Below are 72,089 nucleotides of genomic sequence, written 5' to 3'. Positions count from 1 at the left end.
CTGACTTTATTTTTCTGGGCTCCAAAATCACTGCAGATGGTGATTGCAGCAATGAAATTAAAAGATGCTTACTCCTTGGAAGGAAAGTTATGACCAACCTAGACAGCATATTAAAAACCAGAGATTTTGCTTTGCCAACAAAGGCCCGTCAAATCAAGGCTATGGTTTTTCCAGTAGTCATGTATGGATATGAGAGTTGGACTATAAAGAAAGCTGAGTGCCAAAGAGTTGATGATTTTGAACTGTGGTGTTGGAGAAGACTCATGAGAGTCCCTTGGACTACAAGGAGATCCAATCAGTCCATTCTAAAGGAGATCAGTCCTGGGTGTTCATTAAAGGGACTGGTGTTGAAGCTGAAACTCCAATACTTTGGCCACCTGATGTAGAGAGCTGACTCATTTGAAAAGACCCTGATGATGGCAAAGATTGAGGGCAGGAGGAGAAGGGGACGACAGAGGATGAGATGGTTGGATGGCATCACTGACGCAATGAACATGGGTTTGGGTGCACTCTTGGAGTTGGTGATGGACAGGGAGGCCTGGTGTGCTGCGGTTCATGGGGTTGCAAAGAGTCGGACACGACTGAGCGACTGAACTGAACTGAACTCCAAGCAGTCTAGCTGCTGAATCCACACCCTGAGTTGTCAAGCTATCCTTTCTCTTTCCGAGTAACAAATTTTACCGATACAAAGGCCTTTGACTTTTGTATGACTGATTTTGAAATCCTTATACAATACTTATTTCATGGTCTCTGACTCATATAATTTATTTTGAACCGTTCAGAATTATATACATTTCATATGGCATCTCTAAGACACATGCACAATTTTCATTTTTGAAAATTCAGTTAATAAGTAGATTATTTTTAGTTATCAAAAAGAGATGTTTGCTCTTATCAAATGGGTTATTGCCACTTTTGAGCAGCAGAATTTATACAATTATTTTCATTGAATGCAATTACCATCCTTAACTGTAACTATATCATGGAAATGCTAATACTATCAATACATCTTAGTCGTGAAAAAGACCTCATAAAATTAAAATTGATCAAAGTTTGAAACCACTAGTAGCCTAAAAGCTACAAGTCTTTAACCTCATTTATATTTTCACTAGACTTGAGTCAATTGATTTTAATTGTAAAGGAAAATATCAATATTTGCAATCATGTATGAAAACCTAAAGAGGTATCATCAGAGATTGTACCTAAGAGGAGGCATAATTCAGCATTCTATAATGTAAGCTCTCTAAATTTCTGCTCCCCCATCAGTGGATAATATATAGGTTTATTGTATACCTCACATGGTAGGTTTACTTGCACTGATTTTCAGATGTTATGTATTAACCTCATGAACTTCCTGTATAATATTACAATATTTAATCTCATATGTTCAAAGACTATGTAAACTTAGAAGTATTTTCATCATTTATCACAGGTGAAAAACAAAATATTTTCAAACACTTTTTCACCTTCTGTGAATGCTCTGATATAGGAGGAGAATCTACAATGTAAATTACAGCCACTTAGTCTTTAGAGTTTATTTATGATCTATCACAAACTTTAATCTAGGGCGAAATAAAGAATGATTAATAAAAAATATATACCTGGTATGTATGTTACTTGTTTTGCATGAAATTTCCAGTTTCTATAACTGTGATCTAATGTACAAATACTAAGAACTCAAAGGAGTTTTTATGTAAGAAAGATCAAAGCATTTCACATGTTTTGGACAAAGTCTAATAAAAATATCTTTTGGAGAGACAACAGTAATAGAAATCACTTTCATAAAAAATGTTGAGATGAAAATATAAAGATGTAAATAGTAGTTACTTGAGAGTGGAGTGTTTTTTAAGTTCTTTCCCACTTTTACCTATTTTAAAATTTCCCTGCAATAATCCTAGGACAATTACATTAAAATTTGGATTTGGGCATTTGATGGTTTAATTGGGCAGACTTTCATCTTGTTTATCCCACAAGCAGATTTTTGTTTTAGAAATCTTTATATCTCAGTATTTCAGCTGGCAAAGATGTTATATTTGAATTAAAAACTACTTAGTGGCTATAATTTATTTGAAGTGCATTTAACTAAATGGAAGTGGAAACCACACATTTACTCCATAACCATTTTATTAACACTTTCTACAATGCAGTTCAGCTTTGGAAACAAGTTTATATTGAATCTTAGTGTAGCATCTGAGTAGAAAAATAATGCAGTCTGAATTTGATGGCTTTCTCTACACCAATTCTATGAGTTATAATTCCTATGTATTTCAATCAATCTGCTTAATAGCACCAATCATTTTTGTGGGGTCAGGGTTTTGCTATAACATAGATTAGTATGGTGTAATAATTTTTCTTTGTTAGTGCAGCATAACTAATTAAGTACTTCCTTTTAATGTTTGATTGAATTTGGTAAAAACCATAGTTCAAACAAATGAAGGTGTGTCACTGACCTCAAATGGGACCTGGGTTTAAGGAAATCATTTGATGGAGCAACTAAATTAGTTCTTTTCCTCATTCTATTTTTAGCAAGATATGAAATATCTCAAGCTGGTTTTAAATGAAAATATATTTGTAAGATATTTATTAAATTGTGAACTTTCTAGCTGATGCAAAATTTGAAGGCAAAATAATTTTCTTCATATGTATTAAATATAAATATGATTGATATAAAAAATTTACAGATTTTTCTTTCAAAATTGTTATTAAATCAAGACAACTGCTTGTTATGTTTCCATTTTTCATAGTGTCATTTTATGTCACTGTTGTCATGTGAATAATAGGCAATCAGGATTGAAAGTTTTTCAAAATTGCAGTCCTCTAGATGTTACAATTAAATTAATTATAAATCCAGGATAAACAGTTCTTAATCACATAAAACAGTGCTGCCACATTATACACACTTTTGTTATGATGTAAATTGAAAGTCAGTGAAATATTTTTTTAAATAAATAAAGCTGCATGTTCACAAAACTCTAGCTAACCCCTCATTAATAAACAGATGCACTGAAAAAGATGTGCCCCAAACATCTGCTCTTGCTAAAAATGACATCTTATTTTTCAATTTTAGTATTAACTATTTGATAATCTAAATAGTATTTATTTCCCATTTTTATATGAACAATCAACTGCTAAACAAATCTTAAGTACTTTATTCATGGGCAAGCTAGCTTGACAAAATAGATTGTTCTCAGCAGAGAATCAGAGAAATAAAGGCAGTCAAAGTGTCTCAGTCCATTTGGGCTAATATAACAATACCCTAGACTGGGTGGTTGTAAGCAACAGACATATATTTCTCACAGTTCTGGAGACTGGGATGTCCAAGATCAAGGAGCCAGTAGATTTTGGCATCCAGTAAGGTCCTGCCCGGGGCTTCCCAGGTGGCGCCGTGGTAAAGACTCCACCTGCCAATGCAGGAGATGCATGGGTTAGATCCCAGGGTTGGAAAATTCCCCTGGAGGAGCCAATGGCAACCCACTCCATTACTTGTGCCTGGAAAATCCTTTGGAGAGAGGAGCCAGGCAGGCTCCAGTCCCTGGTGCGGTTGCAAAGAGTCGGACACAGCTGAGCGCACACACACACAAGGTCCTGCCTCCTGGTTCCTAGATGACTCTACCCCCACCCCTACTTTTTTTTTTTCCCAGTGTCCTACACATGGTGAAAGAACCAGGGATTTCTATGAGTCTTTTCTGTAAGGGCATTAATCTCATTATAAGGGCTCCACCCTCATGACCTAATCACATCCCAAAGGCCTTACCTCCAAATAACATCACATTGAAGTTTAGATTTGAACATATGAATTTGGGGGAAACACAAATTCATTCCATAGCACAGACAGTAGTAGATCTTACAACTAATAAAAGGGAATTACATGAAGAGCCAGGTTCTGTAGTGCTGGAGACACACATAGAACAAGACACAGTGGTTCATTATTCTGGGTCCCGTGTCCTGTGGCAGGTGGGTAGCTGACAATTGCAAGGTTTCAGTACCAGCATTCAAGCTAAGTTAAAAGCAATAAACTTTCTTCCCTAAACCCCATATATTACACCAGAAACAATTAGATTGACTACTATAATTATTCTGTTTATAAGGCATTTCATATACTATTATAGTGTTCTATTCTGAGAGTTACTTATTGAATGACTGCTATGTTTTGATTTATGCAAAATATAGTTTTTATTTATTCAATGTTATTTATCAAGAACCAATTATGTGACTATACTCTGCTAAGTACCAGCTTACATAAAATTTTCAAGAATTCTATATTCTACTAGGAGAAATAATAATGGAAACCAACAACTGTATGTTATTACAAAATATTGACAGATGATACATACAAAGGAGATTCCTAGGGGCTACTATCCTGTGTGTGTGTGCTCAGTAGCTCAGTCATGTCCAGCTCTTTCCATCCTGTGGACTGTAGCCTGCCAGACTCCTCTGTCCATGGGATTATCCCAGCCAGAATACTAGAATGGTTTGCCATTTCTTCCTCCAGAAAATCTTCCTGAGTCAGGGATCAAACCCATCTCCTGTGGCTGCTGCATTGGCAGGCCGATTCATTACCACTACACCACCTGGGAAACTCCTGGGGCGTTATAACAGAGAACCAAATTCATTAGGCAAGGCAGGGCATTCTCGAAAAACTTTCAATAAAGTTTGAAGTTTACAAAGTATTTCGAAAGAAAGAAATATTCTATGTCAAGGGAACAGCACACAGAATGACTCAGAATATTAAAGAGCCTAAAGAGAGCATTTAAGAAACTCAGAATAAGTCTGACACATATGGGGTGAAGGGCATGAACTGGAATCCTACCTTCGGATAAGGCCAGAGATCTAGGTAATCCATATCAATGGAAGCTTTGTTCCTTGAGCTGAATTAGAATTTTATCCACAGAGATATGAATAGCTATTAAAGAATTTACGGGAATGATGTTAAAGAATATGTGTATCAGATCAGTATCTTAGGCATTAAATGACATGGTAGTTTGGGAGTGGGATTTGGTCACTGTAACAGTATTTCTCTTGAGTTTCATTGCTGTCATACTGCTAACAGTAAAACAAAGATGAACAAGATTTAGTCAATGGCCATTTTTGTTGTTCAGTCACTCAGTCATGTCCAACTCTGCAACCCCATGGGCTGCAGCACGCCAAGTTTACCTCTTCCTCACCATCTCATGAGCTCTGTCCATTGAGTAAAGATGCTAAACTCATGTCCATTGAATCAATCATACCATCCAACCATTTTCTGTTGCCCCTTTCTCCTCCTGCCTTCAATCTTTCTCAGCATCAGTGCCTTTTCCAATGAGTTGACTCTTCACATCAGATGGCCTAAGCATTGGAGCTTCAAGTTTAGCATCAGTTCTTCCAAGTAAATTCAGAGTTGATTTCCTTTAGGATTGACTGGTTTTTATCTTCAAGCAGACCGAGGGACACTCAAGAGTCTTCTCCAGCACCACAGTTTGAAAGCATCAAATATTTGGTGCTCAGCCTTCTTTATGGTCCAACTCACACATCCATTCATGATTACTGGAAAAACCATAGCTTTGACTATACTGATCTGTGTAGGCAAAGTAATGTCTCTGTTTTTTTAATACACTATCTAGGTTTGCCATAGTTCTTCTTCCGAAGAGCAAGCATCTTTTAATTTCATGGCTGCAGTCACCATCTGCAGTGATTTTGGAGCCCAAGAAAATAAAGTCTGTCACCATTTCTCTTGCCCTATCTATTTGCCATGAAGTGATGGGACCAGATGCCATGATCTTTGTTTTACAAATGTTGAGTTTTAAGCCAGCTTTTTCACTTTCCTCTTCCACCTTCATCAAGAGGCTTTTTAATTCCTCTTTGCTTTCTGCCATAATTGTGGTGTCATCTGCATATCTGAAGTTACTGATATTCTTCCTGGAAATGTTAATTTCAGCTTGACTTTCATCCAGCCCAGCATTTTGCATGATGAACTCTGCATATAAATTTAAATAAGCAGGGTGACAATATACAGCCTTGACATACTGTTTTCCCAATTTGGAACCAGTCCATTGTTCCATGTCCAGTTCTAACTGCTGCTTCTTGACCAGCAAACAGGTTTCTCAAGAGGCAGGTAAGGTGGTCTGGTATCCCCATCTCTTTAAGAATTTTCCACAGTTTGTTGTGACCCACATAGTCAAAGGCTTTAGCATAGTCAATGAAGCACAAATAATGTTTTTCTGGAATTCTCTTGCTTTTTTGATGATCCAACGGATGTTGGCAATTTGATCTCTGGTTCCTCTGCCTTATCTAAATACAACTTGAACATCTGGAATTTCTCAGTTCACATACTGTTGAAGCCTAGCTTGGAGAATTTTGAGCATTACTCTGCTACCATGTGAAATGAGTGCAATTGTGTGGTAGTTTGAGCACTCTTTGGGATTGCCTTTCTTTGGGATTGGAATGAAAACTGACCTTTACCAGTCCTGTGACCACTGCTGAGTTTTCCAGATTTGCTGGCATATTGCATGCAGCATTTTCACAGCATCATCTTTTAGGCTTTGAAAGAGCTCAGCTTGAATTCCATCACCTCTACTAGCTTTCTTTGTAGTGATTCTTCCTAAGGCCCACTTACTTTGCTTCCAGGATGTCTGGCTGTAGGTGAGTGATCATACCGTTGTGGTTATCTGGGTCATTAAGATCTTTTTTGTATAGTTTTTCTGTATATTCTTTCTCCCTTTTCTTAATATCTTTGCTTCTGTCAGGTCCATACAATTTCTGTTCTTTATTGAGCCCACCTTTGCATGAAAAGTTTCCTTGTTCTCTCTAATTTTCTTGAAAAGATCTCTAGTCTTTCCCATTCTATTGTTTTCCTCTATTTCTTTACATTGTTAACTTAGGAAGGCTTATTATATCTTCTTGCTCTTCTTTTGAACTCTGCATTCAGATGGGGATATCTTTCCTTTTCTCCTTTGCCTTTCATTTTGCCTCTTTTCTCAGCTATTTGTAAGGTCTCCTCAGACAACCATTTTGGCTTTTTGCATTCTTTTTCTTAGGGATGGTTTTGATCACTGCCTCCTATACAGTGTTACAAACCTCTGTCCATAGTTCTTCAGGCACTCTGTCAGATTTAATCCCTTGAATCTATTTGTCACTTCCACAGTATAATCATAAGTGACACCACAAGAGACTGAAGCAGACTTATCTGTGAGTGTTCGGGAGTCTCTGGCAGAAACGTGGGTCCACAGTGGCCTGCCGCAGGGTCAGGGACGCTGACTGCAGCAGTCCTGGGAGGCATAGCACGCTGACATAGGTCCTTTTGGAGGAGGTTGCCATTACCTCTACCATAGTTTGGCCTCAGATTTAACTGCAGAGAGGGAACATAGCCCCACCCATAAGCAGAAAATTGGATTAAAAATTTACTGAACATGACTTTGCCCACAGGAGCGAGACCAGTTTTCCCCACAGCCAGTCCCACTCATCAGGACACTTCCACAAATGTGAACATTAGCGTTTTAGGAATCAGTGAACTAAAATGGATGGGAATGGGTGAATTTAATTCAGTTAACCATTATATCTACTACTGTGGGCAACAATCACTTAGAAGAAATGGAGTAGCCCTCATAGTCAACAAGAGTACAAAATGCAGTTATTGGGTGCAATCTCAAAAACAACAGAATGGTCTCAGCTTGCTTCCAAGGCAAACCATTCAATATTACAGCAATCCAAGTCTATGCTGCAACCACTAATGCCAAAGAAGCTGAAATTGAATGGTTCTATGAAGACTTACAAGACTTTCTAGAATGAACACCAAGAAAAGATATCCTTTTCATCACAGGCAACTGGAATGCAAAGTGGGAAGTCAAGAGATACCTGGAGTACCAGGCAAGTTTGACTTTGGAGTACAAGATGAAGCAGGACAAAGGCTAACAGAGTTTTGCCAAAAGAACGCACTGGTCATAGCAAACACCCTCTTTAAACAACACAAGAGATGACTCTACACATGGACATCACCAGATATCAATACTGAAATCAGATTGATTATATTCTTTGCAGCTGAAGATGGAGAAGCACTATACAGTCAGGAATTTTAAAAAGACTGGAAGCTGACTGTGGCTCAGATCATGAACTCCTTATTGCCAAATTCAGACTTAAATTGAAGAAAGTAGGGAAAACCACTAGGCCATTCAGGTATAAGCTAAAATAAATCCCTTTTGATTATACAGTCAGTGGCCATAGGTGTATTAATTTATTTACCAATTACTTTTTGAAAGAATACCAATCCCAGGTTGCTAGGTACTTTATGTGTGTCAGAGGAGGATAGGTAACTTTGCACCACAACTTTGAGACTGTCTAAATATTCTAAACTAAAATTTTACAGTCCAGGAAAAAACAAATAATTTAAAATGGAGTTTATTATCAGTCAGGAAAAAATGCTCTGATACTCACTAATGGGATTATTCCATAGTGAAATATAGAACTTACAGATGCTTCCAAAAAGGACATTTCATTGTGCATATTATAAGCATTCTCAATTTTACCCCCAAATCATTTTTTTCAGTGTTGATTCCTAGTGTTTCTTTCATTTATTCTTGATCATTTTCTCTGCCCCTTTTCTGAAGGCTTGTTGTCCCAAATGTCATCTCAGTAATATACTGCCAAAATGAGGGATTTTGCCATGAAATTAAAAGCATTTCCATGTTTTATGAAGTCAGGAATCTCACTCAGCCAGCTACTGTATTCAATGAGACTAGTGATATAGAGAAGAATGATAGCTCAGACAGACTGAAAAATGTAAACAAAGACAACCTCAGATTTTTGTTTTTCTACTGATGTTATGTTTGACTAGTTCAGACTTCTTTTAAAAGGGTACGATTAATTGCAAATTAGTTTACTGTGTGATCTTCTAACAGTTTTTATACTTTGACTAGATATGATTGCCAAGGAAAAGAACCATCTTTGATTGGAAAGTGCTCCTCTCCCCCCCCCCCCCAATTATTTTTATTAGTTGGAGGCTAGTTACTTTTCAATATTGTAGTGGTTTTTGCCATACATTGACATGAATCAGTCATGGATTTACATGTGTTCCCCATCCTGAACCCCCCTCCCACCTCCCTCCCCATCCCATCCCTCTGGGTCATCCCAGTGCACCAGCCCCGAGCAGAAACGTACTCCTTTTATAAAACCTTTGAATAAAGTAGTAAATACCACTTACTGATGCTTTTTGCCTAGAAATATCTGTCTGGTGGATGTGTTTCAGTAGATGGAATCATAGGGAAATATAAATATATCTTATTTGAACTTAAAGGATCCCTTTATTTTTCTGGAATCAGAAGTTCAAGCAAACTTCTAAATGTCAGTATATATTGGTCTAGTTCATGGCCAGCAAGAAAAAAAGAATTCTATCAGATAAAAACAACCCGGATTCTAAAATGGGGTTAGGAAGGAGAGCTATCCAAAGCAAAAGAGTTAAAAAAATTGATTTTTGAAATAACTTTAGAAACATTTATGCAAAGTCATGGAAATCCATTTGTCTGAAATACTATGCAGTGACTTCCAAGAACTAGTAAAAGCGTATGAGTTCCAATATAGCTCTCACAATGAAGATGACAACATACAGTGTCTTATGTAATCCTTCCCACGAGATGCTAAATCTGAAAGCCTCAGAACCACTGCTTGTGCTTGTGCTTAGTCACTCAGTCGTGTCTGACTCTTTGTGCACCTTTGGACTGTAGCCCGCCAGGCTCCTCTGTCTGTGGGATTTTCCAGGTAAGAATACTAGAGAGGGTTGCCGATTTCTTCTCCAGGCGATCTGCCTGACCCAGGGATCAAACCCTTGTCTCCTGTGTTTCCTGCATTGCAGGAGTTAAACAAGAATTTGATGAAACATTTCTATGTAAGTTAGATAGCATTTACAAAAAGCCAAGGACAAGCACCCAGTCAAATGAAGAAGTGGTGATAGCTTTTAATGTATCTTTAGTAATAAAGCAGGAATACTTCTCTCACTGCTAGCACTCATTTTGAAGTGCAATCGAGTGTAATGAAAAGTGAGTGTGAAGGTCACTCAGTCATGTCTGACTCTTTGCCACACCATGGACTATACTGTCCATGGAATTCTCCAGGTCAGAATGCTGGAGTGGGTAGCCTTTCTCTTCTCCACGGTATCTTCCCAACCCAGGGATCGAACCCAGGTCTCCCATATTGCAGGTGGATTCTTTACCAGCTGAGCCACTAGGAAAGCCCAAGAATACTGGAATGTGTAGCCTATCTCTTCTCCAGGGGATCTGCCTAACCCAGGAATTGAACAGGGGTCTCCTGCATTGCAGGCGAATTCTTTACCAACTGAGCTATCAGGGAAGCCCATGTGATATACATAATATAGAAGCACCACAAAAGCAAATATATCACCACTATTTATAGATTGTATAATCATGTTTTTAGGAAAACTTCAACTAAAATATCTTGAAATATTAATAGAATTGGTTCAGTATCTGTCTTTGAGTCATTTAAACTTGTACTAGTCCCCTAAAATTTTTTTCTGCTCATTTTATTTGACTTATAAATAGCATTAGACAAAGTTTATTGCTCTTTTTTTCCTGGAAACACTCTCTTCCCTTGGCTTAAAAGACACCAGGTGTATTAATTTTCCTTTTAAATAACTGGTCACTACTTATTTATTCATGAATATGGCCTATTTTCCTTTGTCCATCTTCCCAATGTTGAAGAGCTTCAAGAATCAGGAATTAAGTTCTATTGCATAGCTTTGTACTGTTCATTAGGTAGTCTCATGATAAAATCAATTTAAATTATTGGCATAGCACTTATGACCATCTGATATGTGTGTGTGCATCTAATTTCAATCTCATACCACCTGAATATAACCTTTACAACCTTCTCTATGTTAGCCACTATTTTCCTATTAGTACCTAGAACTGTGCATGATAAAAAAAAGTATGGATTCAGTAAATATTTGTTGAGTAAATAAACAACCAGCCATAACTAGTTAGAAATAAAAATAGGAAAATATCCAATTAAAAAACAAATATATGCAAAGTATTTAAGAATAAATTTAAAAACAATGATATAAAACCTTCTAGAAGAAAATTATAAAATTTAATTATATTATAGAACTTGATGGAGAGACATGCAGCTTTCTTAAATGGGAAAAATTGGTATTGTAAACATTAATCCTTCTTGAACTATTATGTATATGATACATTAATAATCTGTTACTGTCAGAATCACAACAGAATTGCCTGTTAGTTTGTTTTTTTTGAAACACAATTAAATTGTACAATAGTTCAAATGAAGACAAAAATGTGTAACATTCGTCAAGGATCTTGGAAAGGAATAGCAAGAGGAGGTTAATATTTAATTAAGATAACATTCTAATCAGTGGTGAAAAAAAATAGATCATCTAATAAATGGGATTGGGATACCTGACTATCCATTAAAATAAAAAAAACAAATCTCTCACTCCCAGTTATTTATCTGAGAAAACAAAAGCATATATCCACACAAAGCTATTGCTGTTGTTCAGTTGCTCAGCTGTGTCCAACTCTCTGCAACCCCATGAACTGCAGCACACCAGGCTGCCCTGTCCTTCACTGTCTCCTGGAGTTTGCTCAAACTCATGTCCACTGAGTTGATGATGCCACCCAACCATCTCATCCCCTGTCATCCTCTTCTCCTCCTGCCTTCAATCTTTCCCAGCATCAGGGTCTTTTCCATTGAGTCAGCTCTTCGCATCAGGTGGCCAAAGTATTTGAGCTTCAGCTTCAGCATCAGTCCTTCCATTGTGTATTCAGGGTTAATTTCCTTTAAGATTGTCTGGTTTGATCTCCTTTCTGTCCAAGGGACTCTCAAGAGGCTTCTCTAGCACCACAGTTAGAAAGCATCAATTTTTCGGTGCTCAGCCTTCATTATGGTCCAACTCTCACATCTCTACATGACTACTGGAAGGACCATAGCTTTGACTGTACAGACCTTTGCCAGTAAAATGATGCCTCTGCTTTGTAATACACTGTGTAGGTTTGTCTTAGCTTTTCTTCCAAAGAGCAGGTGTCTTTTAATTTCATGGCTGCAGTCACCATCTGCAGTGATTTTGGAGTCTTAGAAAATAAAGTCTGTCACTGTTTCCACTGTTGCCCCATCTATTTGCCATGAAGTGATGGACCAGATGCCATGATCCTCACCTTTTGAATGTTGTTTTAAGCCAGTTTTTTCACTCTCCTCTTTCACGTTCATCATGAGGCTCTTTAGTTCCTCTTCACTTTCTGCCATTAGGGTAATGTCATCTTCATATTGAGGTTATTGATGTTTCTCCTGGAAATCTTGATTTGAGATTGAACTTCATCCATACCAGCATGCTGAAAAATGTATTCTGCATTTAAATTAAGTAAGCATGGTGACAATACACAGCCTTGACGTGCTGCTTTACCAATTTGGAACAAGTCCATTGTTCCATGTCTGGTTCTAACTGTTGCTTCTTGACCTGCATACAGATTTCTCAGGAGGCAGGTAAGGTGGTCTGGTATTCCCATCTCTTTAAGAATGTTCTGCAGTTTGTTGTGATCCACACAGTCAAAGGCTTTAGCATAGTCAATAAAGCAGTAGATGTTTTCTGGAATTTCCTTGCTTTTTCTATGATCCAACAGATGTTGACAATTTGATCTCTGGTTCATCTGCCTTTTCTAAATCCAGCTTGTACATCTGGTAGTTCTCTGTTCATGTACTGTTGAGACCTAACTTGAAGGATTTTGAACATTGTGAAATGAGTGCAATTGTGCAGTAGTTTGAAAATTTTTAGCACTGCTTTCTTTGTGATTGTAGTGAAAACTGACATTTTTCAGTCCTGTAGCTACTGCTGAATTTTCCAAATTTGCTGGCATATTGAGTGCAGCACTTTAACAGTATCATCTTTTAGCATTTGAAATAGCTTAGCTGGAATTCCATCACCTCCACTTGAGCTTTGTTTATTGTAATGCTTCCTAAGGCCCACTTGACTTCACACTCCAGGATGTCTGGCATCTGGCTTTAGGTGAGTAATCACAACATCATGGTTATCCAGGTCATTAAGACTTGTTTTTACACAGTTCTGTGTATTCTTGCAACCAGTTCTTACTATCTTCTTCTGTTGGGTCCATACCTTTTCTACCCTTTATTGTGCTCACCTTTGCATTAAATGTTCCCTTGATATCTCTAATTTTCTTGAAGAAATGTTTAGTCTTTCCCATTCTGTTGTTTTCCTCTATTATTTTGTATTGTTCACTTAAGAAGACTTTCTTATGTCTCCTTGCTATTCTTTGGAAATCTGCATTCAGATGGATATATCTTTCCTTTTTTTCCTTTGCCTTTCACTTCTCTTCTTTATCTCTTCTCATAATTGCTAAAAACTGGGAACAACTCAGTGCCCTTCAACTGTTGAATGGATAAAAATCTTGTGGAACATCTGTAAAATGGAATACTAATCAGAATTCAAAGGAACAAATTTTGATATACACACAACAATTTGGACCAATCTCAAAGTTATTGAAAAAAGTCAGACTCAAAAGTCAACATATTGTGTCATTTCATTTGTATGCCTTTCTGGAAAAGGCAAAACGAGGGGCATATATCAGATCAGTTGCTGCCAAAAGCTATGAATGTAACAGAGGCAATTAACCACAGAGAATAACCAGGGAATGTTTTGAGATAAGCAATATATTCTATATTTTTATTTTGGTGGTATATATCTGTCAAACCTACTGCACTGTAAATTTTACTGTACATAAATTGTATCTCAATAAATAACTTGAAAAATGAAAATGAAACTAGACTCATACCTCAAGCCATGAGCAGGACAATTTTTATAAGTATTAAAAGTATAAATATAACAGAGAAAGCCTGGCTCAGAAATGAAAATATCTGTGGCCAAGACCTTTCATGCAAACCAAAGCTGAGGCAGGATATAGCATCTTCTTACATCTGCTCCAGAACAAAATTTTATGGGAGTTACACAAGGTTTTAACAGCCTACAGATGTAATAAATGCTACTTCACTTTAAAGAAACCTTCAAAACTACTTAGTAATGAACTCCTGACAGCCTTAATTTTTTTCTTTCTGGTTAAAAAATATTAATATATCTCCAAAATGAAAACCCTGGAAATCACAGAGAAGCCAAAAATGGAATAAAAAAATTACCCATAATTCTATCATTACCTTTTCACTCTGTTTTTCAAAATGTAGACAGTAAAGAATGAAACTCTTCTTCTTTCTTTGGCCCAACTATGATGCCTGGAGGTAGCTGCTGTCATCTATATTTTGGTACATATTTTGATGGAGACTTTTGTGCCTGGCTACACAGAAGTAGGTTAAAGTTTTGTCTTAGTTTGTTTGGACTGCTATGGCAAAAATACCATAGACTGAATGAATTATAAGCACAGAAATTTACTTCTCACAGTTCTGGAAACCAGGAAGTCCAAGATCAATGTGCCAGAAATTTCACTGTCTGCTTATGGCCCACTTTCTGTTTTATAGACAGCCACTTTCTCACTGTGTTCTCAAAGAGTGGAAGGGGCAAGGGAGCTCTCTGGGTCCTCTTTCTAAGGGCTAACTTCATTCCTGAGGGCAGAATGCTCATGACCTAAACACCTCCCAAAGTCTCTGCCTCCTAATACCAACTCAGTGAAGTTCAGGGTTTCAGTATATAATTTTTGGGAAGATAGAACCATTCAGTGCTTTGAACTGGTTTTAAAAACTTTTATTACATATTGTTTGTCTTCCAAAATATCATACTATACTTACTGTTATGCAATTTGCTTTACACCTAATAAATATACTTTAGGAGTCACAAATATATAAGGATGAAATTTGGATGATTTTAGTGAAAAAGATGAGAATCTTTGTGAATCTTGGAGTAAGAAGGCTTCTTAATCAAGATAAAAAATCTGAAAGGCATGAAATGTAGGTCCTTTTTTTCTAGAAGATACTATAATCATTAATTGTATACTTCAACTTGACTGGGCTGAAGGATGCCCAGAAAGCTTGTAAAATATTAATATGATTTCTGGGTGTGTGTCTCCAGAAGAAATTGACATTTGAATTGATAGGCAGAGTGAAGAGGGGCACCCTCAGCAATGTGGCCAGGCATCATGCAATCCCACCCTGAACTGAGGGCCTGAATAAACAAAAAGACAGAGGAAGAACAAACGTGATCTCTTTGCTTGAATGAAGACATCCCTCTTCTGCCTTTGGGCATCAACACTTCTGATTCTCAAACTTTTGTACTCAGACCAGGACTTGCCAGGTGTCTGAACGGTAAAGAATCCTCCTGCCATTTGGCAGGAGATGTGGGTTTGATCCCTGGGTCAGGAAGATCCCCTGAGAAAGAATGACAACTTAGTCCAGTATTCTTGCTTGGGAAATCTCACAGACAGAGGGGCCAGGTGGGCTATAGCCCATGGGGTCACAAAAGAGTCAGACATGACTCTCAGTCCTGGACTTCCAGGACTTAGAACAACAGGGCTTAGAGCCACCAGCCCCTGGTTCTCTTTGGACTCGAAATTCCACCACCAATTTTGCTGATTCTCCAGCTTGTACATGGCAGACTATGGGACTTCTCAGCCTCCATAACCACATCAATCTATTCCTACAATCAATCAATGATGATTATGTTTCTCTGGAAAACCTTGACTAATAAAGATACCAAAAGCAAAGTCATATAAGCAATTCACCAGGAGAAAATAATAAAACATATAGAGTATATTAGTAAGAATAAGATAAACAAAACCAACCACAAAAAAAGGAATAGACAAGTTAGAGAGGAAACAATAGCAACACACTTTAAGACAGCATAACCTTATTAATGTCAAGAAAATGCATGTTACTTCAAATAAGTTTGTCAGATAATAGAGAGTTTTAAGCAGAGGAATTAGTACAGTCTGATGTATTTTTTTTCTGCTCATTTTTATTTTTTTCATTTATTTTTATTAGTTGGAGGCTAATTTCTTTACAATATCGTAGTGGTTTTTGTCATACATCTGACAAACTTATCTGAAGTAAAAGCCTAAAAAAAAAAAAGAAAATAAAATGCATGTTAAAGCACAATGAGATAATATTTTTCAGTCACAATTGAAAAAAAAAATTTCATTGAAAACCTTCAGTATCAAACAGGTAATTTTATATGCTTTTAATGGTAGTGTGTATTAATGTAATCATTTAATAAAATAATCTACCAGGTTTATTTAAACAACCATACCTAACTTTTGACTCAGTAGTTGAACTAATTTATTTAACAAAACATCAGTTCAGAAAAACATACATAAAAGATATTGCAGCATTGTTTGCTAAGACAACAAACAAAAAATTAAAATGTATAATCTTACAATGAATACTATGTATCCATTAAAATAAATGAGACAGACTTATCACTTCGAAGGATATGCACATTGCAAAGTTAAGCATAAATGAGAATAACTGAAAGGCATTGATTATATTTTGTATTCAGTGAATAGAAATCTCAATTGCACAAATGGTGATAGAGAATACTGTGACATGTTCTACCCAGATATGCAAGCCATCTCCCAGTTACTAGGATTATTGAATGATGATGGCTCCAAGTTTCATCCATCTCTGAAAACTTACCCAAGGTTGCACCTCTTTTCTAGGGGTTGTCTAATGATTGGATAGCTTGAGAACATAAAATTCCAGTTCCTTTTCTTAATTTGGGACAATGCTGAAAGATTCCTTGGGTTTGAGGATTTTCTGATGAGTTTAATGAGACCGCAATTGCAACTTTATTTTAGTCAACTCGCCCCCACCCTCTGCTGCCTTCCTCACTTCCTTAAGAGTGTAGTTAGAGGTGTGTCTCTCAAGAACTCACCCCAAAGAACTTTTGCACTGAACACCCTGTCAGCAGAGAACTCGATCTAAAACAACACATATGTCTGTGTATGTTAATAAATGCAGAGGGAGAGGTACCAAAGAAGATACACAGCAGGTCATTTATACTAGACGATCAAGGATGTAAGGTCAAAGAGGAGAGGTGATGGAGAGTATTTCACTTATTCACATCTTCATTGTTTTAACAATTAAATTTAGAGGTCATTTTTCTCAGAGGAAATGACTCCTTTTGTATAAAACCCACACTATTTTGCATATACCAAGGAAGAGTCACACCATTCTCATGCTTTTTAGTTCCTTTTACCTGCATTAAAAGGAAAATTTTCAAAGTTTCTTTTAATCCACTCAAACAAGTAAGTCGCAGACTTCCCAAATGGGCATATTCTATACTTTTAATTTTATGCTGGCAGAAGATGTGATCAATAAATTATTGCTGTTTGTGAAACATTTACTTTTATAGTTCTAACATAGGGTTACCAGAATGGTTTTTTTTTTTCTTCACATTATTTGACAGCTGAAATTAAACAAATCCTATCCAACTACAAGGCTAATAGAAGATTTACTATGTGTGTCATTAGCACCATCCATATAAGGGAACAGAAAATATGAGGTGTGGATTTTTAAAATATGATAAAATGAGAATACCGTTAGGTGCTCAGGGAGGTGTGACTTCAGACTGGCATTTTCTTATTAGAATAAAAGTGCCTCGTTTTATTTTACTAAAATAATCAGTATTATGTGTTTTTGAGTTGACATCTTTCAAATTACTTTATCAAATCAAAAATATATACCTTAGTTGAAATATGTCTTAACTATCATGTCATGTTAATGTAATATATGGCATAAAAGATTACCCTGTAATAGACTGCTAAACATTTTTATGTTCAAGAATATCATGGTTAGAATGAAGAAATGTAATTTATTTGCTTATATATTTTAGCCCTTACGTATTTACTATTGCAACATGATTTTTATGCTTGAATAGAAGATTTTTAGGAAAGTTTAAAAGCACATAAAATTTTCCTCAAATATTTAAAATGTAAGCCTAAGAGCTATACATATAATATGTGAATATATGTTTATATGTATATAATTTTTAATGAGCACATTTATTCATAATCACAACACTTCAGTTATGTATTATCTAACTAAGGCAGCTTCTAATCTTGAGATTCATTTTTCCCTACTTTGCATTTATACAACTTTTTTCATTCAGAGATATTCTAAGAATACTACACAAAGACCAAGGTTTTGCCGCCTAGCCACAGCCAGGAAGAGACTGGAGAGCCTTCATTCTTTTAAAAATACTGAAAAATGGATGTCCTGGGATATGGAGTGTCGGTAGAGTTGTAACGATCCCTGTCATATTATTTTTATTTCTAATTCTGTTTATGCTACCAGTTACAGTAATTTCTATAGTATAGTATAGTAATTAAATACTTGAAATAAGTATAAGTATATAAAGAGTGTTCTTAAGAAAATAAAAATGATGAATATGTTAAACTTGATAAAGACAAATTGTTATTTTACAAAAAGTAACTGCTGTGCATTTAGGTGTGTATGAGACAAGTATAAAATATTAGAAACAAAATTTGTAAGAACTTAGAGTAGACATTCATGTATATTGCTTTACAAATGTTTTAGCACCCCTTAAAGATATTGAAATTCAAGGTTGTGAAACTATGGGTACGGTTTATGCAAGAAAATTCTAAGGAACTTTACTGGTAGATCTACTCTTAAAGAAAACACTTTCGCTCTACATCAAAAAATAAAATAAAATGAGAAAAGGGTAAATGACTGTATGTTTATATTTTTTAAATTATATCTTATGCGTATCCCTTGTAACTCAGTCAGTAAAGAGTTTGCCTGCAATTCAGGAGACCCAGGTTTGATTCCCGGATTGGGAAGATCCCCTGGAGAAGGAAATGGCAACCACTCCACTATTCTTGCCTGGACAATCCCAGGGAGAGAGGAGCCTGGCGGGCTACAGTCTATGGGGTTGCAAGAGTTGGAAACTGAGCGATTGAGCACAAACACACATGTGTATTTTTTTTTTTTTTATGATTCTTCTCCTAACTGACCAATTGCTGACCCTGATGGAATTTCTGTTAGAAGGCTTCTGCTGTGGCCAAATGCTCAGCCTGCTTTAGTTCCAACACAAGCTCAAACATTTAATACACGTAGAGTTTTGAGCAAATGCGTCTTAGTTTCTTCATTTGGTAAAAGAGAATGATAGTTGGATCGCCCCTGTAGGGTTGGCTGAGACTCAACTGATCATCACTAAGAAACCCCTTAGCACAGTACCCAGCAATCAATCAATCCTCAGTTAATGCCAGCTGTTATGTAATGAGATGTGGATAAGGCTGTGATTTTGTATTTGCAGCTGTTCAATGATTTGCATTTTTTCCTCACAATTTCCAGATTTTATTTAAATAAATGGTTACATATAAAAAACAAATTTAATATAATTTTAATATTACTAGTATTCAGACGATGGGAATGCTGAAATTCCTTGCTTTTAAAATTTGAGCAGAATATATAAAAAGTACAATCTGTGAATGACACATAAATATGTTGTGTTTGTGCATCAAAATTTGTAATTATGTGAAAAACTCTAAGATTATGTAAATTAATTGTATGAATTGATGGCATGATGAAGCTAAAATTAAGGGGGGGAAACAATCCATTTTCATTATGAGTATCTTTGATGTGAACAAAATCTTGAGTTACTGAAGTCACAAAGCTATACCCTATACCCTTTTTTATTTAAACACATTTTAACATGCACACAGTTCATTCTTCTTTCACAAACAACGTGAGATGACAGGTCCTTTGGTTACACAGTATGTGTCTTATTTTGGAGAACAAGTTTCAAAAAGTATACATCATTTTATAAGTACCCAGTGTTTCTGTTTACAGCATGGTACGAATTTATAAGTGTAGGGTTCACTATACTGTTGTTGTTTTTGAGGTGCTAAGCTGTGTCCAACTCTTTGTGACCCCATGTACTGCAGCATGCCAGGCTTCCCCATCCTTCACTCTCTCCCACAGTTTGCTCAAATTAATGCCCAATGAGTCACTCAGTGATGCTATCTAAGAATCTCATCCTCCACCACCCCCTTCATTGTAACCAGCTCCTTTTTAAACAAGTGTGGAATTTCCAAGGAGAAGGCAATGGCACCCAATCCCAATGTCAAGTGTTCATGAAACGTTGCCTTTTTCTAAATTGACTAGCATGATTCAGGTGACAACCTCTAGTCTTGTTTTTAAATATGACTTAGGATAAATTTTTATTAATGCATCAGAAGAAAAATTGAGTCTTAGGAACTGACAGGGTTTCTTCAATTTTAAACTTAGTGTTCTCGCTGTATAATATTTCAAGTGATTTTTAATTGTTTTAGTAAAAAGAAGTCTTTAACTCCAAAACTGTTGTTAAACTTATGCAGTTTGGAGTCAAGAAGATGTATGTTATTGCTCCTATTTGGTAATATAATTTGTTCTTATTAGTCTTTATTCAGTATATGCTAAGGCAATTATTTTTGTTGCTACCATCCTACTGTAGGTGATAGGAAACAAGTATAATTCTTATGTCCAATGACGTAGTCTTAAATTTAAGCCGCCTCTGGATTCCTAGGAATAAAGGTCTTATTCCCAGTTAGCCCATTTTTTTTTTTTTAGTAAAATTTCCTGATAGTACTTATTCCAACAACTAGCTTAATACTAAAATGTTATAAAAATAAATTTCTTTTATAATAGCTTTGTTGGGGGAAAAAAACCAACTTTACTGCAGTGGACCTGAATTTTTTTCACACTGCACAATGTTGATTAAATAATACAAACTTAATCAAGAATGCTTTTTGTCTGTAGAATTATATCAAACAATTGATAAAATACAATATTTTTATCCTCCTTATTCTCTCTTCTCCAAGTACAATAGGTAGAGGAAAAATAATTTGGTAATGAAAAAATTATTTTCTCTAAGTAAACATCAAGATCATTCAACTCAGTATACTCATTTTCTTGGCCAAAATTAATAGTAACAATGATAATAACCTTGAAGAATAGCTTACGACTTTTTAATGAACTGTATAAACTGGGAAAATACAAAGATCTCCTCATCTATCATTTCTGATTACATTATTTGAAAGGCTGTTTCCTTTAAGGAGGGAAAAATTGAGAAAGGAACTTTGATTATTGCTTTAAAACAGTACAGATTAATCTAAAAATATTCTAAAAGGCTTTGAAATAAAGCTAGTTCAATTTTTAAAAAATTCTGGTTAGGAAATTCTTTTACAGAATTATCAATTACATGTCAAAACATGTACTTCACTGTAAACCTTGCAAACTTCATAGGTTGTGCAGGCTGCATTTCCTTTCCATGATGTCACAGAAAAGCTCATTGTACCTTGTCAAATTAGGTTTGGAAGCTAGACTTCAGATACCATCACCACTACCATCAATACCTCTTACAGGTGAACAAAATGGTTTCTAGTTCTAAAAGTTCATGTAGAGTGAACAGAGGTTCCTGTTGCCCAAGATAGTCCTGGTTTGTGCATACTGTCTCAGTATGATTATCAGTACCTCCCTCCTTCAGCCTCAGAAGTGTCCTGGTGTAGATGACAAAATGATATAGTCATCCTAACTTTAACCAGCATTAACTTATATGACCATTCTATGAACCCCAAGAATCTATCAGAAAATTAGCACTGTCCTGATAGAGAAGAAAGCAGATGAGGTCTTAAAAAGTTACTCCCTGTCAAGTGAGTAACAAACTAAACTAGGTCTTTTGGCTTCTTTTTCAAGACTCTTTCAAGACTCTTTCCTTGCTACTTACTAAGTATACAGAGCCAAATCCTGAATGCTTCAGGACTTCCTGAATTCAAGCCAACCTGCTGCTTTCTTGAAATCTTGTATTATACTCAAAAGACATTTTTTTTTTATTAGGTATGGGTTAGGGATTGTTCCAGGATTCTAATTTCTTTTATTAGCTGATTTTGTGTGTGTATGTGAGAGAGAGCGAGAGAGATCTCATTCTTGGTTACATTCTTTTTTCTTTTTTTTTTCCATTTATTTTTACTAGTTGGAGGCTAATTGCTTTACAATATTGTAGTGGTTTTTGCCATACACTGACATGAATCAGCCATGGATTTACATGTGTTCCCCATCCCGATCCCCCCTCCCACCTCCCTCCCCATCCCTTCCCTCTGGGTCTTCCCAGTGCACCAGCCCTGAGCACTTGTCTCATGCATCCAACCTGGGCTGGTGATCTGTTTCACCCTTGATAATATACATGTTTTGATGCTGTTCTCTCAAAACATCCCACCCTCGCCTTCTCCCACAGAGTCCAAAAGTCTGTTCTGTACATCTGTGTCTCTTTTTCTGTTTTGCATATAGGGTTATCGTTACCATCTTTCTAAATTCCATATATATGTGTTAGTATACTGTAAGGACCAAAGAGAACTTTCTAGTGGTCCACACGGCCTGTCTTCTGGTGGGGCTCACACAGAAAGTGACTCTGCCTGACCTCACATTGTCACAGTGCCAAGCACAGACCCGGGAACTCCAGATCCCCTGGCCGCTGCTCTCACTACTGAACTCTTAGGTGCCTGATTTCTGGGTCTGCTCAGCAGGAACTGTGTTAACCCTGTCTCTCCTACCAGTTTATGACACATTGTCATACCAACAAATTCCAGGTACCAAACAAGGTCAGAGAGTTTCTTTGCATGCACAATCTTATCTAGTGAAGGGTTTATAAGTTATAGGATCTGGTCCCTCCCCCAAGTTTTGTTTTTTCCATTTTAGAAATCTGAGTTTTTATCAAAATGGTTTAAATAATTGTAAGATAAAGGCAAATACTAAGCAATAATTGTTACTTTGAATTTTCTTAAGGGAAATTTTTTTAGGAATTTGCTGAATTTTCAAGTTGATGATATCTCACAATTTAAAATAATTTCATAACTAATAACAGCTTAAAAGAATAAAGAGTACAAAAAGAATTTATTATGAAACAAGTAGATGCATTTTAAAAGAAAAAAGCATTTAATTACATCTTAGTATATCTACAGTGATTCATGATGGCTATTTACATCAAATGATTTTTTAAATATTAAATATTAAATCCATTTAAATGCAATAAGTTGTATGGAGAATTTTCATCTTTATTTCAGAGTCATGCTACTTTAAAATTCATCATTAGAGTTAATAAGAAATTATATTGGAACTACTCTGTACATTTAAATGAAGCATAAATCAATTATTGGAGCAAGGAATTTTTTCATCATTATAATGATTATCAGAATAAATTTAGTTCTTGAATGCTGCCTAATGATATCTTCAATAACAAAAAAAAAAAAAAATGCGTGGACTTCATTTTTACTAGGAACTCTTTAAATGTGCTTATAATGTCCTTTTTCAGGCAAAAATATTTTCCAGGATTCTCATTCAATATTGGAAGGTTCTAAATGCCAGATTCAGTTATCTTCAATACCCTGGAAACAAAAATTAGATTCAGAATCAATATACTGTACTATCCATTTAACATCTAGTACACCAAACACTAACAGCATTTATGAAAGAGTAACAGACTCAAAAAGGTTAAACTAGTAAAACCAATCAATATTGCAAGTAGTATTATCAGTTCAGTTCAGTTGTGTCTGACTCTTCATGACCCCATGGACTGCAGCACACCAGGCTTCCCTGTCCATCACCAACTCCCGGAGCTTACTCAAACTCATGTCCATCATGTCAGTGATGCTATCCAACCATCTCATCCTAGTCATCCCCTTCTCCTCCTGCCTTCAACATTTCCTAGCATCAGGGTCTTTTCCAATGAATTAGTTCTTTGCATCAGGTGGCCAAAGTATTGGAGTTTCAGCTTCAGCATCAGTTCTTCCAATCAGTCTTCTAAAGGACTGATTTCCTTTAGGATTGACTGGTTGGATCTCCTTGCCATCCAAGGGACTCTCAAGAGTCTTCTCCAGCACCACAGTTTAAAAGCATCAATTCTTTGGCACTCAGCTTTCTTTGTAGTCCAACTCTCACATCCATACATGACCACTGGACAAACCATAGCTTTGACTAGACAGGCTTTTGTTGGCAAAGTAATGGTTCTGCTTTTTAATATGCTGTCTAGGTTGGTCATAGCTTTTCTTCCGAGGAGCAAGTGTCTTTTAATTTCATGGCTGCACTCACCATCTGCAGTGATTTTGAAGCCTAACAAAATAGTCTCTCAATGTTTCTGTTATTTCCCCATCTATTTGCCATGAAGTGATGGGACCGGAAGCCATGATCTTAGTTTTCTGAATGTTGGGTTTTAAGCCAACTTTTTGACTCTCCTCTTTCACCTTCATCAAGAGGCTCTTCAGTTCTTCTTTACTTTCTGCCATAAAAAGGTGGTGTCATCTGCATATCTGAAGTTATTGATATTTCTCCTGGTGATCTTGATTCCAGCTTGTGCTTCATCCAGCAGTTGTATTATAGGAAAGGGGAATTTTGTAAGTCTGTGATTTGCTCAGGTGTGACCCAGAAAGGCTAGTGTGCTTTTGCATGAATATTTGTTGGAATTTCTTTTGGAGTTCACATGACAATCACTTTAGTCAGGCATGAGACATAGACTCATGCTCTACCCTGCACTTTGAACTTCTTACCATTTGTGGGGAACAAAATAGGGCAAAAACTAAAATCATTGTTTGACTGACTTGGTGATTACATCCTGGTGTGAGTTAATAGAATTTTATAATAATCATTATTATTGTTGTTATTATTAAGTGCATACTGTGTGCCAGGAATTTGGGAAGCATTTCATACACATTATCTCATTCAGTCCTCAAAACACTCTTTCATTTTTCTGATAAGAAAACAGACACTGAGAGGAAAACTGACCTACCAGGGTTACCCTGCTGGAAAGTGGCTAAGTTGGAACCCCTACTCTGCCTACATGATGAAAAGACTGTCCCACTAACTATACACAAGTGTGCTGTAGTTTAATCTAAAACATTCCCAGGAACTCAAGATTCTATGAATCAAAAGGAAAATAAAATTTGATAAAAAAAATCAAAATAAAATTTGATTATATTTGTCATTATACTCTCACATACATTATTCAGATTAATTAATATAAATGTATGCTTGAAAAGTTCTGAACCTTGATCTACACCTAAAATATTTTAAATGCACACAAAAAAATAACAGTTTGGCTAATGTCTTTCCATGTTTCCATTATCTGGCATTGCCAGATAATACAGGTGCTCCTGATAGAGTTGACCATTAAAAGGTGAAATTTTCACCTCAGTGGATAATTCATTGCCCCTCAGGCAGATCCACTTTATCTCTTTCTGAGATAGGAGGGATCCCAACTAGTGATGTCTTGATGCCTTGATATAGCTAATCACTTATGAAGTGAATTATTGAGAATGCCTGATACACTAATGCTTGAAAATGATAGAGCTGCTGGCGTGAGAGTTGTTACTTTAAAAATATAACTTTCATGCAGATACACTTTCTTGAATATGAGAAAAGAAGGATGGAGTTTCAGCTAACCTTTAGGGAATTTGCTTATTGGGAGTGCATCACTGATATTGTCATCTTAGGTGTATTTTTCTGTAACAGGGAGAATGTTTACTGCTGCTCAAGGAAGATGGAAGCAGAATAAGAAATTTTCCACTTAGATTCAGGAACCAGCAACCTCATTCAGAACAAACCAATCAAAATAAGGGATGAAGGTAGGACATATTATATCTATTCCTACTCATTATATTATATTGTCTAGAGATGTCAAGATTTAGATTTCAAATTGCTCTTTCAGTGACTTCAGCCTGCAAAGACTAAGAAAAGTTTTGTTTTTTGGCATAGTTAGAAAATTTTCCATCTGAACTTACGTGCTTATAAGTAATATAATTTATGCATACATAGTAATTGATATGAATACATTTATATTAATGGGAATAAATCTAAAGAACCCCAAAGAGAATCATATATATAATATAGGATTAAATTAATCTTTTTCTCTGATTTTGCTAGGAGGTAGATGATTGCACTTTCACTAACAAAATTCTAGAGAGATGCACTTAAATACAGAAGTACTTAATAACTATTTTCTAGATGCATCACACTTCACTCATCTGTCAATAGGTCATATGAATGAAAACCAACTTTAAAAAGAAGCTAAGAGGACACAAAGCTACCCATGTAAACATTTGAGTCCATACTCATTTTTCCACTTAGAATCTGGTGAAACAAGCCAATCCCAATACTCGAAGACTGGAAACTAGACATAAGAATACTGGGGCAGGAGTCAGAATCCAACTGAGCCTAGTTTGGACAGATGTTAGCTGAATGGCCTTTATTAAGTCTTTTGACTTTTCTGGTTCCCAGCATTATCATCTGTGCAAAGAAAGTGGTTTTATTTTTTTTTAATTTTTTTTCCATTTATTTTTATTAGTTGGAGGCTAATTACTTTACAATATTGTAGTGGTTTTTGTCATGCATTGACATGAATCAGCCATGAATTTACATGCATTCCCCATCCCAATCCCCCCTCCCACCTCCCTCTCTACCCGATCCCTCTGGTTCTTCCCAGTGCACCAGGCCCGAGCACTTGTCTCATGCATCCAACCTGGGCTGGTGATCTGTTTCACCCTTGATGATATACATGTTTCGATGATATTCTCTCAAAACATCCCACCCTGAGTCCAAAAGTCTGTTCTGTACATCTGTGTCTCTTTTTCTGTTTTGCATATAGGGTTATCATTACCATCTTTCTAAATTCCATATATATGTGTTAGTATACTGTGTTGGTCTTTATCTTTCTGGCTTACTTCACTCTGTATAATGGGCTCCAGTTTCATCCATCTCATTAGAACTGATTCAAATGAATTCTTTTTAATGGCTGAGTAATATTCCATTGTGTATATGTACCACAGCTTCCTTATCCATTCGTCTGCTGATGGGCATCTAGGTTGCTTCCATGTCCTGGCTATTATAAACAGTGCTGCAATGAACATTGGGGTGCACGTGTCTCTTTCAGATCTGGTTTCCTCGGTGTGTATGCCCAGAAGTGGGATTGCTGGGTCATATGGTAGTTCTATTTCCAGTTTTTTAAGAAATCTCCACACTGTTCTCCATAGTGGTTGTACTAGTTTGCATTCCCACCACCAGTGTAAGAGGGTTCCCTTTTCTCCACACCCTCTCCAGCATTTATTGCTTGTAGACATTTGGATAGCAGTCATCCTGACTGGCGTATAATGGTACCTCATTGTGGTTTTGAATGAGTGATGTTGAGCAAAGAAAGCGTTGATGAATATACTTATACTTCTAAAATAATTGATAAGGACTTTGAATTGGATAATACAAAATTATTTAAGAAACTTGAATGGCTATTTATAAAACTTTATTTAATAGGTTTATTTCTCTTTCATTTTTCACCCAAGACTAAATTTTTCCTCTTGATAAAGACAACAGAAAGTGAGTTTTTTATTGAATAATATGAATGTATTTATACAACACAATAATTCTGCAAAGGAAGTCATCACCACCATGCCCATTTCACAGAGAAAAGAACTGAGGCCTAACACTACTGACCCTCCTGGAGTTTGGAAGTTTTATAGAGATAGTATGAGAATTGATTTTTAGTACCTTCCCACTTTTCCATTGGTTATTTATGTCTGTTTGACTCATCAAATTATGAACCCTGAAAGGTTGATTGTTTTTAATAACTTCACTCAGAATTTATCTCAATGCCTGAGCATCATAATTGCTGTGACTAAAGTTGTTGAACTCGGATTTTGTTTGTGATATAAAGAAGGGTCAGAAGTGACCTGTGATGTGCAGAACTCTCTAGTTTTAAGTGCAGTGCTTTGGGTAAGCAAGAGGATGACTGATGAAGACAACAGTGGATGAGGAAGCTCAAGACTGGAAAGTGTTGTCCTTTTATTATCCCTCTCAGTCCTTAATCTCTTTCCATGATTCAGTGAGTTAGCAAAAGTCTTAGATGCCATTAAACCTTCTACCAACAAAGGAATCCCATCAATGATTTTCATAAGAGCTGATCACTCAGCTTCTTTTTCAGTAGGGAGACTGTAATAGCTCAAGTAGCTAAACATTATTTGAAGATTTGGGGCTTTTTTTGTTTAGAAATTCCCTTTATACTGAGCTTATTCATTGTCCTTGTTCTGTGGTTTATGCTTCAATTTGTCTGCATGAAATGAATAATGAGCATAGATTTAGATCTGGTCCCAGGCTTTGAGAACCCTGCTTGTGTTGGGTAGAGAATTTGGAACAGTGGGAAATGGGGGAGCAGGGTTACAGAAATTCATAAACTTGTGTATCCTCAACATTAAAAGGCAAGTGTTTAAGTTTTGCTATGAAGAAGTAGAATCGCTATGGATACTGAATTCACAGGGGTCCTTGAATATGAATTGTTTTACCATCCCAAATATAAGGAAAATCAACTAAATTTGGATTCAAAATTATGATCCCATCACGTATGGAATGGAGAAGGCAATGGCACCCCACTTTAGTACTCTTGGTTGGAAAATCCCATGGATGGAGGAGCCTGGTAGGCTGCAGTCCATGGGGTCACTAAGAGTCAGACATGACTGAGCAACTTCACTTTCACTTTTCACTTTCATGCATTGGAGAAGGAAATGGCAACCCACTCCAGTGTTCTTGCCTAGAGAATCCCAGGGACGGGGGAGCCTGGTGGGCTGCCGTCTATGGGGTCGCACAGAGTCGGACACGACTGAAGCGACTTAGCAGCAGCAGCAGCAGCACTTATGGAGTAGGTAATAGCTTGGCAACTTAAATGATCTCATCTTAATGAACTAATGTATATGACAATGTGTAGTGCAGTACCTGGTACATGATAGATTTCCTTCTTTTCTAATCATAGAGTTGTAACTTTCACCGTTATCCTAGAAAACTTTCTAAGTTTCTAACATTAGTAGTTCACTCCTAGAAAATTAAAACAAGGTAAAGCCATACAGAGCAAATTTCTAAAACTTTCATATAGATATGTTCAGTGCTGTTTGTTTCAACTAAGCACAGGTACACATACAGCATTTATCTAATGATTTTTATCATAACATAAATGTATATATAAAGGAAGTTTTCTTGGATCAGGAAACACACATATAACATTTTTAGATTTGTTACCTTTTACTAACACCCAAAAAAAAGATGTCCTTTTCATTATAGGGGACTGAAATACAAAAGTAGGAAGTCAAGAAACACCTGGAGTAACAGGCAGATTTGGCCTTGGAGTATGAAATGAAGCAGGGCAAAAGCTAACAGAGTTTGCCAAGAGAATGCACTGGTCATAGCAAACACCCTCTTCTAACAACACAAGAGAAGATTCTACACATGGACATCACCAGATGGTCAACACTGAAATCAGATTGGTCATATTCTTTGCAGCCAAAGATAGAGCAGCTCTGTACAGTCAGCAAAAACAAGACCAGGAGCTGACTGTGGCTCAGATTATGAACTCCTTATTGCCAAATTCAGACTTAAATTGAAGAAAGTAGGGAAAACCACTGGACCATTAAGGTATGACCTTAATCAAATCCCTTACAATTATACAGTGGAAGTGAGAAATAGATTTAAGGGACTAGATCTGATAGACAGAGTGCCTGATGAACTATGGACAGAGGTTCATGACATTGTACTGGAGACAGGGATCAAGACTATCCCCAAGAAAAAGAAATGCAAAAAAGCAAAATGACTATCTGAGAAGGCCTTACAAATAGCTGCGATAAGAAGAGAAGCGAAATCAAAGGAGAAAAGGGAAGATATACCCATTTGAATGCAGAGTAAAGAATAGCAAGGAGAGATAAGAAAGCCTTCCTCAGTGATCAGTACAAAGAAATAGAGGAAAACAATAGAATGGGAAAGACTAGAGATCTCTTCAAGAAAATCAGAGACACCAAGGGAACATTCAGTGCAATGATGGGCTCAATAAAGGACAGAAATGGTATGAACCTGACAGAAGAAATAGATATTAAGAGATATTAACCAAAGAGATATTAAGAAGAGGTGGCAGGAATACACAGAAGAACTTTACAACAAAGATCTTCACGACCCAGATAATCACGTTGGTGTGATCAACTCACCTAGAGCCAGGACATCCTGGATTGTGAAGTCAAGTGACTCTTAGGAAGCATCACTAAGAACAAAGCTAGTGGAGGTGATGTAATTGCAGTTGAGTTATTTCAAATCCTAAAAAGTGATGCTGTGAAAGTGCTGCACTCGATATGCCACCAAATGTGGAAAACTCAGCAGTGGCCACAAGACTGGAAAAAGTCAGTTTTTGTTCCTATCCTAAAGAAAGGCAATGCCAAAGAATGCTCAACCTACCACACAATTGCACTCATTTCACATGCTAGTAAAGTAATGCTCAAAATTCTCCAAGCCAGGCTTCAACAATACGTGAACCATGAACTTCCAGATGTTCAAGCTGGTTTTAGAAAAGGCAGAGGAACCAGAGATCAAATTGCCAACATCCATTGGATCATCAAAAAAGCAAGAGAGTTCCAGAAAACCACCTATTTCTGCCTTATTGACTATTCCAAAGCCTTTGACTGTGTGGATCATAACAAACTGTAGAAAATTCTGAAAGAGATGGTAATACCAGACCACCTCACCTGCCTGTTGAGAAATCTGTATGCAAGTCAGAAAGCAACAGTTAGAATTGGACTTGGAACAACAGACTGGTTCCAAATAGGAAAAGGAGTACGTCAAAGCTGTATATTGTCACCCTGCTTATTTAACTTATATGCAGAGTACATCATGAGAAACGCTGAGCTGGAGGAAGCCCAATCTGGAGTCAGTCCCACTGTTTTAGGATTTATTGTTTGTAGATTTTTTTGATGATGGCCATCTGACTAGTGTGAGGTGATATCTCATTGTCATTTTGATTTGCATTTCTCTAGTAATTAGCGATTTTGAACATCTTTTCATATGTCTCTTGACTGTCTGTATGTCTTCTTTGGAGAAATGTCTATTTAGGTCTTCTGCCCATTTTTTGATTGGGTTGTTTGTTTTTTCAGTATTGAGTTGTATGAGCTGTTTGTATATTTCAGAAATTAAGTCCTGTTGGTTTCATCATTTGCAAGTATTTGACAGTCCATGGACTGTCTTTTGGAGAAGGCAATGGCACCCCACTCCAGTTCTCTTGCCTGGAAAATCCCATGGACAGAGGAGCCTGGTAGGCTGCAGTCCATGAGGTCGCCAAGATTCGGACACGACTGAGCGACTTGACTTTCACTTTTCACTTTCATGCATTGGAGAAGGAAATGGCAACTTACTCCAGTATTTTTGCCTGGAGAATCCCAGGGACAGGGAAGCCTGGTGGGCTGCCGTCTATGGGGTCACAGAGTCAGACACGACTGAAGTGACTTAGCAGCAGCAGACTGTCTTTTGGTTGTGTTTATGATTTTCTTTGCTGTGCAAAGCTGGTAAATTTGGTTAGGTCTCTTTTATTTGTTTTTGCTTTTATTTCTATTGCCTAGGGAGACTGACCTAAAGAAAAACATTGGTATGATTTATGTCAGACAATGTTTTGCCTATGTTCCCTTCTAGGAGTTGTATAATGTCCTATCTTACAATTAAGTGTCTAAACCATTTTGGACTTTTTTGTGTGTATAGTGTGAGGGTGTGTTATATCTTTCACTGATTTACTTGAGGTTGTCCAACTTTCCCAACACCACTTGCTAAAGAGACTCTCTTTTCTACATTGTACATTCTTGCCTCCTTTGTCAAGGAGTAATTAACTGTAGGTGTATGAGTTTGTTTGTGGGCTCTCTGTTCTGTTCCATTGATCCAAATATCTGTTTTTTTGTTTTTGTTTTTGTTTTGAGTGCCAGTGCCATGCTGTTTTGATTACTGTAGCTTTGTAGTATTTTCTGAAGTCTGGGATGTTATGGCTCCTGCTTTGCTCTTTTACCTCAGAATTGCTTTGGCAATTCTGGGTCTTTTGTGGTTCCATATAAGTTTTAGGATGGTTTGTTCTAGTTCTGTGAAAAATGTCCTGAATATTTTGATAAAGATTGCATTAAATCTGTAGATTGCTTTGGGTGGAATGACCATTTTAACAATGTGAATTCTTCCTTTCCAAGAACATGAGATATCTTTCCATTTCCTTGAATCATCTTCAATTTCCTTTATCAATGAGAAACAACATGTATAAAGTTTATCATCTATCAGTTTGTCATACTTATTTGTTTGATGTAAATTTAATCTCTTAAATTAAACTCTTAAATCTGTAAGTGCTTTCTTCTAATTCTATATGCATTGTTGACTATAGTATTGTAGTTAGTCATACCTACAGATCATTTCTGTTACTAACAGTAACCAGAGATTAGTCTGATAAGATAATTTTGATAAAAATAATAATTTATATTAGGCAATAACATCTAAATATGCTTTGAAAAAGTGTAAAGTATGACAGACTACAAAGTGTCTTTCAGCTTAATTATCTGGCATGGTAGAGATAGGACATCATGGTACACTTAATATTTTAGTTATCTGAGGCTCAAGGAATTGCAGTGGCTAAATCACCTTAAAAAAGGGACACTGCTGGTGAGAATGGGATTTGAGTACTAGACAATTTCACTATAAATTTCACTGTATTATGCTAGTTAATTTCTTGGTTATGATCATTTTGGAAAATAGTACTTTACCCATAGTGAAATAAAAAACTCAGCATATATGTGTTTTGAAAAAATCTCATAAGAACACAGAGAACATGAGGCTGCGTGCATGGTAGACATGTGCTGCTCACCTTTCTACTCATCTTCCCACTCATTTTTGTGGTTATAATGATTTTATTTATCATTAACCTCACGTATGCCTAGAATCCCCATTCTGTTGGCTAGGAACCTATTCCACTTAGAGAGCACACCTATGCCTGATAACAAATGTGTCTGGTAAATGACACTGGGTGTCACTGGTTCCCATGGAGTACTCGTCCTTGGATGTAAATAGAGAAAAGCTCAAAGACCAAGTGGTCAAAAGATCATTATAGGTGAGTAGTGAAAAAGAATAAGAATTCCCTCCTCTGATATTGAAAGACAGGTGGGAGGGAATAGAAAGATACATATGAAAGAAATACATTGTATTTTGAAGCATGTTAATTTTTGCAAATCTGCTATTCCTATTACCATTTTCTATGATATTTTTAAATAGTTTAAATTTTTATAGGAGCATTCTTAAAGGTATCCTCATGGGCAATACTTTTTGTTTTTCATATTCAAATAGGAATTTTTTTCTTTCCCTGAACTTTACCATTCATTATCTTTGCAATACTTATATATATATATATGATAAATTTCTTTAGTCCCATCACCCAGGTAGAGAAAGTAAAGTGTCAAAAAACTAACTAGGTTAGTCTCAGGGATGATGCTATTTATTTAAGTGTGCTTTCATGATTCCCTAGTTTAAGAAATGAGTCTTTGGGCCAAGGCTTCTTAGATGTAGCATATATCAGATTCTGCTGATTTTGACAGTGATTTTGACAGAAAAGGAAGCATATCTAAATTAAATCATCTCCCCAGTCAAACCTAATGGAAATGCTTTGTCAGCAGTGACAAAGTTTTTGTATTTAAGTTAAAGAATCATAGAATTTTGAGCTGAAAGCAGCCACAGAGATAATGTAATCCACATTCTCATTTTCCAAATGAGGAAACCAGTTCCCAAAGAAATGATGCCAATTACCCAAGGTGACAAAGCTAATCTGTGTCAGGGTTGGGACAAGAGCCAAGTTCTCCTTACTCCAAGGTAATTGCTTGTCCCCGTACCATTTTGTCTCCTATGTTCCTAAGGAATGTTTAGAACCAAAAATAAATTTAGATCCTGAAAGGTCCCAATGGATCCCTTTATCTAGTAAATAGTCTCTACCAGTCATTCCTTCAATGTAACACCGTTTCCTACTTTGTACTTACACTTCCTCTGCCTGAAAATTTCCACTCTTCCTTCACCACATGCAAAAGCCCCCTTCATTCTCACAAGACCCAATTCAAATGTTACTTTTGATGGAAAGCCTTCTGCAGTTCCAGTCACAGTCCCTTGTTCTCCTATGATCTGTTACCACATCTTACAATGTGTTACATGACTGGCCTGTGAGACTGTTTTCCCATAAGCTTAGATATAAAAACAGTGTCCAAATTAGTTAAAATCTATTAGGCTGTAAATAAACGGATCCTCTTTGAACTCACATCAGCAAAGAGAGTTTTTCTTTGTTTCATCTTGTTTTGTTATAAAAATCTGGAAGATGGCTTCCGCAGCATAGGTCAGGGATGCAGCCCATTCTCAGGGATGGCCTGAGTGCAGGGTTACGGCATACCAAGGGACCGGGAGGACCTCTCCCTATTTCTGTTCCTGATTCTCTCTGTGCAGCTGCTTCATTCTTTGCTGGTCCCACAGCAAAGCTGTCTCTCTTTCCCAGCGCCCAGAGTTAGAAATGGACACTGCTGATAATTCTGCAAGTGATATCACTTCCACTTGAGAATGAGCCAGATCAGTCTGGAATCTCTTTGTCTCCAATACAATTCCCAGAAAAGCCTGGAACCCACCAGAACAAGTACCCACTCCTCTACCAGTCAACTGTGAGCACAGGACAGACGTGTCATATTTACATGGATGCTCTGACTGTATCTATAGGGATGGCAGAGAAGAAGTCCCCAGGGAGGGAAGCTGAGCAGACAAAATTAGGTTTCTACTACATTGTCTTATTCATCGTGTAGTCCTGTCTTCCTTTATGCAAGACACTTTACCAACATGCTGATGAATATAGTTCCTGGAACAGTGATAGACCAGAGTTTTGAATGAATTAATTTGAAATATTTTACACACACCTATAATTTTATACATGAGAAAATGGAGAACCAGCGACAATAAGTGACTCCTTAAATGACATGAATAGTTAGTATTCAATGGAGAATCCAGATTTCCAGAACTTCAGTTGTTGTTCAGTTGCTCAGTCGTGTCCAACTCTTTGAGACCCCGTGGACTGCAGCACACCAGGCTTCCCTGTCCTTCACCATCTCCCGGAGTTTGCTCAAACTCATGTCCATTGAATTGTTGATGCCATCCACCCATCTCTTCCCCTGTTGTCCCCTTCTGCTCCTGCCTTCAATCTTGCCCAGAATCAGGATCTTTTCTAATAAGTTGGCTCTTCACATCAGGTGGCCAAAGTATTGGAACTTCGGCTTCAGCATCAGACCTTCCAATTAATATTCAGGAATGATTTCCTTTAGAACTGACTGGTTTGATCTGCTTTCAGTCCAAGGGATGCTCAAGAGTCTTCTCCTCCAACACCACAGTTCAAAAGCATCAATTCTTTAGCGCTCAGTCTCCTTTATGGTCTAACTCTCACATCCATGCATGACTATTGGAAAAACCATAGCTTTGACTAGACAGACATTCATTAGGTATTTATCTCATACCACATAATTTACCAAGTGCTTTGTCAACATTATCTCAGTTCATCCTCATGAAACATTATGATGAATACTATTTTTATGCAAGAAGGAATCTGAGGCTTAGAGAAATTAGATGTCAATGGGTCAGAGCCAGGATTCAAAGCCAGGTCAGCCTTTTTAGAAATCTCTAAACCAGTACTGACCAATAAAATAAAATGTGACCTACCTAGGTGATTTTGTTTTCTAGTAGCCACGTCTTCTAAAGTACAATTAAGAAATAGACAAATTTTTAATTTTAATAATAAACCCAATATATTTAAAATATTATTTCAATATACATTGAGTATAAAAATTATTATATTGCATTTCTTTCTTTGAACTAAGTCATTGTTGAATAGCCACATCTGGCTAGTAGCTACCATGTTATTAGACAGTGTAGTTCTAAATGATTATGCCCAGCTGCCCATCAAAACTAGTTTAACTGTGGGAATTTTGATGCAACATAAGGATACATTGTTGATCAAACTCTATTCCACCCAGGCTCCCCACCAGATACCATATCCAATATTGCACTACCCCTTCCCAGGTAGATTACACAAACTTGAAATCTCTTGCCTCTACCTCACATAAGCTTCTTGCATGGCTACTCTTGGCACAATGAAAGCCCATTTGGCAAAAGCCCCGACTTCAGGCTCACATAGTTCTCTATCGTTACAGCAAAGGGACCTAGTTCTAAAAAAGCTACCCTGAAGTCTGGGCTTCACTGTGTGCCATATTAAAAGAAACCAGTTTAGTCTCAGTTATTCAAGAAATTTGAAAACTCACAAGTAGTTCAACATACCTTCTTCTCTTTAGATCTGCTCTCAGAATGCCCCTTTCAGTAAATAAACACTGGATGTATTTTGACTCATGTTTTCCAATTTCAGGTGTAGACCATTAGCAAGCATGATATAATCCATTTAGATGAAGGGGGAGGGGCCCCAAGTTAAGCATCTTGAGCATCCATATCCACTTCATTTCTCAGCTTGTGGGCAGCAATTAACATCACCAACTGACAATGCTTGTCCTCCTTTCAGCACCATTTTCAGCAACATGGGAAGCAGCCTATACATAATGAGAAGAAACAGAAAGATTGTTGGGAAGCCCACTAATATATGAAAATACATATGGTGAAAAGTGAGGAAAGATAATTATGTGAGCCACATCTCTAAGTGACGAAAAATAACCAGTTTATAATTCCGTGAGCTCACAGTTCTGCAGTGTCTCATTACTAGTTTCCAAAACATGTAATTGTAATTCATTCATGTAAATCTGAGTACTTTATTTTATTGATGAACAAATCTAAAGAGATTGGGAACTATTCTAGAATTTAAACAGTTAAGAATTAAGTACTGTATCTGCTATTGATCTACCTTTTAAAATATTGTGTTTTTATACACTCCCTTCTTCTACATATACTTATAATATTGAAGAGTTCAGAACAACCCACACTTACATATGTTAATAAGAAATAAGATGTGTTAAAATGAATACATTTACAGCACACCCATTTCTAATATCCATAATCTATTTTCTTCTAGGTAGAGTAGTGCTCATTTGCAAATTCAACAGATTAATCATAAAGACATTTGTTTTTCCATTTTGTTAAGTTTTTGTCACATGCTTTTGTCACTGATCACATTATAGAACAAATGAGAAGAATTTAAAACAATAGACACAGTACCTGCCTTGAAGAAATATGTAATTTAAATTCTTTCTGGGAGAGACAAGACAAACAAGATAAATTACTGCATGACTTCAGTAATTGCCAGAATAAAGAGAAGAAAAGCAAACAGAAATAATTGTGCTAGTTGATTGAAGAAAGGGAAATAGTAAATCTGAGCGGGCTCCCTGGGAGATCTCTAAGATCCAGAAAAGCAGAACTCAAAAAAGTAATATAGTTGGTAGTGAGAGTAAAAGAAAAACCATTAGTGACATAAAGAGACTGGGTAGAACTTAGGTTACAAAACAGAGAACTGAAATTTAGGTGCTGAAAAGAGAGATGCAGAGAGGAATGGGAATCTTAAAGACAACCTAAAATACCTGCGACATAGTAAGCCTTAAATAGATTTTATTATAATTAAAATAAATGTGAAGAACAGTGAGGATAATTCACAAGAAGGCAAAAAATAGCCAATATCAACATAATGACTGGAATGACTTGAGAATTATTTTAGCTATAACATTTTATGGTGAATATTGGCTGGAGTCTGGGAAACTGAGATTGGAAAAATAGAAGTGGAAAGACCTGGTTAAGAGAAGGCAAAAAGAAATGAGTGAGAATAAAACATTGTTTTGGAGAAACAATTGCCTAACTGTGAAGAGAAACCACAGAGTAACTGATTATTTAATTTAAAAAACCCCAAATGATGATGTCACTCATTCCTAGTCTGTATGGAAATAAGTACAGATTAGCCTAAAGTTGGATTCTTGCTTGCATATAAACAAATCACTATTTTCTATATTCAATTTCTTTTTTAGTTTTTGATAGAGGGAGGAAGGAAATGGAGAGAGGAAGAGAGAGACAACTGTTCTGGCCCCATCTATGACTTTGTTGTACTTAAAAACATGCTTTAATATCTCTGAATTTTTAGAAATGATAGTATTTTATAATTTTATTACTGTTATGTTTGATGAAAATCTGGAGAAGGAAATGGCAGCCCACTCCAGTGTTCTTGCCTGGAGAATCCCAGGGACGGGGAGCCTGGTGGGCTGCCGTCTATGGGGTCGCACAGAGTCAGACACGACTGAAGCGACTTAGCAACAGTAGCAGCATGCCATGATATCAGCTTTTTTCCTTACTCTGTCTACACAGAATTTTTTTCTCTTTACGGCCTGTGGCCTAATTCACACGGGGTTGCATTTTTCAGAGGAATGGACAGGGGTGAACTCTGGCCAGACGTGCTTACCTGACCTGTGTCACATGTGCGTGCTGTTTCACTCATGTCTGACTCTGTGACCCCATGGACCATAGCCCACCAGGCTCCTCTGTCCACGGAAGTCTGCAGGCAAGAACACTGGAGTGGGTTGCCATGCCCTCCTCCAAGGGATCTTCCTGACCCAGGGATCGAACCTGCTTCTCTCATGTTTCCTGCATTGGCAGGCAAGTTCTTTACCACTAGTGCCGCCTGGGAAGCCCACATTTCATACCAAATACATATGCTATCAATTCGATTTTTAAGGGCAGGAAATTATGTTTAACTATATGGGATTTGTAATGCCTGAGTATGCCTTTAACTTTTTAAGCTGTTTGTATACTTAAGCTACTTTTAATGATTTCCTATCACTTCTGATGTCTCTGCTTTGCTTTCTGTTTCAGTTACAAACTACACCAAAATCCAGTGGCTTAAAATAAAAGCTGTCATTTATTTAACTCATATATCTGCAAGTTGGGCAGGGTGCTATGAGAAGACTTGTCTTTCTCCACACAGATCAGCTGAGGTGTCTCAACTGAGGCTATAGGATGTGCTTCTAAGATGGCTTATGGACCCAACCATACAGTTAACAATGACTGTCATCTGGGAGCTCAGCCAGACCTAAGGAAGTAGGGGTCTTAGTTCTTCTCCACTTAGATCTCTCCATTTGGCCTCCCCATGAACTGCTTTCACTCCCTTGCCAATGGAGCCTGCTTTACATGACTGAGAATTCCATAAGAAGCAGGCAGTGGCTGCGTCAGTTTTTACGACCTAGGATTGGATGTCACAGAGAATTCTTTCTGCCATAGGCACAAGCCAACTAAGGGAGAGATCTAAAGGAGATCTACCTACCTCTCAACCAGAGGAACGCTAGAATCACAGGATAGGAAGAGTTATGTGCAGTGGAGTTACTGTTGTGAGTACTTTTGGAAAATACAACTGCTGCAGATTCAAAATCTGTCCAGTTCTAAATGAGGAAAACAACCTTCTGATTCACTGCTCCCCCTTGTGTCTTCACCTAAATCTTATTGTTCAGGAATCCAAAATTCTCCCTTGGGGACTATTGGTTCTTTAGAAATAACCTTGAGGAAAGGACAGGGAACAAAAAGTCACTGCCCTCTAGGCTTACTGGAGAGATCACAGTTAGCTCTGGAGTCTAAAGCTATCCTTCCAAGAGATTACTCTGTGTATCTTTACAAGGCAAAGTACCTCTGATTTTATATCCATAATGTAAGGAAATCACACCCCCCAACACCTCTCTCTGCACAAATTCTGTAGTAAATCTAGAGAAGAGTAGGGAACGTGTAACTTGGAAAGCCAGGTTAAAGTTGAACAACACACACAAAAGAAAATAGAAAACAGCCTGTTTTCTATTGAACATCATATTCAAGAGTTGCCTTTAAGGACTGTTCATTCCAAAGGACAGGTTGAAGAAAATGCTTGATCTTGGTTGAATCCTGGTTCAGATCTAGGGAGTCATGTGCATAGTGGAAGAAACATGGGCTTTCAAACAGATTTTGGTTATAATTCAGCTCTGAACTTAGCTATGTGAACTTGGTGAAATCATTTAATATCTTTGAGCCTCAGTTCCTTTGTCTGTTAAGCAAGAATTATAATTCCTGTCTCCCAGGGTTTTAGTAAGGACAAAAGATAATGTAAGAAAGATAACTAGCATGTGGCAGGCCCTAAATAAATGAATTATTTTCCTCTTTTCCCTGTTGCTGACTCACTGTGCTTTAAAGAATCTAATTTTCTTGAATCTCAATTATCCCCACAAAACTTAGGTTAATTTGAACTTCATACCTCAAACCAGCAAACTGATGGCAATGTCAAGAAAAGTATATCATGATCTGAGATTTATTAAGTATTCTTCATGTGCAAAGGATGCATAAGTACAGTGAAACTCCACCATCATGGTTTCTAAAAATAAAAAATCAGTCTCCCCCCCACCCCACTGCAGACAAACATTAAAAGGAAGGTATTGCGTATGTATAGGACTTTCCTGGTGGCTCAGATGGTAAAGAATCTGCCTGCAATGTGGGAGACCTGGGTTCAATCCCTGGGTTGTGAAGATCCCTTAGAGGAAGGTATAGCTTCCCACTCCAGTATTCTAGCCTGGAGAATTCCATGGACTGAGGACCCTGGTGGGCTACACTCCATGGGGTCACAGAGTTGGGTTTGACTGAGCAACTTTCACTCACTGACTCAATACATATGTATATATTGAATAAATGAGGATTCTCAAAAGAAAAAAAAATATGGAGTATCTTTACCAGAAAACATGATAATATATGGTTTTTTCACTATGTAAAATAATTTTGTGTACATGCCCAGTGTATACAGTTTAATTTGAGAAGAATGTGGGTGAAGATGACAGTTGAGGAAATTGGTTTTAGAAAATGCCATATTTCCCTAAAAGCTTACAGAGAACTTAGATTCAATGATGAATTCATCAAGAACATATCATTATATTTTTCAGGTGTTCCATATGTGCTCTGGGTGTATATGACTGGACTTTTTCTGTATCTTTGCTCCAGTTTCTGTTTATAATGAAACCAGCAGATAGAGGAATGTTAGCCAGCTTTACACATGCTTCATGCCCCGAGCCTGATGCAGGGAGAGTATCAAGTGTGTGATGTTTGCCAAAATGGCCTGGAGTCACTTACTGGAATGAGTCTAAAGCCCTGGCAAATATCAGAAGCTTGTTCTAGGTTTTAGATGATAACTCACTGAATCCAGAATTATTTGACCAGAATCCTAGTTCAATCCATATTCCTGGTCTTTAATGCTCGAGAGAGGAATCCCTCAGTATCATTTAAGGGCTCGCTATGTACTATCTTTTATTTTATAATCATGACACCCTGTTAAATCCGTCTCAAAAAAGGCCAACTTTCTGTAGCTTTGACAATTATGGATTTGTGGTTTGGAGATGTTCTTGAACATTCCATTTTTATTTTAGTTATTTTCCATTTGAGTCATTTTAAATTGGCAGATGGTCAAGGGGCCATTATCTGCCTTATTAAAATCAGTATCCTATTAGCAAACCATGTATCCAGGAAAACAGACAGGAACAAGTGAGCCTAATTTGAACAGGGACTTGGTTTCCTTGTCTACAAACTGTATTCCTATTCCACAAGTTGCTCTAATGATCAGTTGAGAAAGTATTTTGGAATGCATTTTTTAAACTCTACTAAGGCAAGGTGATTAAGGAGGAGATCAAGTACTTCCCAGTGCAGTGGTAGAGAATCTGCCTGCCAATGCCGGAGACAAGGGTTCAATCTCTGGGTAGGGGAGATCCCCCTAGAGTAGGAGATGGTAACCCACTCCAGTATTTTTGCCTGGAGATCCCATGGATAGAAGAGCCTAGTGGGCTACAGTCCATGGGATCACAAAGAGTCGGCCACGATTGAGCAACTGAGCAGCAGCAGATTCATTATACTGAGAAACTGAGAAGTCATTGTGGAGTTCTGGGGGGTGGCGGGGAGGGCAATGCTAAAAGTAAGCCCTCATGGTAAAGCATTTGATCAGGAGCAGTTACAGTCAGGGAAGTAGGCTGTGGTCAGAAACTAAGGTCTTTTCCCAGATCAAGTGAGGTCATCTCAGGTCTGGAACCCAAGGAAATGGGGGCCTTTACAAAAGCGCCGAGTTTCAGGCGCAAGAGTTGAAGCAGAGAAATGTTAAAGGTTAAGTTTGCATGTAGCACAGGTGGCCTAGAGAATTGTAATTGTCTGTTCCCTAGTTTTATATCTTTATGGTCTAGCCTGCCTGTTCTCCTCAAGAAAAATAATGCTTAATATTCAGTGTGAGGAAGGAGTTTGGCAAGCAAAGCCAACCTAAAAAGAGCAGTAAAGCTGTTAATGCATCTTCTAAACTCTCGTTCCCACCAATGTCCACCTCCACTGTTTCCGGCATCCCTTGAATGATCAGCTTCCTGTTAGGCACCTAGCAACCCACCCTCAGGATTTTGCCCAAGTTACTCAATACACCCACCTCAAGAGAATATCTAAATGTTTCTTGGCATTTGCAATTCTTCAGCCCAATCAAAATGCACCCAATCAAAAAGTCCTTTGCGGCTTCCCTGGTAGCTCAGACAGTAAAGAATCTGCCTGCAATGTAGGAGGCCAGGGTTCGATCCTTGGGTCAGGAAGCTTCCCTGGTGAAAGACATAGCAAATTACTCATTTTCCTGCCTGGAGAATTCCATGGACAGAGGCGCCTGGCAGGCTACAGTCCGTGGGATCACAAAGTGTTGGACACAACTCATCGACTAACTCTTTAACTCATTCTGTCCCCTTCCCTTGAATATTTGGTCTCTGTCCAGCTGACCATTTTCTCTTGGGATATGACAATAATGGCCAATAGTAGCTCACATGTTTTTTATCCCAGCAATTTTGCAACAGGGGGTTTTTAATACCATGATCCCCCGAACTGAGGATCTCATGGAATTGCTTGTGGAAGTGAGACTCTGACAGTTTCCAGACATCCTTCAAATCACCCTATCAAGGTGGGTACTGCCACCACCCTCTCAAAAGGTGTCAAGCAGGAAGAAGAAAGTAGGTGGGCCTGTTTCAGTAAGGGATGCTTCACGGAGATGGTATTGAGGGCAAAATTGTAGTCATTCATTTGCAAACCAAGATATATGCAAGATGCTTTGAGAGAAAATGATGGATAATTCACCAGTTTTTACGATTTTCCTGAATATGTAGTAAATGGTCTGAGCCCATGAATATTATTACCATAATATTAATTTATTCAACAAATGTTTATTGAGCATTTACCATGTGCTGGGCTCCATGCCAGGTCTGGAATATACAGTGAACAAGAAGACACAAATCTAAGCACCCAGATAAATAATTTGAAATTGTATTGGTTGTTCTGAAGAAAAATGTAGGGTAGTAGGAGAGAGTAATAATGAGGAAAGGAGACTTGACTGGGAGTTAGGTAAAGTCTCTGAGAAACCCTCCTTGAGGATTATTAAGAATTAGATGAAAAGAAAAAAGCAAGAACTTTCTAGGTGCTGAGATATGAAAAAAATTGGCTATTTGTCTAGGAAATGAAGGGAAGGGCAGTGTGGCTATAACCTGGAAAGTCAGAGGGAAAGTACATGAAGGATCTGAAGGCGTAAGCAGTGAGCACATCATACAACTTTCTGTAGATTTTTGTAAAGAATTTTGGAGTCTTGTCCTAAGTGTAGAAGAAAGTCATGGGCAGTGGGGGATGGGTGAGGACCATTGAATTAGGAGAATGATGTGCTGTTTAAATTTCAAGAAATCATTCTGATTATTGTGGGAATGAAATAATAGCAGAGGGAGGGGATGTAGGATAGGCAGGCAAAAGAGGAAACTTGGACTAGAAGTGGGTAACTAGAAGGGGTGTAATAAGAGGACAGACTCAAGATATATCTTATGAGGAGATTCTGAAAAACTTAACGATAGATTGCTTGGGGCAGGAGTTCAGTGGACAGAGGAGGTGTCAGGAATTGCTCTCTTATTTCTGGCTTAAGCATCTAGGTAAATTGAGGTGCTATTAATGGAGATGAGTAGGCTCTCACAAACTGATGGGATTTCAACCAGCATAAAATGCAGGCAGTGTAGATATACACCTTATCTTCTAATGAAAATGGCAAAGCCAATCGTCGTCATCATTTGAGCGTATCTGTGTGTCTGTGTGTGACAGTGACTGTGTTTGTGCTTTGTGAAGAGTAGCTCAAGAGGCTTAAAAAAAGAAAATTGCAAACAAGCAGCTACCTAAAATAATGAAAAAATGATCACTGACTAGTATGGATGCTGCTGGAGGGTCTTTCTGATGCAAATACATACCTAAGTTAGCTTTGCTTTCACCTTAGGTACAAAAAAAAAATAAAATAAAAGAAATAAAAGCAAGGTTTAGAAAAGAAACTCTGCCACCACAAGCTACAGATTCCATTGTTTCTAGAGAAAAATTCATTTACATCAAATATCTGAAGCTGTCAGTGCACACAAAGACTTTGAAAGCATTTGTTTGGAGCTAATACTGTACTTTCTATTTATATTCTAATACCTCGTCCACCCCCTTATGATTCTTTGTGAACTTGCTCAAGTTTTGGTTCTACTATACTTTTATTTTTTTCCCCTGAGACACACTTGTAATCTTTACAGACTTGTTTCAAGAGCAAAGAAATGGCTTATTAAAGAAAGAATGAAATGTCTAGTGTGCCTGCTGCTTTCTTTGTGGAGAATTTGTTCCCATAGGCATGTAAAGCTGGAGATGCTGCATAGCATGGAAGTTAAGGACCAGATTAGACCTGGTCAAGGTCAGAAAACACATGTTCTATCCGCCCCCTTCCAAGAAGGAAGAATTCTGAAGCTGAATGATGCCTGGTATTTCTAATTGTATTTAATGATAGCAATCTTTTTGTGACCCATCTCAGAAGTGATAAACAGCCTTTGAGAATGAAATCTAATGCAGACAATGGATACAAAGCTCTCAGAAGATAAATAATAATAACAAAACTTTGGTAAAGATGGGGGAATAAAAATCAGATCGGAAATAATGAGACATTGTCTGACAGAATCATTGGCCACTTAAAGCTCTGATATTAGTCTGGAAGAAAAATGTATGAAATCTTCAGGAAATTTTCAAATCTTCTATGAAAAGAACCTATATCTCTATCAAAGATAGAACAATATCAGAACTAGTTTTTTTAAAAGGAGGTATAAGAAACTACACTGTATTGCTAATTTTTCAAAAAGAAATATAGGAAGAATGAACCAGAAACTAAAGAGATTGTTTCTCTGGAGGGGCTGAGTAGAGAAGGGAAAGAAAAATTGCAGAATAGGATTGAGTAGAGATGGGCAGGGAGTGACACCTCCTTGAGTATATCATCTTGTATAGCCCTGACTTTTAAAATCATAGTACTATTTTACATTCCAAAAATATAATTAATCAAAGTTGATCAGCAATGCGGGGGGTGGGGGACGGATCTCTGGTGAAATGTGAATTACAGCAAATAAACCTTACCATACAGCTATTAGTATATTTCAAATGAGTAACATGATCACACTGAATGGGTGAGGAACAAAAGAACTAATTTACCTAACTGGGGAAAATAGTGTTTTGGCTGGATACTCCACCGCTAAAGACCAACAAAACTGTACAAACAGGTATTCAAGTTAATAAAAATGTTTCTTACAGGGATTGCTGTTGTTGTTATTGTTGTTTAGCTGCTAAGTAGTACACAGCTCTTTGCAACCCCATGGACTGTACCCCACCAAGTTCCTCCCTCCGTGGGATTTCCCAGGCAAGAATACTGGAGTAGGTAATCATTTCCTTATCCAGGGGATCTTCCCGACCCAGGGATGGAACCCTTGTTTCCTGCATTGGCAGGAAGATTCTTTACTGTTGAGCCACCAGAGAATCTTCTTATAGGGATACAACTTAGTAATTCTAAAACTGCATCATGTGTATACTAAAAATTAACAAGTAAGTAAATATTTTGTAGGGCTTCCCTCATAGCTCAGCTGGTAAGGAATCCATCTGCAATGCGGTAGAATCCGGTTTGATTACTGGGTTGGGAAGGTCTACTGGAGAAGGGATAGGCTACCCATTCCAGTATTCTTGAGCTTCCCTGGTGGTTCAGCTGGTAAAGAATCTGTCTGCAATATGGGAGACCTGGGTTTGATCCATGGGTTTAATCTCTGGGTTGTGAAATATTTTGTAGATAATGAGCATCAGTTTTCTCACAGGTGGAGAAAGAAGTTGCTAATGTGGAAAGGGGAAAATTAGAAAGATCTTGTGGTACTAGATTGAAATCAGAGATATCAGTACGAGCTCATGTTTTTACCATATGTATACAGAAAAATATAGAAATAAATATAGATGTGCATGAAGCTCTGTCCCCTAAGAGATCCTACTAGCAATGGTACTCATGGCCAAAAAGCATACTTAACACCCAAATCTTGGTTTCTAAGCACCATTCTTCAGTAAAAGGAATCTGTTCTCCTTGGAGAAGTGGGTGATTCCTGCACTGGGAAGAGGAATAGCTTTTGATGATAGAAAGTAAAGTTCTCAAAAACATATAAAAGTATGTCAAAGAAACTCCCATTGGCCAAAGCTGGAGCGATTTGAGCACAAAAATAATGATACTACTAGGTTATAAACCATAGAATAAAATAAATGAATGTGAACACATACTTACATATTTATGTAATTATATAGATAAATAAAGAGAAAAGACAGCTCATCCCTGGAAAAGAATTTCAAATATATGCGAAGGGAATGAAGGAAATGCAAAATCACAATTAAGCAAACACCACAGTAATATCCACTGCATATAAGATCTGTCAATGAATGCTAACATTAGTAGACAAAAATTTGTGGAGAAATAGTACATTTGGATAGTATCAAAATATCTGCACCATGATATTTGTTAATTATAACAAGAAAAATTATAACTTTATAATATAGAAACCTAGGAAATGCCAAGTGATATAACCAAGTAATCAAAGGTAATGCTATCAGTAATAAAACATATCAACATCAAGTACCCTAATACAATGCATTGATAAGAGTACCATGTCATTGTGGCTGATATTCTTGCCAAAAATACATAACCTCAACCTAATTATGAGACAATAGCAGAGAAATGCAAATTAAGGAGCATTTTGCAAAATAATTGTCTCAGTTCAGTTCAGTTGCTCAGTCGTGTCCGACTCTTTGCAACCCCATGAATCGCAGCATGCCAGGCCTCCCTGTCCATCACCAACTCCTGGAGTTTACGCAAACTCATGCCCATCGAGTTGGTGATGCCATCCAGCCATCTCATCCTCTGTTGTCCCCTTCTCCTCCTGCCAAGATCGTGAAAGACCAGGGAAGTCTGAGGAACTATCACAGGTTAGAGGAGTCTGAGTCATGACAGCTGAATACAACATGAAATCCTGGATTGGATCTTGAATCGGGGGAAAAAATACTAGTGGCACAGTTAGTGAAATTCAAATTTGGCCTCTAGTTTAATTAGTCGACTTGTACTGACACAAAGTCCTGGTTTTTATACTGGTACTATGGTTCTATAGGACAACAGGATAAGAGGTATATAGGGCTTCTCTGTACCTTTTTTGCAACTTTTCTGCAAATTCAAAATTATTTCAAAATAAAGTTAGAAAAAGAGAACTATCAAAATAAAACAAGTGCTTAGAGTTTGACAATTGGAGTGGAGAATATGAGTGTGGCACAGGAAAGTGAATTTTACTTCAAAAAAGGCAGTTAGGGACTTACCTGGTGATCCAGTGGTTAAGGATCTACCTTCCAGTGCAGGGGAGGTGGATTCGATCTCTGTTCAGGGAACTAAGATCCCACACGCCAAAGGGGTGGATAGGGGGCGGACAACTAAGCCCAAGCACTGCAACTATAGAGACCACACATCACAGTTAGAGAAGCCTGAATGTGGCAATGAAGATCTAGCACAGCCAAAGAAAACTAGAACATCTGTGCTGTATTAACGTGAACAGTAGAAGATTCCTCCATCACTATTTTACTCTGTATTTTTTATTAAACTCTTGTAATTTAGTACTTTTGACTAAATTCTTACTTGGATTTGATGTCCTATTCCTAAATTCAACCTATCACTTCCCCAATTTCATATCTTGGTTTTTGTTTATTCATAATTTCTCTTATAATGAAAAAATAAGTAAGATGATATTTCAAGGAGGTAGAAAATTTCTTTTCAAGCAGAGTACCAGGCTTATTTAAGAGAAAAACCCCTCAGGCTTGTGTTCCAGTTATTATTTCAACATGAAAATCAGGAGTCTTGAATTTGCAAGCAAAATTCTTAGAAAAAGGAGCAATTGAGAATTTTTACTTCATAGACCATTTGTTTCTCTGCAAGAAGTCTTAGGGTTTGGGGAGACATTTTAGAAACAGGGCCAATCTTTTATTTAAAATAGTATTCATTCAATTTATGTTAGATTTATGTTCTTCAGGGTGACTCCATCAGTCTTAAGGTGAGAACAATGGGTGATCTAATGACACTTTATTACTTGATATATGCTGGGAAAACCTCATTAAAAACATAGTTTCTATACTTGGTATTTCATATTTTCCCATGACGTTAGAGCAGTATATACATAGACCAGGGAAGTGTGGAGCAAGAACAGAATCTCATAGGTCTTTCTTAGCTCTTTAATCCCAATATGTAAAAACCAAAGTTACAGGAAGTAGTTCATAAGATAAAGATTTCCCAGCAGGTAAGAGTGCATAGGAAATCAGCTGGACTGTAGTTGCCACAGGTGCTTTAGGTGGTATTAGAGTAAAGTATTTTCTTGAATTTTCTAAGATGCCTTTTACTTTCTAAAGTCTTCCTGCTGTAACTGCTAAAAATTGAATGGCTTTAATAAAGAACAAAATTCTTATTTCACAATTAACATGAAATCAAAGATATACAACAATGTTTTTAGATCATATCAATAAATAAATGACTAATAATAAAGTCTGTTTCCAAAGATGCTGTTGCTAAGTCACTTCAGTCGTGTCCAACTCTGTGTGACCCCATAGATGGCAGCCCACCAAGCTCCTCTGTCCCTGGGATTCTCCAGGCAAGAATACTAATGACCATTATAGGAATGAGAACCTTCACAGAGAAGTACATTTTCTTTTAGCTAAAATATTCATTATTTTTCTCTGCAACTTTATCTGTTTAGGTGAGAGAAAAACTATGAAAAACCAACAATACTGAGTCAGTCTCTACTGAGTTTTCGCTCAATACTAGGCATTATTCTAACCCCTATTAGTCATTTGTGCATTTAATCTCCAAACAACTCAAAACATAGGATTTTTAATTATCCCCAATTTGCAGATGAATAAGTTGAGGAAAGAAGAGTTAACCAGTCTAGAGCAGCAAGTTACTTGCTGCCTTGAAGAAAATAAAAATAATGCCTTTAATTCTGAGAGTAGCACTGTTATGTGCAGAGTAAATGTAGCTTTTAGTATTATGAAATAATGTTTTTCCAAATGCACGTGTTGTTGTAAAACTAGGTTAAATTCTCTAGGATTCACAGGTAAATCAATGATTATTGAGGAACTCATGTCACTGGTACTAATCCTAATGTAATCCTTTCAATCATGGGCCTTACTTCCAAAATAGCATAACAAATAAGGTATGGGAGAAAAGATTACTGGAGAAGGTGACAAAAAGGTGCATAGACGAGGTCAGAGCTATTCATTATTGCAACTTCCTGGGATCCATGCTTCTATGTACAATGAACTCTTAATTCCTTGTGCACTAGTTTTCTGTAGATTCATTGTTTTAAGTTTCTGAGTATATCATATTCATTTGTGTATGAAAAAAAGACATAAGTAAAGGTAATAATTAAAAATTTTTAGTAACATATAGAGGAAACAGATTTGTTATACTAAATACTAGGTATAGAAGCAAAGATGTTTAAAGAAAACAAGACTAGCAAGCAGTTCAGAATGGCTAGTAAACTGAAACTAGACATAGGAAGGCTCTGCAGGAAACAGTTCCTAAGGGTTTACATGCTGCAAAAGGGTGTTATTTTATTTAACTGTCTGTGCATGTATGTGTTTGTAGATATGTTTCATGGATGAGAAGGAGCCAGCAAAAGATTTTAAAGAAAGTGCTGCCATCTTTTATTTCAGTAAATTCACTCCAGCCTTGGTATGAAAAAGAGATTAAAGAGGATGAAACATGGAGTTGATTAAAGAGTTCACCTAAATAAGCAATAATGGGATGTTTTCAAAGGATTTGGGGTGAGCAGAGAGTTATATAATCTGTTGAATATTGGACATTGCAACCTTTTGGAGAAGACAAATAATTATGGAGCAGGGAAGAGCAAGTTTTTGAAGGAGGCTGAGGGAATGAAAGAGACCAAAATGATGGAGGAGAATGAAGGGAGAATAACTCCAGGCTGAGTAAGCAAGTGATTTGGATTTTTGACTTCCATTTAGGAACAGTTGGTGATACCTTGTGAGCCCACACGGCCTAGGAGTTGGACCTGAGATCCCTATAAAAGACAGGGGGCTCTAGAAATGCTACCTCATTAGTGGAAAAGTAGATTAGGAAACGAAAAAAGTCTCTCGTATCAGTGCAGGAAATGACAGTTACTAGTGTCTCTGAGCCTTGTCTCTGGCGAGAAAATAGTCTCTCAGAATCCTAAACCTTAGACTTACTCCTGTTTGAATTTTTAGTTTGAATTAAACTGCAAATGGGGTCTAAGAGCTATCAGAAATAGGACTTAAAGTAAAAAAGTGGTCTTCAGCCATCAGTAACCCTAGAATAACTGCTAAAACCAAAAATATCTTGGGAGGGATGTACCTTCAACCCCAGAAACAAAGGAAGACCACAGGACAGCTCTGAGCAGACGAGCTGAAGTCTTGAATGCAAAATATACACACGGGGATTTCCCTGGTGGTCCAGTGGTTAAAACTCTGTGCTCTAAACACAGGAACCTGAGTTCAATCCCTGGTCAGGGAACTGGATCATGCATGCTGCAACTATAGGAACCCACACACGGCAACAAATATCCTGAGTGCTGCAGCTGAGACCCAGCACAGCCAAATAAATAATAAATAGATAAGTATTTTTTTAAAACAGAAAACAAAATGCACACCAATACTAACATGCACACACCTCAGAAGAAACAATGTATCATGAGAAAGGATCAGACTGATTTTTTAGGAAGATTCTAGACCTTCAGAATTTGTTATGATAGAACTATTGAACAGAGACTTTAAAATGTGGATGACTAAAATAGTAAAAAAAAAAAAAAAAAAAAGAGGAAATATAAGGGGAAGAAACATAATCCTAGGAAATTCTGGGGAAAAGTTATTATTTTAAAAAATAAAAATACACAGTAAAAAAGTCATTGACACTAAGCAAAGGTTAAACATCAGACAGACAGGTAAATAATAGAATCAACAAAGTTGAGAGGAATAGTGAACTAGAAGAAAGATCTGGGGAAATTGCCCTGATGCCACCCAAGAAAATATATAGGTGGAAAGTCTGAAAAAAGATCAGAAACATGGAATGTTTCTAGAATGTGACGGTCCAACATAACATAAAACCTATAAAAACATCATTAAAAGAGAAATAGAATGGAGAAGAGGCAGTATTTGAGAAAAATAATAGCTGAGAATTTTTCAGAATTGATGAAAGCCACAAATACTCAGATTTAGAAAGGATAAGACGTAAATGTAAATGGCAGGTGCAGAGCTAGTCCTCTGAGAGTCTTGGCCATGAAGAGTAAAATCTAAATTTAAAAAAAATGCCAAGATTAAAAGATTTTCTTAAAGGTATGTGAGATGCATGTTTTTCTACCTCAGACAAAAAGCCTGATGAGGAAGAGGTTAAAGATAGAGAGGAGAAAAGTAGACAAATGACCATCTGAGATCGAAGACCCTCAGAGTTTGTCATTGACTAAATGATATAATGCAAAAAGAAAAAAAAATGACAGAGGACAGGTTCTGTAGCTTATGGTTGTCAGTGCAGGGATTATAATGGAATTCAATTTTTTCCTTTCTCATTGATTATACTGTTAGTTGATCACAGATTTTAAAGTCTGGTAAATCTTGACCCCATTCCTGACTCAGCCACATGTTAGTAGTGCAGCTTTTTACATGTGAATTAACCTTCTTTAGCCTCTTTTTTTTTTTTTTTCCTGGAAAAATAGAAAAGACTCTGTAAGGCTTTGAGAAATTAGGGCAAAGAAGAGAAAAATCTGCATATGATAAGTTCTCACTTGATAATAGCAATTGTTTACTTCTATCACTAGTATCTGACGCAGGGCTAAAATAAACTCTCTCATTATTCATTCTGAGTCTCTAGTGAATCTATGTTTATCACACACCATATTAAAAAGCAGAGGTACAGAGGATTGCCAACACATTCTGCTCCTCTAATGCTCTACTCCTCTAGGAGTTATTCAAAGATTCCGAGCTTCTGAGATGTTCTAAAGCATTTCCCTGAAGTCTCATTGTCTCTGTTTCTAAACCATTGTTATAAACATATATGTATAAAACTAAAATATCTATATTAAATCCTGTCTACAAGTATTCGTAGCTATTATTTTGACTTAAATTCTGCCACAAATTCATTTGTAAAAGTCTTCACACAGATGAAAGTCTATAAAAAAGAATGGCACCTATTTTGGGTGTGATGGTGGGGATTATGACAACAGTTTTGACAGTTATTCATACAAGGCACAAACATATTAGTTAATTCTAAAAAACCAAATTAGAACGAGAAAAGGGCCAATGAGATCACAATCAACACCCTCATTATACAGACGGATAAACCTGGAAAAGGGAAGCAACTTGTTCAAGGCTCACAGCCGTGGATTCCCAGTGCAGTTTCTAGAATGTAAGTGGTAGCAACATGTGTGTATCCTCCCTGTTTTCTCTGCAGAGAACCATGCACATAGCTCAGACAGGCACTGCACCTAATTCACAAAGCAATAAGACAGCCGGGCTGCAATTAGAAAGCACTCTTTCTACACCCTGTTTGTGAATATCACCTTTGTATGGGTAATTTCCTTACTCCTCTCAGCTTCATAAGAAAGAGAAAAAAACATTTTACCCACAGTGTCTAGCACAGTGATTGACACATAGTGGCAACTGTGAGCAGAAGCTAAGTTTAAACAGTGAGTGATGGACGCTACCTCACAACAGAGGTTGCAGGCAAAGCGGGAATCAGAAGCAGGGTTTGTGAAGCTCACGTTATGAAGAAAATTCACCTGAATAATTGAAACAATGATCCAGTTATTTGGGAAAAGGAGTGAAATTCTAATTCTATAAATTAGTTGCTTATAATGGATCTTTGCACCATTCTTTGGCTAAACTTGCTTGCAATCTTAATTCTACTTGAGAAACTTTATTTTCTTCCAAGCCAGAATAAAGTTGAATGCTAACTGGATGTACTTGCACAATCTTATAGTTTGTCACTGTTTGTTTCTTTAACAACCTTTTGACCCCTTTACATTTTTACTGTCTTCTCCTGATAGTAACAGGGACTTACATACAATTCCTTTGTTCCATTGTTTGCTATTTCAAGTTCCATTGTTTTGCTATTATCTTAAAAGAGGTACATGATCTGTAAAGACTCGCAATGATAATGTTTTGACATTGTAATTTAACATGGCAATGTGGTCTCAATAATTTTTCAGTGACATTGTTTTACCACTGTCTTGACATTGTAAAATGGTCTCTCTAGACTTACATTTTGCTTTCGCCTTGACACTGTAATATGGTCTCTATAGATTTGCATTGAAATTTGTTTTGTCATTGTCTTGATATCATAATGTCCTCTCCACGGACTTCTCTTTACGTATATAATCCTCTCCAAAGACTTGAATATCAGCCCCATTACAAGAGCAATGTGCACTGTTAACTTCCCATTCAGGTGAACTGGGAATGATCTTTCATGGTTTCCACTTAACAGTAAGTATCACAACTCATCAATAACTATTTTCAAACTCTTTTATCTAAACTCTTTCCAAATTTCATTCCTGATGCAGGGTTTTTACCAAGAAGCAAAGTGGACAAATTTCCATTAGGTAAAATCAGCCTGCACATTTTTCATTTTTAATATTAAATTCACTTGCTTTAAAAGCATTAAAGTGGAGCAGATCATGAGGGAGCTTGCCACTCTCTAACCCATAATGGGGAACTATTTCACAGAGTAGATCCAACCTGTACAATAACACAGCAGACTACATTAGAAGAGGAAATCCTGATACTTTCCCTTCTCATGCAATACCTTGGTAAATGCTGTTCCCCCTGTTAATGTCTTCACTTTTAATGCTCACTGCTTCAGACAGTGCACTGCATGTATCATCTTGCCCCGATATCGTGTAGCCTAAAAACACCATGGGTGTTTAAAATCCACATTTTCGTCCACTCTTCTACATGTATGTCTCAGTGGAATCATTTTTTCTTAGTGACAAAATGCAAGTTTAAACAAAAGCAAGCTCATTTAGTGTTATCATGAATTTTGCCTGGAATGGAAATGGAATCTTTCTTTTGAACCCCATGGGGGGAAAGTGAGGAATTGAGTAAGTCTCTTGATAGTTGGACTGTTCCTAGAATGTAGCCCCTGCTGACTGAATGCTCACCCCAACTGTGGTTGGAACATTAGGAACATGTTTATAACATTTAGTGAGTTCCTGCTTTGTGCCAAGCACTTAGACTCTACAAACCCACAAGCTCCATAAATGTCTGTTACCACCTACCCCTTTGGGGGCTTTGAGAGCCTAGGTCACTTGCTAAGTTAACACAGATATTACTTTCTAGCGGTAAGATTTAAATCAAGTTAATCTCAAAGAGCATTTAAAGGGGCAGAATCATATCTGAATTGCCCTAACTTCTAACTGATGTATATTGTTCATTCAGCAATAAACACAGGTGATAAAGCACAGTGGCATCACAATGCCAGTGACTTTGGTACCAAGAGAAAGCACAGATATTTTCCCATCACATGACATTTACTGCAGATCTCTGAAAATAGCATTTATGCTCGTCACTACTTCAAAATTGCAATCATTGTTAATAGATCTATCTCTAGAACTACTTATGTAATATCTTATAAAATCATGTATATTACTATTTTATAATTTGAGTTTTCTAATGTTTTGATAATTGCACTTCAATATAATTGTTTTCCTCCTATGATTTCCTTCTATGAATTTTGCCATGTCCACCCCCACCACCTGTATTTTTATTTACATAATGTTTTCTTTAAAATAATAAATGTTTTACTCATTGCATTCTTTATTGAGGAAGCTTTCTCTTTCTCCTATTATAATAGCTGGTCATATTTTTTGAAAACATTAAAATAAATATACAATAATTAGAATTTTAATAAGAAGAATCTTTAGCTCACATTCCACATTTTGAGAAATTCTAAACTAAGGCATGAAATTCCACAAATGGCACTATCTTGGCAAAAGCAGTCTGCTTTACTCAAAAATCAGTCATCACTGGGTGATTGGGAGGTTTCTCTAAGGTTTCTCTTTGCATTCTGTAAATGCAAACCTGCTTCACACAGAGTTCAGGGCAGCTCTTGCTGTTGCATAAGGCGATTTCCCTCTGAGGTAGAAAGAACCTGGCTTTTGAGTCATATTATGGTATAGCATCTTATCAGCTATCTGCTAGCTGTGCAATCTTAGCTAAATCACTTAAGCTTAGCTGATTTCCTCCATCTACCCCATATTCCAACAAAGAGTAAAACTCTAAAGACTCCACCAAAAAAACTATTAAAAATATTAAAGGAATTCAGTAAAACTGCACATACAAAACAAGCATATCAAAAACAGTTGTGTTTCGATAACAATGAACTATCTGAAAAAGAAATAAAGAAAAACTCATTTACCATAGCATCAAAACAATAAAATGCTTAAGAATAAATTTAGCCTCCTTTGTCAAAGATGAGGTGTCCATAGGTTCGTGGATTTATCTCTGGGCTTTCTATTCTATTCCATTGATCTATATTTCTGTCTTTGTGCCAGTACCATACTGTCTTGATGACTGTGGCTTTGTAGTAGAGTCTGAAGTCAGGCAGGTTGATTCCTCCAGTTCCATTCTTCTTTCTCAAGATTACTTTGGCTATTCGAGGTTTTTTGTATTTCCATACAAATTGTGAAATTATTTGTTCTAGTTCTGTGAAAAATACCGTTGGTAACTTGATAGGGATTGCATTGAATCTATAGATTGCTTTGGGTAGAATAGCCATTTTGATAATATTGATTCTTCCAATCCATGAGCACGGTATGTTTCTCCATCTGTTTGTGTCCTCTTTGATTTCTTTCATCAGTGTTTTATAGTTTTCTATGTATAGGTCTTTTGTTTCTTTAGGTAGATATACTCCTAAGTATTTTATTCTTTTTGTTGCAATGGTGAATGGTATTGTTTCCTTAATTCCTCTTTCTGTTTTTTCATTGTTAGTGTATAGGAATGCAAGGGATTTCTGTGTGTTAATTTTATATCCTGCAACTTTACTATATTCATTGATTAGCTCTAGTAATTTTCTGGAAGAGTCTTTAGGGTTTTCTATGTAGAGGATCATGTCATCTGCAAACAGCGAGAGTTTCACTTCTTCTTTTCCTATCTGGATTCCTTTTATGTCTTTTTCTGCTCTGATTGCTGTGGCCAAAACTTCCAACACTATGTTGAATAGTAGTGGTGAGAGTGGGCATCCTTGTCTTGTTCCTGATTTCAGAGGAAATGCTTTCAATTTTTCACCATTGAGGGTGATGCTTGCTGTGGGTTTGTCATATATAGCTTTTATTATGTTGAGGTATGTTCCTTCTATTCCTGCTTTCTGGAGAGTTTTAATCATAAATGAGTGTTGAATTTTGTCAAAGGCTTTCTCTGCATCTATTGAGATAATCATATGGTTTTTATCTTTCAATTTGTTAATGTGGTGTATTATGTTGATTGATTTGCGGATATTAAAGAATCCTTGCATTCCTGGGATAAAGCCCACTTGGTCATGGTGATGGAAAAAAGACAATCTCTTTAACAAGTGGTGCTGGGAAAACTGGTCAACCACTTGTAAAAGAATGAAACTAGAACACTTTCTAACACCATACACAAAAATAAACTCAAAATGGATTAAAGATCTAAATGTAAGACCAGAAACTATAAAACTCCTAGAGGAGAACATAGGCAAAACACTCTCCGACATAAATCACAGCAAGATCTTCTATGACCCACCTCCCAGAATATTGGAAATAAAAGCAAAAATAAACAAATGGGACCTAATGAAAATTAAAAGCTTTTGCACAACAAAGGAAACTATAAGTAAGGTGAAAAGACAGCCCTCAGATTGGGAGAAAATAATAACAAATGAGGAAACAGACAAAGGATTAATCTCAAAAATATACAAGCAACTCCTGAAGCTCAATTCCAGAAAAATAAACGACCCAATCAAAAAATGGGCCAAAGAACTAAACAGACATTTCTCCAAAGAAGACATACAGATGGCTAACAAACACATGAAAAGATGCTCAACATCACTCATCATCAGAGAAATGCAAATCAAAACCACAATGAGGTACCATTACACGCCAGTCAGGATGGCTGCTATCCAAAAGTCTACAAGCAATAAATGCTGGAGAGGGTGTGGAGAAAAGGGAACCCTCTTACACTGTTGGTGGGAATGCATACTAGTACAGCCACTATGGAAAACAGTGTGGAGATTTCTTAAAAAACTGGAAATAGAACTACCATATGACCCAGCAATACCACTTCTAGGCATACACACTGAGGAATCCAGATCTGAAAGAGACACGTGCACCCCAATGTTCATTGCAGCACTGTTTATAATAGCCAGGACATGGAAGCAACCCAGATGCCCATCAGCAGATGAATGGATAAGGAAGCTGTGGTACATATACACCATGGAATATTACTCAGCCGTTAAAAAGAATTCATTTGAATCAGTTCTAATGAGATGGATGAAACTGGAGCCCATTATACAGAGTGAGGTGAGCCAGAAAGATAAAGAACATTACAGTATACTAACACATATATACGGAATTTAGATAGATGGTGGCGATAACCCTATATGCAAAACAGAAAAAGAGACACAGAAGTACAGAACAGACTTTTGAACTCTGGGGGAGAACGTGAGGGTGGGATGTTTTGAAAGAACAGCATGTATATTATCTATGGTGAAACGGACCACCAGCCCAGGTGGGATACATGAGTCAGGTGCTCGGGCCTGGTGCACTGGGAGGACCCTGAGGAGTCGGGTGGGGAGGGAGGTGGGAGGGGGGATCGGGATGGGGAATACGTGTAACTGTATGGCTGATTCATGTCAATGTATGACAAAACCCACTGAAATGTTGTAAAGTGATTGGCCTCCAACTAATAAAATAATATTTAAAAATAAAAAAAAAAAAAAAAGAATAAATTTAGCTAGGGAAATGAAAGATCTGAATACTGAAAACTGTAACACATTGATTAAAATAAAAGATCTAATTAAGTGGAAATATATCCTGTTTTCATTGATTGGAGGAATTAATATTATTAAAAAGTCCATACTACCCAAAGCCATATGAGACTCAAAAAAATTCCTATCAAAATTCCAGTGGTATTTTTCATGAAAATAGAAAAAAAAAAAAGACAGTCCTAAAATTAGTATAGAATTACATAGAATCACAGAAGACTTTGGCAACCAAGGCCATTCTGGAAAAAAAAAAAAAAAAAAACAGCAACAAAGCTGGAGGCGGCACACTTCCTAATTTCAGAGTATACTGCAAAGATATCATCAAAACAGTACAGTAACAGCATAAAAAAGACACAGACCAGTGGAACAGAATCAAGAGCCCAGAAATAAACTTACACATATACAGACAACTAATATTTGGCAAGGAAGACAAGAATATGCAATGAGGAAAGGACAGTCTTTTCAATAAATGATGCTGGGAAAATTGGATATCTACAGGCAAAAGAGGAGATGGAAATAGCAACCACTCCAGTACTCTTGCCTGGGAAATCCCGTGGACGGAGGAGCCTGGTAGGCTAGTCCATGGGGTTGCGAAGAGTCAGACATGACTGAGCAACTTCACTTTCACTTTTCACTTTCATGCATTGGAGAAGGAAATAGCAACCCACTCCAGTGTTCTTGCCTGGAGAATCCCAGGGACGGCGGAGCCTGGTGGGCTTCTGTCTATGGGGTCACACAGAGTAGGACATAACTGAAGTGACTTAGCAGCAGCAGCACAAGCAAAAGAATAAAATTGCTCCGCTATCTTATACCATACACAAAAGCTAACTCAAAATGAATTAAAATCAAACAGAGGACCTATACTGCTATACTCCAGGAACAGCTTCTTGGCATTGGTTTTGGCAATGACCTTTTGGATAAGACACCAAAAACATAGGCAAAAGCAAACAAGTGGAACTGCATCAAACACAAAAGGTTCTGCACAGCAAAGGAAACCATCAACAAAATTAAAAGGCAACCTATACAAGATGAGAAAATATTTGCAAACTATATGTCTGATGCATGGTTAATATCTGAAATGTATAAAGAACTCATACAGCTCAATAGCATAAAAAACAAACAAATAATGCCATTTAAAATGATCAAATGCCTGAAAGACATTTTCCCAAAGATAACACTCATTGGCAAGAATGTGGAGAAAAGGGAAACTTTATGCACTGTTGAACAGCTACTATGGAAAATATTATGGAAGTTCCTCAAAAAATTAAAAATAGAATAAATATACAATCTATCAACCCCACCTCTGTGTATATATCCGAAAGACTTGAAATAAGGATCTCAAAAAGAAATCTGCATCTCATGTTCATTGCAGCAGTATTCATAATAGTCAAGATATAGAGACAACATGCATCTGTTGATAGATTAATAGATAAAGAAAATGTGGTACATATATGTATAAATAATGTAATACCACTTCATCACAAAAAAAGAAAAAAGATCCTGCCATTTGCAACAACATGGATAAACCTAGAGAGCATTATGCTGAGTGAAATAAGCCAGATAGTAAAAAAGCTAATACCGTATAGTGTCACTTATATGTGGAATCTAAGAGTCAAACTCACAGAAACAGAGATGGTTGCCAAAGATTGAGAGGACAGAGGGGAAATGGGGAGATGTTGGTCAAAGGGTTAAAAGTTTCAGTTATAAGATAAATACTTCCTGAGGATCTAATGTACAGTATGCTAATTATGACGTGTTATACTGTATACCTGAAACTTGCTAGAGTAAATCTTAAGTGTTCTCACCACACACAGAAAAAATGTTAACTATGTATGTTAATCAACTTGATTGGGTAATGATTTTGCAATACATACATATAACAAATCATCACATTAAACACCTTAAATATATACACCATTTTATTTGTCAATTATACCCTAATAAATCTGGGGGAAAATGAATAAATGGGATATCACTCAAGATGCCTGATCCTTATAAGTTCTCACAGAATGCTTGTTCTCTGCCCTAGTTGCACTCGCCACCACTCCTTCTCTGGGTTAAGAGGGTAAGGAGAAAACTGGTAGCTAAACAGAAAGACAAATGAGTCCAGGGGTGTATTTCACACTACTGTGTCTGACAAGTAAAGACTCAGCTTTGAGTGGAATCTAGGGTGATAGAAAATGCACCTGATTCTGAAAATCTAGGATTCCTATGTCCACACATTTCCAGGTGATTTTGGACCAAGAAATTTCCTTGACTATCAAGTTTTCTTCTCTCTACATTAGAGTGATGTTCAATATACACCACTGGTTTGTTGTAATAATTAACACGAAAGATATGCAAGAGGACTTTGGCCACAATAGATAGAAAAATCTTGCAGTTATCTCTCTGACTTTCGGGCTTCTCAACTTACTTGTAACTTTCCTGGATGACTCAGTTATCATTATGAGCATCCATTATTTTATTAGGTGGTAGGGCAAATTGTTTCTAGAATATTTTTCTTCCTTTCCTACAATAGTGGGCTTCCCCTGGTGGCTCAGTGTTAAAAAATATCTGCCTGCAATGCAAGAAACCTGAGTTTGATCCCTGGGTTGGGAAGATCCCCTGGAGAAGGGAATGGCAACCCACTCCTATATTCTTGCCTGGGAAATTCCATGGACAGAGGAGCCTGGCAGGCTCAAGTCCTCGGGATCACAAAGAGTCAGACACAACTGAGTTACTAACACTCCTGCAATATTGAACTACAATACTGTCCCACTTGCTCTATGTTTATTACTTTATATATTAAAAATGTATTATTGATCATCTACAATATGTCATAATGGAGCCATAGCTAATAGGAAGACCTAACACTTACCTAAGCAGAACTCAGTACATGTCAGACTTAAAAGCATTTTATGTGATATATATATACATATATATGTGTGTGTGTGTGTGTGTGTGTGTGTGTTATTCACTCAGTCATGTCCAACTATTTGTGACCCCATAGACTGTAGCCCACCAAGCTCCTCTTGATGCAGGAAATCTCCAAGAAAGAATACTAGAGTGGGTTGCTATTCCCTTCTCCAATATATATGTATGTGTCTGTGTCTGTGTGTGTGTGTGTGTGTGTGTGTGTATTTTTTTTAATCTTTGCATCAATTCTATAATCTCTAATTTGGAGATGAGGAAACTAAAACACAAGTTAAATAGCTTGCCCAAGGTCACACAGCTAGTAGCTGGCAGAGTTAGAAATCATCTGATACAGTCTAATTCTAGAGTCTTTGTTCTAATTATTACATTATATCCCTTTTCAAGATAACATAATATCTTCCTTCATGGAGCTGCTGTGTAATAAGTGCCTCTCAACAATTCTACGGAATTAGAGCTTTGCAGCTTCCTGAGAATTTTCACAATAGTGTTTCATGTGATTTTTTTCATTGCCCCTGGAGACAGATGGGGATAACATTAGCCTCTTGCAACCATTTTAAAGTGTTGAAAAGGATATCAAAAATTGAGAAGCAAACACTTCAGCTTGAAATTTTAACAAGACTAAAATATCGTATCATGGATCTTCTCCTCTCTCCAATAACACTGTCCAGGGTTATTATGATAATCAAATAACATGATAGATGAGGAAATGTTTTGTAAATTACAAAGAACTATATATCACCGAATAAATACCAGCAGCAGCAGCAATAGTAGTAGTAGCTGCCGTTCTCATGGTAATTGTCGTAGTGGTAGCAGCGTTTTCAATACCCACAGAAATCTGAATCTTCGTGCAGAGTTAGTCTCATTTAGCCTAGAGCCGTCATCTTTATGGGGCTTCCCTGGTGGCTCAGCCGTAAAGAACCCACCTGCCAATGACGGAGACTCGGGTCTGATCCTTGGGTAGGGAAGATCCCCTGGAGAAGGAAATGGTAACCCACTCCAGTATTCTTGCCTGGGAAATCCCATGGACAGAGGAGACTGGTGAGCTACAGTCCATGGGGTCACAAAAGAGACAGACACAACTTAGAGGCTAAATAACAACATGACCTTTAGAGTAACCTGAAACCCCAAAGATCCAATTTTGGTGTTAAACCCACAGACAGCTATGTATTAGAACTATCTGCTAACCCAATTGTTGGAGGGTGTTTCAAACCCAGCCATGAAGCCAGCCTACTGTTAGGAGTGATGGAGCAGCAAACCTCTGGGCTTAGTATCGCCATCTGCAAAGTGGTTTCCCTGATAGCTCAGTGGGTAAAGAATCTACCTGCATTGCAGGAGACTCCAGTTTGATTCCTGGTAGGGAAGACCCACTAGAGAAGGGATAGGCTACCCACTCCAGTATTCTTGGGCTTCCCTTGTGACTCAGCTGGTAAAGAATCCGCCTGCAATGCAGGAGACCTGGGTTCAATCCCTGAGTTGGGAAGATCCCCTGGAGAAGGGATAGGCTACCCACTCCAGTATTCTGGCCTGGAGAATTCCATGGTTGGCAGTCCATGGGGTCGCAAAGAGTCAGACATGATGAGCAGCTTTCACTTTTACACTTTCATCTGCAAAATAGCTGGTGGAAGTAATAACAGAAAGAGTCCTCTTAGACTCTGCTGTTGTCTTTATGGTTTATCCCTCCACCTCGTTACCTCCTGTGCTTATATCCTATTTCTGATACTCTGTGCTCTCTCCACCACAGGCAGTTTTTTCAATAATCGCTTTGTGCCTGTCATTTGTCAGCATGCATATGGTGATAAAGGAAATCTAATTTCTCTTGAGAATAATCAGAGACTTAAGTCAACATTCTTCACCTAACACACAATGTTCCTATATTACAATGTTAGTAGAGATCTTGAATCCACAGAAGTTTGAGATATTATTAACACATGTGGTCAAGACCAGTAACATTGTCAAGATTGCACAAAACTTTTTCTATAGCAGAAATTCTCTTTGATTCAAACTTGTGTAGTTGTATTCATTGATTTCATACATTTTGTGAAGTAGAAAGAGCTTGGGCTTTGGAGTCTGGCAAGTCTAAAATCTGAGTCTTGATGTATTCATCTGTATCGGGGAAGTGATGCCACTTACCTCACGGGGTTGTTCAGAACAGACTGAAATAGTGAGAGGGAATCCCTTTTCACAGAGCACCGGACATAGCAGACGCTCAGTCGCCATTCCTTTCTCCCTGCACTCCCCTTCTGCCCTGCTTTCACCCACATTTGAAACCCACACTCAGAGTTTCAGAATTCAGCCCTTCATGCCTAGTGGGATTTGTCAGACAGGAGTCTTGTTTTAGTGTTTTGTGGGTAACGATAATGATGTTGATAAACAACAACAATCACTTATATAAGTGTCCAAAAGCAATACATTTTCCTTGTTTTAAAAAAGGGCACCAAAAGTAAAAGACTTATAAAAGCCTGTTCCCAGACACCTCAGCCTCTACTGGGACATGAGGAGCAAAATTATTGTTCCTGATCTTTATTATGACTTTCACAACATAATTCACCAATAGACTTTTGCAAGGCTATTAGTTGTAATGACACCAGTTTTGTGCAAAGACCACATTCCAGTTAATTCTTATTTTTCAAATTGAAAAACGGTGTTCAGATTAGATTCCAATGCCAGACTTGTCATTAATTTGGAAGTCTTGGCTAGAAATAGGCAACATTTAATGGGGGAAAAAAAGCCTCACTAAAATCAACTGTCCATTCAATATATGACACTAATCAATTAGAGATGACTCCAAAGTGTATCCATATAAGTAATCATTGTTCATGTAGTCCATGTGAAAATTAAAAGTGTTGAGTGATAGGCATAGCATCCAAAGACAATTGTGCAACAGGAAAAGAAGTTCCTTGTGTTAGAGCTAAAGTTTAACATTTGGTTTTCATTTTGCACCATTCAGGTTTACATGCATGGAATTCCCAGTAATATTGACGTAGAGAGAGCAGAGTATCAGTCAAATCTACCAGACAGATGTGAAAATTGAATTTTTCCAGTAAGTTACAATGTAAAAGGAAATACTGGTACATTGCAGGGTTAGATAGTGGAGAAGGAACATTGCATGAAGATGAGGGCTGCAACTATAGCAACGTGGGAAATTGTGATTATAAAAATCAGAGGAAGAACTATACTGATAGAGATGAGTAAGGGCAAAGGAATCTTCCCCTAATGATTCAGATGTTTGAGACTGAAATATATGTAACTGATAAGCTAGTGTTTCACCCATGCTACCACATAAGTAACGATTCGCAGGCAGGGAAAGATGCTGTGATTACAGACCAAAGCCTGAGCACAGACTACTCTCTGCCGAACATGAGTGTTGTTTTGGTAAGAAATGCACTCACCTTATAAACTTCACTTATTTATTCCATGGGAGAATAAACATGATTAAAACTTCAGCTCACCCTCAGATTTCTTACAGTTTCATATGTGTTATAAGAAGTGCACATAAATAATTCCGTTTAGGATAGAGAATGGTCATGGTGACTTAAGAAACAAATAATCAATAATATTTGTGTCATCATAATATTATTTCTTTCATATTGCTTTCACATATATTATCTCATTAAACCATCTCATAACTCCATGATGTAGGTATTATTAATATTACTCCAATTCTATAGGTATACTCATTATAGTTAAATTCAGGGATGTGTCCTTAATTAAGCATGGAGTGTGTGACCTTTTGGGGACTTAACTTCTGCTTGTTGTTGTTGTTTTTACTGCTTATTCTACTTTTGGAATCCCCATATTGTTGTTCACATTAAAATATGCCTGAAAAGTTTATAAAAGGTTTTTCTTATGTATTATTTAAATCAGGCAACTTCCCTGTGAAGAAGTACTATTACACATATTTTACCTGTTTTATGGTGAAGAAAACTAGGACTTAGAGAAGTTGGTGTCTGGCCAAAATGTCACAAATGGTAATAGCAGAAGGAAAGTTCTGGCCGAGATATTTTGATCACAAATATTTTGGCTGTTTAGGAACTCAGAAGCTAAAGATATTATTTCTGACTATACTGAGTAGCATTTTGCTGGATCTTAAAAACTAAATAAGATCTTGGCAGAGAGAAGAGTAAGGCAGTGGAGAGACCATATCCAAAAAAAAGAATGCAGTAGGTCACACAGTCCAAGAAAGCAGCATTGTAGGATGTATTAGGATAGAAAATAAAATCAGGTTTCAATCAGTGGGTGGAAAGTCTTAACTGCCTTTTCAGAAAGTTTGGAATTTATTCTTTGGGGATGGGGAGCTTTGAAGATAGATGATAATATATTATTTTTATTATTCTTTACTATGTTTTTGTCTTTAATCAAATAATGTCACATGAATGTGCTTTTAGGAGGAGAGACTGAAGTCAGGGTTACAAGTATGAAGATTATTGTAATAGTATGGACAGGCGATAACAAAATTAGTATTAAGCATTGACTGTAGGAGGCTCTCCAGGTGGTGCAGTGGTAAAGAATCTGCCTGCAATGCAGGAGGTGCAAGAGACACGAGTTCAATCCCTGGATCAGGAAAATACCCTGGAGGAGGAAATGGCTACCCAGTTTAGTATTCTTGCCTGGAAAATTCCCTGGACAGAGGAGTCCGACAGGCTAAAGACTATGGGGTTGCAAAGAGTAGGATACGACTGAGTAAGGGTGAACAAGAGCATTGACAGTAGGAATGAAAATCAGAATAATTATCCCCGTTTTGCCGAGGAGAAAACTGAGGCATTGAAAAGACAATTTTAGATTTATGCAAGGTTTCTTGTGGGTTATTATGGGCAATTAGATTTAGTAAATATGATGCTAAACTAATACTTTAAAGCATGGGATACAAGGTTTTGTCTCAGCTTGGACCTTCCTACAGACCTTTTTCCCATGCCTTTATTCTCAGACACCCCAAGCTACACACCAGATCCCAATGCACTCAGCCCCGTGTGCCATTCCAAACTGATATCTGTACCAGGAATCTTTTTCTCCCAGAGAACACTTGATTTATCCTCCATCCACAACCCTGTTTACTCTGAAGAACCTTTTCCAACATTCCCAGTGTGCAGCTAAACTACCCCATTTATTATTACATGTGCATCTATTACATCATTAATCACATTGTACTAACATTTAGGTATGTGTCTGCCTTGCCTTGAAGCCAAAAGCTAAGTTGCAATCACCTTCATGTCCCTAGAACCTTAATATTTTAAGGACCCTATAGTTTACTGAATGAACATATTGAGTAGCTTCATCATTAATAATCATAGATTAATTGATTCTAGGATAAAGGGACAGGGTAGTGAATAAAGACACTCTCTAACCCACTAGTTCCCCAGTCTCCAAAATGACATGGCAAAGACATGAATAGTTTGGGCCAGAATATATTTCTGAATTACAATTTTGAATATATTGATAGAAAGGTACCTAGCTATATGCAAAGCGGTACAAAGAAGACACGGGTTCTTACGTATTTGATTTTTCAAATGGTTTTCATTTCTAGGACTGTCTTCCTACCACTGCCATTGCAACTGTTGTCTTCTTTATCCGACCCTCTCATGCCTCCCTTGTCCCTTGCTCCAAACTGATTACCTGATCTCCACCTCACCTGACACCTTATTTTTTCTTTGCCTCAGCTGTCCCATGACCTAATTAGGCAGCTGAGCACCCAGCCCTGCTGCTGACTCTGTCTCACAGATGGAGTCTCTGAAAACACCCCATTCCCTGCCCTGGAAGGAGACTGCAGTGGCAGTCCTGAATGGAAAGGCATTGTATTGCTAACATGAGCAGTGTTCTGTTGCGGGGAGGGTGGAGTAAAAGGGTCTGCATTTACTGGAAAGTTCTTTTCTCTTCATTGCTTACATCACATCGACTTTCATCAGACAAAGATATGCAAAAATGAGATGTGAAATGATTCAGACATTTTTGACAAAGCACCATGCAGAGTAGACAAAAGAATGTATGTAAAGGGGAACATGCTCATTTCAAACTGTTTCATGTGCTCTTTGTAAATTTCCTGTTGTCCCCTCAAAGGACCAAGTGGGCAACAAGGTACTCTGGTATCTCAGTCAGAAGATTCAGAGAATCCATGTTTACCTAACTTTATTGGGCCTTTAGAGAGAGCTCTGGTGATATATTAATATTAATGGTTTTTAAGCTAGAAAGTCAAAGTTAAGTATAAGTTTTACTTGATTAGTTTATGCACACTCAAATTTGCAAATGAGTGATATTGGGTCACAATACAACATATAAACAAAATTTGAGAGGGAAAGCAACAGTTAATATAAATTTGTTTCAAACTCCATACTCTCTGGAAGGAACAGGTTTTGCAAATATTATAAGTTCATTATGTTGAATATCTAGGCCACCATACCCCTTCTAGTTATTAATAGTATGACTATTAAGACCTTGGTCTTGGGAGTGAGAATTAATTGGTGAAAATCCTTGCTCTTCCCTTTGATAGCTTTTTGAACTTGGGGAATTTCCTTCACCTATATAAGCCTCTGTTATGGAAATAACATAAGTACCTACCTAATAGACTTGTCAGAAGGACTAAATGAGCTAAAGATATGAAGTGTATTAGTACCTGCATAGCAATAATAAGAATAGATATTGTGTAAATATTATTAGCTATACTTCACTGACTTTCAACTTTTCCAGGAATTACTATCATAATTAGGAAACAGCTATTATTTCTTTGACTAGTCCTTAATGTTAATTATTCATTGACTAACTTCTGAATCTACTATAAAATTTTGATTATGTAAAACTAAAGGGTCAAAGGAAATCTTGTGTTCAAATGTAAATGTTATCGTGTATAAAGGTCTACTGTTTGGTTATCATGGTGGTCTACAAATATCTTCTATCCTCCCATAAAAAGGTAGAGTCTAATTCCTCTCCCCTTGAATGGAGGTTGGTCTAGTGACTCGCTTCTAGCAAAAAAGACACGACTGAAATAAGACGGTATGATTTCTGAGACTGTATAGGGAGAAGTGCTGTGACAACCCTGGCTCATTTAGGATGCACACCTACACTGAGCCCTGAGTCTCCACGCTGTGGACCGCATGGAAAGACCACCTAGAGACAGAAGATCCTTGAGGAGTCCCAGGCTCTCCTCGCCTCTCAGCTGTTTAATCCCTGCATCAACCACCAGACATAAATGAAAGCCTTAGGTGATTCTAGGCTTCAGCATTCAGGCCCTAGATGACAAAGAATGAAGCAGAGACAAGATATTACCTTGAATTGCTGCCCAAATTGCAGACTTGCAATCAAAATAAATATTGTTGTTTTAGTCCACTAAGTTTTGGGGTGATTGGTCATGCAGCAAAAATTATTGGGGAAAATGACCAGTTTGTGTGCATCTGTGTGTATGAGATGTTTTCCTTATAAAGTTGTTGTTTAGTCTCTAAGTCATTTTCAACTCTTTTGCAACTGTAGCCTGCCAGGCTCCTCCCTCCATGGGATTTCGCAGGCAAGAATACTGGAGTGGGTTGCCATCTCCTTCTCTGGGGATCTTCCTGACCAGGTGGATTATTTAACCCTGAGCCACCAGGGAATCCCTTGATTATAAGGAGTGTTCGTTAAATACACAGCTTCCCAACTCAGCCCAGCTAGCAGTTTTAACTCCGTGTCTGATGTGCTTCAAAAGTGCTCCAAAAGGCATTCCTAAACAATTAGCACACAGTAGCATTTTCCTACAAATGCTTAGATGTAGTATAGTCTAACCCTTTTCTTTTCATGAAAAACCACACTCAAAAGGCCATGTAATTTTTCCTATATTTTGCAGCAAGATGGTACCACCAGTTCCACTGGCTCTCTGCTTCCCTGAGGCTTTGTATCACTCCCCTGTATCTCATAGCTGTCTTGAATATTGCCCCTATTACAGTGTAGTTTGATTACTGCTTCATCCTCTATCCCTACTAGACTATTCTCTATTTGGCAGCAGGTACTTTTTTGTTTTTCATTTTTGTATACATAGTAACTGGCGTGTCCTCAATTAGTTAAATGTGTATTGATAAAAAGACTTCTGGGGAAATGTATAATTTGGCATTTTTTCTAATGGATTTAGATTAGTTGTTCTCAATCAAGAAATACTAATGTCAAGGTCATACTCAAAGAACTCTGACTGAATTAGCCTAGAGGAAACCCTGTAGGTTTAAAAAATTTTTAAGCTAATCTTGCAAATAGCTGTATTGTCATAGGTAACTACCAGTTGTGCTTCCCTGAGCAAGTCATTTCTCCAAACTGCATCTACACAGAAGCAGTGCCTAAAAGAGGTCTCTTGGAGGACAAATTTAATTCATTTTTTTAATCTCCATTCATAGCTCATTGTCTAATCAATAGTGATGTCACTGGATATTTGAGGATGGGGGAGAAGTAGCAAATGTAGCACCTCATCTGAGGCAAACCTTCCCACCGCCATACACATGGGTTGGTTGGCTTGTTTTAATGACTTTCTAGAAGTCGTCCCTCTGATCACCTGAGAACTCTAAGTTCATTGCGATGCCTAACAGAGCAACCTTGTTCTTGAATCAGAAATGTGGGTCTACCCCGAAGCTTTGCCTGCCCTTGAATTGAATACAGAAGGCGAAATGGTTAGTTTTACCTATCTTAACTTGACCCTAAAAAATGTGCAGTGAAGTCCACTGAAGAATGCCATTTTAACATCCAAAGAATCATAGGCCCAGCTATTTTCTTTATTTAAACATCCAAAATGATTTAGTACTTCTATGTGCTTTTATTCACCTCTTTGTCCATTTTTTCTTGGCAAAATAAGTGGTTAAATCCATCTCACATGTAAAAATAATGAAACCCCATGGAAATAAGTAAATAAACAAATATAGGGTGTATTTTAAACATAAGAGTATAATAGCTTCAAAAACAACATGGGACAGCTGAACACAGAGAAGCATGGGCATCACACAGATTTCTTACCGTGAAGCTGTGCTTAATTTACTTCAACTCTCTTCACCTCGGTTCAGTCAGTTCAGTTCAGCAGCTCAGTCGTGTCCACTTCTTTGTGACCCCATGGACTGCAGCATGCCTGGCCCTCTCTGTCCATCACCAACTCCCCGAGTTTACTCAAACTCACGTCCATTGAATCGGTGATGCCACCCAACCATCTCAAGTGAGGAAACATCCATAAAAACACAGAATTGGTGCTCTGTAAATGTTACCTTTTTGTTTCTAGATACATGGACAAACTATTACATATGTCCTAGATCTTTTCCCCTTCCTAATCTACCAGGAGATTCTGGGGAAAGTCTGAGCCATCTCCGTATTTTCATTTGTATGTTTCCAAGAGTAAGAATGGTTACATGGGTATTTTAATTATGATTATGAGATAGTTTCTGCTACATGTAAAATAATTCTTGTTAGACCCTATTAGAGCTTTTCTTACCCAGATATCCCCCAAATAACCTTATAAACCCTTAAGCCAATTCAACATATCAGTGCTTACTCAGTTCATTTTGACTCCTCTAAGAAACTTTGATACATTAAAGGCATTTTATAATTATGAACAAATCTATGTAAAAATGTTTTCTTGCACAAATACAGTGTACATGCTACCTAAATGGCTTCTTATGCCCTAAATGAAAAGAATTCCACTCCCTCTTTCCATTTTTCTGACTTGGTTCTTTAGGAAAATGTTTCTTCTTACTTTCTTTTCAGCTTCTATTTTATTGTACCAATAACTCACAACCCAGCGATGAAATAAAGACTTGACTTTTTAGACTGTAGATAAAAATGTTAAAAATTAAAATATTGTTGTTTTTCCAAGTTATATGATGAAATTTAGTGTATAAATCATACAGACTTTTAAGTAAAATTTTACTTTGGCGAGTAAAGATCCTAGGCAAAATTTACTATATGGTTTAACCACTATGTTAAATATCTCTTGACTTGTGTTGTGGAATAGTATTTTTATCTACGTACAATATAAGTTGTTCTAATATTAAGGCATAAAGATGTCTATTCCTAAACCAGCAGAGACATTCCTAAGTTTCCAGATATTTCCCTCCCATCAATGAAGTTGCACCTAAAATGTAAACCATTTCTTCTCAAATTTTGATGTAGAGAAATGCAAAAATAGTCCTCTTCTGAGACTTGTCTAAATTCCCATAATGTACTGGGGTTCAGATTCTTGCTGCTAAGGTCTTTGTTGGGCAGTATGCCCAGTGAATCTCAGCCTAGGATTTAAGATTTTTGAGCTACGTTAATATATTTGAAAATATTATTCCAATCAGTAGTCTCTAAGTGCCTTCATTTTTTCAAGTACCAAATGGACATAATTGAATATTTACTACATCTTAGAGAAATATGCAGCTTTCAGAACACTGAAACATTTAAGAGGCTCAGATGAAAGATTAAAGAATTAAGTGTACAAACCATCTTTCTTAGTTTTAATCGAAATGGGTAATATTCATTATGATGTAAAACAGCAGGATACATAGTATAATTTGGCACATTGAACAAAGTATCTCAAAAAGCACTAGCTAGACAAAAACTGAACCAAATCACCTAGTCTCATAGTATCTAAGATTATTAGGAAGATAATATAGCTAATACTTTATATCTGCCTTTTTTTTCCTTTAAAGCAAAATACACTTTCTTGCTTATTGGACTGTTCTTAGACCTTTATTTCAGTGAATAATTCACTCATTCCTTGTTTAGGATGACAAGAGAAAGTGAGCATGAAAAAGAAAAAAATTAATACAATTCCAATTCCTAAGACTATGAAATCGCTGCATATATCTAAATAATTTCCTGTATAGCCTTCAAGATTCAAAATATTTTTATATAAATAGATATATAAATTTATACAACTATATGTATATTACCGAATGTAACTACTATTTTATTATTTGATTGGCTTCAGGGCAGTCTTCCTTCTAGTTCTTATGTTGCAAACACAGTATTGTTTTCATCTAACCTTCTTCCTCTAATGGGTTTCACAATTCTTTGTGTTTAAATTATAATTATTTATCATCTAAAAATGTATTTTACTCTAGATTGC

Source organism: Muntiacus reevesi, chromosome 7 (genome assembly GCF_963930625.1).
Source record: "Muntiacus reevesi chromosome 7, mMunRee1.1, whole genome shotgun sequence".
Taxonomy (NCBI): Eukaryota; Metazoa; Chordata; class Mammalia; order Artiodactyla; family Cervidae; genus Muntiacus; species Muntiacus reevesi.
Note: the sequence above shows the minus strand (reverse complement) of the source record.